The sequence below is a fragment of the Manihot esculenta genome, chromosome 5, assembly GCF_001659605.2.
Source record: "Manihot esculenta cultivar AM560-2 chromosome 5, M.esculenta_v8, whole genome shotgun sequence".
Lineage (NCBI taxonomy): Eukaryota > Viridiplantae > Streptophyta > Magnoliopsida > Malpighiales > Euphorbiaceae > Manihot > Manihot esculenta.
In genome coordinates this window covers 811,223-868,761 of record NC_035165.2, presented here as the reverse complement: position 1 = coordinate 868,761, position 57,539 = coordinate 811,223, and the positions used below count along the sequence as shown (strand labels likewise).

Here is a 57,539-nt window from a genome sequence, read left to right as displayed (position 1 = left end):
GAAAAACAACGATACTCTTTCTGACGTCGAGAGTAGCCAAGGAAGACACATTTGAGTGATTTGGGATCCAATTTAGTAACATGTGGACGAACATCACGAACAAAACAAGTACAACCAAAGATACGTGGCTCAATAGGAAACAAAGATTTAGTGGGAAACAAAATGTTATAAGGGATATCACCATGAAGGATGGAGCATCAGCCCAAAAATATTTAGGTACCTTCATTTGGAATAAGAGGGCTCTCGCTACTTCAAGAAGATGTCGATTTTTTCTTTCAGGAACTTCATTTTGTGAAGGAGTGGCAACACAAGAGGACTGATGAAAAATCCCTTTTTGTAATAAATAAGATTGAAATTCCCTAGAGAGATACTCTTTAGCATTATCACTTTGCAATATACGGATGGAAGTATTGAATTGGTTTGGATTTCATCATAAAATGCACAAAAAATAGAAAATAATTATGAACGACTCTTCATTAAAAATAACCAAGTAGTACGAGAGAAATCATAAACAAAAGTAACAAAATACTTAAAGCCAGACTTAGACACCACAGGACAAGGACCCCAAACATCTGAATGGACTAACTCAAAGGGGGACGAAGCCCGTTTATTGACTCGAGGCAGTGTAGGTAAACGATGATGTTTGGCAAATTGACAAGACTCACAATCTAGAATAGATAAAGAATGAAACTGTGGATATAACTTCTTCAAAGCCGAGAGAGAAGGATGCCCCAAACGACAATGAACATCAAAAGGTGTTAAACGCGTGGAGCATACCAAAGATCGAGGAGATCGAGTTAGTTGCTGATCCAAGACGTAAAGACCCTCTGACTCACTCCCTCTACCAATAATCTGCTTCGTCGAAAGATCCTGAAAAACACAGTGATCAGGAAAGAATGAGACACAACAATTCAATGCAAGAGTGAGTTTACTCACGGAAAGTAAATTAAATGCGAACTTAGGGAGACATAACACAGAGAATACAGAAAGAGAAGGGGTTAAGTTGACATGACCAGAACCCATGACAGAAGATTTAGTGCCATCAGCAAGAGTAACATAAGAAGGCGATGTATGAGACTCAAGATTGGACAAAAGAGTAGAATTACTTGACATATGATCAGTAGCACCAGAATCAATAACCCATTTGGAGGATGAAGACACAAGACATGCAGTAGAGTTATCTGACTCGGCAATTGCAGTGATAGAGGAGGAATTAGAGGATTTTAGAGATGCCTGGTATTGGATGAATTGTGCATACTCATCTGCAGATATCAAAATTCCCTGATCGGAAGATCCATTCAATTTATGTTCCGTGATTTTAGTCATCATAGGAATCACATCAGTTACGGTGGTGGTTTTAACTTCAGCCATAAGGACAACCAACCCAAAACGATAGCAATAAAAGAAACACAGAATCAAAAAATAGTACTCGGCGTGAACAGTACCGATGAACAGTACCACATGAACAGTATCCCCGTGAACAGTGCCGATGAACAGTACTGTAAACAGTGCCGATGAACAGTATCGTGAATAGTGCCGATGAACAGTACCTGAATATGAATAGTACCTAAAACACCTCCACCCAATACCCGAACGACAAACAAACCTCAGATCTGACAAGGGAATGGTGTGGCAACTCTAGCGATGGTGAGATCCAAATATTACCCTTTATGGGTAACCCAAATGAACATAGCCCTAAGTCTCTAAAAAAATTTAAAACTTGACGAGAGAAAAAATTAAATCTCTACGAGAATGGCTCTGATACCATGTAGAAAGATAATATTTGTTGTTATTTTTCACAATAGAGATTACAACCTATTTATACATGAGAGAAGGTATTTAAATAGGAAGGAAAATCAAGCCTATGATTATACAATCTCTAAGATTAAGCAACTGACCCATCTATCAATATTTACTTCCTATATTAACCTATTTATACACGTGAACAGTATCCCCGTGAACAGTGCCGATGAACAGTACTGTAAACAGTGCCGATGAACAGTACCCAAATATGAATAGTACCTAAAACACCTCCACCCAACACCCGAACGACAAACAAACCTCATATTTGACAAGGGAATGGTGTGGCGACTCCGGCGATGGTGAGATCCAAATGTTACCCTTTATGGGTAATCCAAATAAACAGAGCCCTACGTCTCTAAAAAAATTTAAAACTTGACGAGAGAAAAAGTTAAATCTCTACGAGAATGGCTCTGATACCATGTAAAAAGATAATATTTGTTGTTATTTTTCATAATAGAGATTACAACCTATTTATACATAAATGAAGGTATTTAAATAGGAAGGAAAATCAAGTTTATGATTATACAATCCCTAAGATTAAGCAACTGACCCACCCATCTATCAATATTTATTTTCTATATTAACATATTTACTTTCTATAACTTATAACAATATTAATTTTCTGTTGGAATAAAGAATTTTACGTAATTAATTTTTTTTTATAATTTTTTATTTTATTTTTATTAAATTCTTATATGATTCTATAAAAATTTAATTAAATTATTTTTTTTATAAAATAAATATTGTGAAACAAAGTCTAAAGGAAAAGAAATAGAGTGAAAAGAGGGGCAAACAAATGGCAAGTTTGGAGTTTAAAGAAACAACCATATTATATTACTTAAATGATAATTTTATGTTTTTTAAAATGTGATGTTAAGTTTTTATTAATTCTAAGCCATATAATTCTTAAATTTTTATAATTAAATGGAATATTAAATTAATGTTTAAACTATTAAAATAATTTATAGAATTTTAGGAATTAAACAGGAATTTTATAAATAAATTATCACTCTATCCGCTCTAAATTTTTATTCATTTTATTTTTTTATATATATTAAAAATATTTAATTTAAAAAAAAAATAAAATTATAATAATTAATTTATATATTACTAATAGTATAAAAAATTTAAACTAATTTAAAAAATTATACATATTTAACAATATAATTAATTTTATAACGAAATTTTAATAATTAGATTACTAAAGAGAGGAAGAAGTAAAGAAAGGAGAAGAGGTGGGGCCATGCGAGGTTGAACGGTCAAAAAGAAGGGAAAAAAAAAAAGTAATAAAAAATACTTGAAATCTAAAAACTCCAATTCCCAAACAAAACAAAACAAACCATTCCGTCCAATCTAAGAAAGCTGCATCAAGCTGCTTTCTCCTCCACCTTCTCTTTCCTCTTCAATTCCTCTCTCTCTCTCTCTCTCTCTCTCTCTCTCTCTCTCTATCTTCAATCTTACAAACACCAAATCCTTATTAAACACTTCACTAAGATAAAATAAGGTTGATTCATTCTGAAGCTAGTCATGAATCTGTCTCTTACTGTTTCTCCGTTTCCGCTTTTTGTTGACTCATTCTGTAAGTTTCTCTTCCTTGTATTTTTTTCTTCTTTTTGGGTCGCTTATGATGGTGATCTGCATATTGTTTCAGTTCTTTTAGCTGCTTTGCTCTTTCTGCGTAGCCTGGATCTTCGTGGGGAAGATTTTTTTTTTCTTTTGCTTTTTTCCTTAGGAGAATATTATGGAGAGACATTCTCGTTCTCGTTAGCCCCCACCCTTTTTTTTTTAAAATTAAAAAAAAATGTTTTACTATTTTGGGCTTCTGCTATAATGTTTTTTAAGTAGTTCTGTAGCTAATGGGTTCGTTTCAAATTGGGATTTTAAACTCTCTGTTTGACTGCTGCGAAAACCTATATCAAACAGCCTTCAGTTTGCTATTATGCCCTTTTTCTTTTAAAACTAACACAGAAAACAAAAACAACTGAGCTCCGGTAGGGAAACTAGTTGACCTATGTGGTTGCATTTCTTTTGTTTCAGATGGATTTTATCTTTTATTTTTGCCTTATAGGTAGATGGGATTTAGACTTTTAGCTGTCCTCTTTGGTCCTTGTATAAATGATTGAATTTGATGCATGCGTCTCAAAAAATCCGTATCTTTTACTTGCTGCTAAGTTTTCTCTTTGCAAATTATGCACAGAAATGTTCTGTTCACTGCTAATGGAGCTTTCTAACTACTAGCATTTTGCTATTAACTCCTTTTGAAGTTCGCAAGGACTTCACCTTTTAATAGCCCTATTCACCGAATTATATATGCATGTGTTGGAACAGATATGTCAGAGCTCTGGCGTGCTAGTTGAATGACACTTTTATATGTCTAATTGCCCTGACAACAGAGTCCAGAGTCTTTTTTCACTTGTTTTGTTTTTGGAAAGTAATCAATTGTTTGCATTTGGATTTTCATCTTTTATCATTGCATGCTTTCGCATGTATGGATGAATAATGCCTTAAGTACCCGTATTGGGGTATGCATTTGATTGTAATGTTCGCATGTTTACAGCTTTAGTGGTTTCCATGTTTGCTGGTGGCTCCTTGACTTTTTTGTTCTTTTTTTTTCTCCTTTTGATGAGTTTTTTATTTCTTTTTTTTTTTGGAAATAATAAAATCTCATGGGACTTGCCAACTGCATTTACACAAGGAAACTACTATGTACCTATTCATATATGCATCTATATTTGTGTATCACAGTGGTGTTTATGCCAACATGATTTCTTTTCCCCCTCCTCGTCACTGAACATAATTAACACCAATATGTTGTATGTAGGTAAATTACTGAATCTATATTGAGCGAAGGTGAATTTGCAAGGGAAATTTTCTGAACTTTTGGCCTTTTTTTCTGAGCAAATGGCTTCCATAAGCCTTGTGCCTACTTCTGGTTTACGAGATCCAAGTGGAAATACAGCTGGTGTTGATGTGCTTCCTGATGAGATGAATGACATGAAAATTAGGGATGACAAGGTAAGTGATGAGTCTGGTCCTCCGATGTTTATCGTGATTTCATATTATTTACGGCAAAAAGTTGGATGTTTACAGGAAATGGAAGCCACTGTTGTTGATGGGAATGGAACGGAGACAGGTCACATAATAGTCACAACTATTGGTGGCAAAAATGGACAACCTAAACAGGTTATTCCTTTTAATTTTCATGCTCTTTGTCATGCAGACTTTGTATTGGCTTTGAATTTTTGGTGAGACAATTTCCTTCCATGGTTGCAGACAATAAGCTATATGGCTGAGCGCGTTGTTGGACATGGATCTTTTGGAGTAGTATTCCAGGTAAATTGTTAAGTCCACAAATAGCTGCTGATTTGCATACTTGTGAAAATGTCATTTCTTAAAACATGTGGCAAGATGCTCAAACTTTTTTTGTGCCTTGATTTGGATATTCAGGCTAAGTGTTTAGAGACTGGTGAAGCTGTTGCTATAAAAAAGGTTCTACAAGATAAAAGGTACAAGAATCGTGAGCTGCAAACCATGCGTGTCTTGGACCATCCCAACGTAGTGTCCCTGAAACACTGTTTCTTCTCCACAACTGAAAAAGATGAGCTTTATCTTAACCTGGTACTTGAGTATGTTCCTGAGACTGTCCACCGTGTTATCAAACACTACAATAAAATGGGCCAAAGGATGCCACTTATATATGTGAAACTTTATTTTTATCAGGTACTATTTGCAGGCAGGTTGATTTTCCTCTTCATGATATTTGTACATGAGTTTATTGTTTACTGGACTTTTGATATATATTTTACTGGCCATGTTTATCCCATGTGCTTGGTTTTCATATCTTTTGTTTTGTTTAATTTCTTAGTTGTTCAAATCCTTGTTGATTTGTGTCATTTCTGAACTTTTTTATATTCTGACAGATTTGTAGAGCTCTTGCATACATTCACAATAGTATTGGAGTGTGCCATAGGGACATAAAGCCTCAAAATTTGTTGGTATGTTGAAATAGCATTTATTGTCATAGTAAATTAATCCTGCTTTGCTGTCTCCATTAACTAAAATGTCTTATTGTTATTGCTTTCTCTAATTCTGGATCTGTTCTTTATCTTTGAAACAGGTTAACCCACACACCCACCAGGTGAAACTATGTGACTTTGGAAGTGCGAAAGTTTTGGTTTGTATCTAATACTGGAATTGCTACCTTGTTTCTACTATTGTGGATTATTTGGTTATTTTATACTAACTGTGATTAATTTGACAGGTGAAAGGGGAACCAAACATATCTTATATATGTTCTCGATATTATCGGGCACCTGAACTTATATTTGGTGCAACCGAGTACACCATGGCTATTGACATTTGGTCTGCTGGTTGTGTCCTTGCAGAATTGCTGCTTGGACAGGTGGTTTGTTTCTTTTAATATGGTTGACTTATTGTATTTTCAGGTGTATGTAACTAATGCAATATTTCTATTGGTGCCAGCCTCTCTTTCCCGGTGAGAGTGGAGTGGATCAGCTTGTTGAGATTATAAAGGTAATACTCGATTGTAAGATATCTAACCAACAAAAGGCATTAAATAATCGTATTAAGCTATCCACTTCACAGAATGTGGATGCTATTGAATATCTGTCCTAACAACTCCTAGCCCCATGGACCTTTCTTATGACAATGCTCATAAAAAGAAATTGATAGACTGTTCAAGTCTGACTAAGATTGAAATTTTTATTCATATTGAACTATGAGAGACCTTGACAGCTCACAGAGATTAGAAATCCAAACTCTTTAGTTCTAGTAATTTATTTTCTTTCCTTTCTTACTATAATTTTTATGATTGCCTTGCAGGTTCTAGGTACCCCTACAAGGGAGGAAATCAAGTGTATGAATCCTAATTACACTGAGTTCAAATTTCCACAAATTAAAGCTCATCCATGGCATAAGGTACTGGCAATATCTTACTCACTGTGGTAGCTCTGCTATTTGAAATCCTAGTGATGATACACCATGTTCATGTATTCATCTACATATCATTGATCACCAGATATTCCATAAAAGCATGCCCCCTGAAGCTGTGGACCTTGTCTCAAGACTATTGCAGTACTCTCCAAATCTTCGAAGTACATCTGTAAGTATCGAATTCCCTTCGTAGTTGCCCAAGATGGAATTATCTTTTGAAGGCATACCACTCACCTTGATCTAATCTTTCTCCCAACGCTGTCTTTGACATGTCTTGTATTGTTAATGCTAGATGCTCCTCTCTGTTGTGCTTGTGATTAATGTTTAATTCTTCATGTACTTCTACGATTGCTTTTTGTCAGTAGTATTTAAGGCTTGTTAGACCTTAATTGTGATCCAACCTATAAAGATCCCATGTTTGATATGTGTGTTTGTGTGACATATGAAAATCCTATCATAAAGCTGATATTTGTCACCGAATTTTGATGTTTACAATACGATTGCCTAACATTATTTGCCGTTCCTTTGTGATTGTGCTTCCATTTTCTGGTGATTTTCATCAATTTCTTTATTTTCCTTGCAGCTGGAAGCTTTAATTCATCCTTTTTTTGATGAGCTACGTGACCCTAACACTCGCCTACCAAATGGCCGCTTCCTCCCACCGCTTTTCAACTTTAAACCTCATGGTAATGCACCATTATGAAAATTAATTTGCATTTTGCTATTGATAGTGCTTTGATGATAGTAGTTGATGTCTCTTCTTTCTATGGTCAGAGCTGAAGGGAGTGCCAGTTGAGATGTTGGTTAAGTTAATTCCAGAGCATGAAAGAAAGCAATGTGCCTTCCTTGGGCCGTGATGCAACTAGGCAGTGTCTTCTGCTCGCAGAAAACTGTACTGTAGAGAAGTAGCTAGTTATTCAAGTGATCATATTGAAGAAGTTAATGCACCCATGTTCATTTATTCCTTTTTATTTTTATTTTTTAATCATCTTCTACCTCTTGTAGAGAGCAGATAAAAAAGAAGATTTTGCTTATTATCTGACCCTTAATTTTCAGTCAAGACAGAATATTTTATCAATCATATAAAATTATCCTTGCTATTTTGATATTACAAGGATATTGCATCATCAATATATATATATATGGCTACATAAACATGGTGGGTGAAGCATGGTGGTGAATTTCGATGTAGTACTGAATTATTGGGTGGTTAGTGTTTTTATTTTTTTAATTACCTTCAAAACACGGCTCATATTTAGAGACTTTGGCATTCTTGGCATTTGATTGAATTGGTCCATATATGTAGAATAAATTTCTTCAACACATGGCTGAAATTGACGTCACATGGGCGGTTTCGATTTGAAATTAGTGATTTAATTTATTTTTTAAATGAATTAAAATCGATTTGATTTAAAGTGGTTTGAAACGCTTTTGATTTTTTAATGATTTTAGTCTTATTTTAAAACAGTTTTAATTTTTCACGGTTTTAATTTTTAATTAAGTCTAAATTATAAATGGTTATTATTTTGATTTGAAAAATATTAAAAATAAAAATTCAAATAAAATATAAATCTTAAATATTATTAAATATATATTTTATTAAATAAATAAAATGTCTAAAATATATCTATTTACATAATAAAAGATAAAATAATTTTACATATAATATAAAAATAAAATGATGTTATATTTAAATGTAAAAAATATTTTTTATAAGTTAAAAATAAATTTTAATTTAATTTTTTAATAATTTAATTTATTTATATATCAATTTTAAGTAACATAATTTTATAAAATAATTTAATTTAAAAAAAATAAAATAAACTGTCAGTTCAAATTCTCGATTTTAATTTAATTTTGATTAAAAAAGAAGATTTTAATTCGGTTCACAGTCCAAACCGGACCGTTGACATGTTTATGTGTGGGCTGAAAGTATAAATTGTCAAAAAAGGAGACCTGTAGGGCCTCAAATTTTATTGGCGAGGAGATAGCAAATAGCCTTTTTTTTTAGGGCAAAATGCTCTTCAGGCATGCGTAGCCCGGAGCTTATGATGCTCACAAATAATAATGGGAATGTGGCCTTTTGTTGAGCCACTCGGCAAAAAGGGATCTTTATAGCTTAGCCCCAGCCTTCTATATCAAGCTTCCTACACATCACTTAAAATAATCCTAAAAGATGGGATGGGATAAACCCACTGAATATTTTGAGCATAGAAGTGAAGTTAGTTCTTGGATTGAATTTAAATGGCAGGAAAGAACAAGATATTGGCTAAGATCTTCAATGATGAAGTAGAAGATTCATGGTTCTTTTCAAGCATGGATTCTCTAACAGACAGAAGAAGACGTGGAATCCATGCTCCACATAGTACTCAAATATTGGATAATGGGTGCCTCGGAGAAGGAGGAATCCAAATTGATCTCACCTCCAGATGCAGGAACTGAAACTTTCAATATTCCTAAGGACACCCCATGATTATAACATTGAACTTCATGAAACTTCTGCAATTTCATGGAACCCCATATTGATGAATATTAACCTGCAGAAAGAAAATTCTCCCCACCAATCATGTTCAAATATTGGATACTCTCTGTCAAACCCCCCCCCCCCCCCCCCCCCCAAAAAAAAAAAAAAAAAAAAAAACAAAAATTTCGCCGGAGTTAGGTTGAAGAACCAATCTTTAAATGGAAGCAAGTAGCAAAGCTGCGCATCATTGGATATCACCGAAAGAAGCAACTGAGAATCCGGAGGACCAGAGAATTGATCAATTTGATCCTTTACATAATAAGCTTCCACAAATTTTGCAAAGGGGTAAAGGATAGTCAGAATATGATGTATTTCTTCATCTCTCTGCAATTTCTTCTACCTTAAAATCCTTTGTTTTCCATAAAGGCACTTCGTATGTAGATAAAAAAAAAAAAAACTCTACTTTTCTTCTGTTACTGTTTACTATTGAGCTGAGTGAAGGAATGGACATATTAATTAGGAACACCATGCATGAACGCCCAGCAAAATATATTGATAGCCTTATAGCCATGTGAATATGTAATATATGGGAAACAATTTGAAGTGGTTCCTTTAAACAGAGTTTCCTCTTTGCCCTTATCATGGGAAGCCAAATCGACATCTCTGCACTCTGCTTCCATATACGCTGATATGGCTTCCCTGTTATCTGCTAAACGAGACATGTGAGCTCCGTGGTAATAAGACTTTGTAAGGTTAAGGCTGTGTATGATTCACAAATGCTCCCAACTGAATTTAAAAGTTGAAATTGAAACTGAACCCATGAGACTCCAACAATGCAATTTAGAGCTAAATCAGGTACGACCCGGAATCGCCAGTTCCAAATTGGAATCGGACCATGTCCATGCTCAAGTAAAAGAGGTCTAGAAAGCCAAGGTAAAACCAGCCAAATTTTGATAAACTTTTGACGTGGAAAGCCAATTAACAATATGCAGTCTAAAAATTGATAAATTTTAAGAATGCTTTCCCAGTTAGGGACTTAAAAAATAACAAGAAGATGTAATCGCTGTAATAACAATATTAAATTTTGAACCCTCACAAGTAGGCCTGATAAGACACAGTCGTCGTTTATTAAAATAGTCAGATTGTTGAAATCACTGATTGGGGACCGATGAAAGTGCAAGTTATGGGAAGAACATGGGGGGGCTTATCAACACTTGCAAATCCTTTTACCTTTTTCCAGAACTAGCATATGCAGACTCCACATTCACAAAAAGAGGCCAATGCCCAAATGAAATTTGGTCGGTTTCCGCCACCAGAACCATTTAAAAAAATAATAAAAATAAGGCCAAGGCTCAGATGTTTTTGAATGTCCATTCCACTATCAGCTCTTATTATATATATATGGGATTCAGCCTTTCTGATTCTGATTGCATTCCAAGGCCAAACTTAGTTAAATCTTTGGCAAGTTGCTCTAGTGCTCATACTGCACTCTCACTTTAAACCGTTAAATCAAACCCACTAGCTTCCTTCTTTCAACTTCCCATAATTTAGGCTGCATTTTTCCTTTGTCAGATATAGTTTCTTCATCAAATGATAGAGACAAAGCAAATTTGAACTGGGGATTTTGAATTCCAGCAATTTGCAATAGAATTCTACATTGTTTCTTAGTTTCAGAATTTTTTCCTAGTTGAGCTCAAATGGGTTGTTCTCGTCTGCCATTACTTGTGTTCTGCATTTTCTGTCTTTGCTTCTTCCTTTACACCGCCCAAGCTAGGTGGCATCATCACCATACAAAGCATAAACACACTCACTCTCAGAAACCATCCGGAATTTCTCAACCTCCCTATTCTTCACCTGAATATGCTCATCTTTCAGAACCTCCCTCTACTCCACCTGAATTTTCTTATCTTCCAGAACCTCCAACTCTTCCGCCTGAATCTGCTAATCTGACTCCCACTCCTTCACCTGAGCCTGCTAGCTCGCCTGATGATGGGAGTGACTACAATTCTGGGGTTTTTGATGTGCGGAAATTTGGAGCTGTTGGTGATGGTATAACAGATGATACTGATGCATTCAAGATGGCATGGGAAACAGCCTGCCAAGTTGATTCTGCAGTTATCCTTGTTCCTTATGGCTTCACATTCATGATTCAGTCTACAATTTTCACAGGCCCTTGTCAATGTGGTCTGCAGTTTCAGGTACCGTGCGTAAATTATCCCCTTCAGTTTACTACGTTCTTTTCTACTTCTTGAGGATTAAAAGGACTAATTTGCATTATGCCACTGCGAAGGTTGATGGGACTCTTTCACCTCCTGATGGACCAGACTCCTGGCCACAAAAGAACAGCAAACGACAATGGCTTGTCTTTTACAGAGTTAATGAAATGTCTCTAGTAGGAGGTGGGGTAATAGATGGCAGAGGAGAGAAATGGTGGGATCTTCCATGCAAACCCCACAAGGTATTAACAAGTCTATTCTTAAAAAGCCTGCAATTTTAGGTGTTGGATTCTATTACTAATCCATTGTACGTGTTCTAATGGAGCAGGGAATAAATGGAACCACATTGCCTGGACCCTGCGACAGTCCAATAGTAAGTCTGTGCACTTGCTGCTATATTCTTCCATTTTCATGCAACACAAATCACGAATTAATTGAACTGAGCACTATTTGGTAATGCAGGCCATTAGGTTCTTTATGAGCTCCAACTTGACTGTTCAAGGACTTAGAATCAAGAACAGCCCCCAATTCAACTTCAGATTTGACAACTGCAAGACTGTTCATATAAAATCCATTCACATTACTGCTCCTGCCCTGAGTCCTAACACTGATGGAATTCACATAGAGAACACCAATGACGTAGAAATATACGATTCAGTGATCTCCAACGGTCAGCAAGGGGCTTCATAAATCTTCCTCATTTCTCTACTCACTGAGTCAGGCATCACTAACATCTTTCATTGCATTCTTACAGGTGACGACTGCATATCAATTGGGTCGGGCTGTTATGATGTAGACATAAGGAATGTCACTTGTGGACCTAGTCATGGAATCAGGTATTCAATTCTAATCTTAGAAAATTGTCTGTCACATTTTAGAAATTTTAACTTTTTTAAAAGATTTGTATGCTCAATGAAAAATTGTTTTTCTTCCGCTCAGTATTGGGAGTCTAGGCAATCACAACTCTCGAGCCTGTGTATCTAACATCACGGTTAGAGACTCGGTGATCAGAGTGTCGGATAATGGAGTAAGGATCAAGACATGGCAGGGTGGGTCAGGAGCAGTATCAGGAATAACATTCAGCAATATTCACATGGACAATGTAAGGAATCCGATTATAATAGACCAGTTCTACTGCTCGACAAAGGACTGCGCCAACAAAACATCAGCAGTTTTTGTGTCGGACATTCTCTACGAAAATATAAAGGGAACTTACAACATTCGAAGCCCACCAATGCATTTTGGCTGCAGTGACTCAGTGCCTTGCACCAACTTGACTTTCTCAGATGTTGAGCTTCTTCCTGCTCAAGGAGACATAGTTCAGGATCCATTTTGTTGGAATGCATATGGAGAATTGCAAACACTAACTATTCCACCAGTCTCTTGCTTGATGGAGGGTGCTCCTCGATCCATGTTGGATAATGAGATGGATTATTGTTGACCCATGCTAGATTGGACTGTAAAGTAGTTTCGATATGTACTGTACTGCACATAATTGAAAGAGAAGCCATGATTAATGTAGTATCATGGTAACTGGATCTAATTATGTAATGATTGTGGAACGTTGTATTTTATTAAACTTCCCATAATAATATACATAATATCTAATTATTTATCAACTTTTTTTTCCCTTTTTATATCACTCCTCCTACATCATCACACTCCTTTTTCCACTTCTTCCCTCACTAATCTATATTAAAAACATAGATATATGTAAATAGTTATCAGTATTTTATCCTTAAACATATATCTCATTTTTGAACTAAAGTTAAATCTTTTGTTTTTTTTTATTCTCTTACATATTGTGATTGTTGGGTGCCTATGTGCCTATATATGGCTTGGCCCATAGGTTTGAGGCAATAATTAAACTACTAATCATACAAGAATATGAGAGTGAGGGGAGATCATTTATGGGTAATCTGAGGTATGATTATGTAGTCATTGGTATGGAAAGTAGAATATTCCAACTTTAGAAAATACAAGGTGATGAGATTGTTGTAATGCATAATGAGACAAGAAGTATTAAAAAAAAAAAAAAAAAGCAGAAGAAAAACACAGAGAGAAAAGTGAAATAGGGAAGCTGCGTGAGTAGAGTTGAAAGCAACAGTGTCGAAACCTTTACCCGCACTAAAATTGATAATGGGGTGGGCGCACAAGTGGGGAGATAAGCTTTTCTCTAACTCTGTTGCACGCGAGAGCTCTACCATCATCTATAATCATATTAATATACAATTCCAGGATTTGTAGTTGAAGCATAGAGAGAGAGAGACTGTGAAGAGTAGTTTTCTGAAAAAGTTGCAGTCGGTGCACGAGCTACAATCCAATGGCCACCCACCAAACTCACCTTTTCAATCTCTTTTTCATAAAAAAATCCTCAAGAATTGTCTTGTTGGGAATGTTTCTTGTTTTTATTATTGGTAGCTGTGTGTTGTCTGTGCTCGTCTTCAATTGTCCCAGAGTTAAAGACTTTACAGTAAAATAATAAATATGGAAAGGAAGAGTACAGAGACAAGTGGTCCTTTAAGCTCCTTGGTTTTATATTTATTTATATACTTGCGGAGGGAGAGAATCAAAATTTTATATTCATTGCTGAAATGAGATAATTGAATTTGTATAATGCTCCTTAGAAGGTTTTTTTTTTTTTTTTTTTTTAATTGTCATATTGCTTCTCTTATTCTATGTTTCCTTTTTGCATAAATGATGAATAACAAGTAATATAAAAATAAAAAAATTTATAACTTTTGTTCAAAAACTGATTCAAGTGAAAGAGTATAATCTTTTGATTAATAACTACAATTTTATTTTAGATGATTAAAAAAAAAAAAACTTATACAATATTACCTTTGTAACCCACAGCAAAATTTATAGGATTAGGTAATGATAATTAAAATAAACTTTTGGCAAATGAATTATTCATAATATATATGAAAGTAATGGATTAATAATTGAGTAATATTGGCTCAAACACCACAACTTGTAAATGGGCCTATTCATAGCCCAAAATTATTGGACAAGCTCAAGTCCAAATTTCCCTTTGTTTTTTTTTTAAAGCCTTACGCTCAAAATTCTTAAAAGAAATGAAAATTGATTTAACATAAATGATATGCTATAAAACATTACAAAAAATAGATATATTTAAGTTTCTAATTTTGTAATTTGCAATTAATTTTTGAGTTTATATATTTAAGGTTTTTGAAACATCTATGTCAGTTTTATGAATAAGAGAAAAGAAAAGAAAAGAAAACTCCAGGATATGCATGTTTTCAACCTGAAGACTTCATGGAGGAGTCTCAACCTAAAACTTCCCTGCAGCAGATAATTGAAGTTCCAGAGAAAGGAGATTTAGATCTCAGGCTTTCGCTTTATATGTTGAGGAGTTGGTTGACCGCTTGGAATCAGAAACGAGTCGATTTACATGCGGCCCAGTTCGGCATTGTTGTCTTGTCATGTCACTTTTCTTTCTAACCCTTTTAATGTATTTAGTTGATAGTTGTTAATGAGTATTAGAGATTTAAATAATAAATTATACAAAATAATTTATTTTAAATTTTAACTATTCACTATTATGATATGTAATAACTATTAAAATAATTAATATTATTAATAAAATTTAACATGTAAGCATTAAATTAATTTATAAATATTTAATGAGTTAAAATTATAATTAAATATTTTAAGGAAAAATTACTTTTTAGTCTATGAGATTTAACGTAATTAACACTTTTATTCCTCTATTTTGGCGATCCAACACTTAAGTCCCTCACTTTCTTTTCTATCAAAATTTGTAGTTTTTCCGTCCAAAATAGCTGTTTGGGACACGTGAATTGACAAAATTGATCCTCACTAAAAGTCCCGCTATTTCAAAATCACGAAATCCAAACCCAATACCTCTTCACAGTAGATTTTTCTTCTTCACTATAACTCATACCCTTTCTGCAACTCTCAAATAATGTTTCAGGGAGAAGAAATATGGAAAAGAAAAAAAAATCAATAATGTTAAAAGGAAATAGAAAAAATACGAGGGAGAACAAAGATAAAAAAGAAAAAAAAAAAAGAAAAATCAACAATGTCAAAAAAATAATTAGAGAAAATTAATATATGGGAGAAAAAAGATGAAGAAGAGAAAAAAAAAAAGAAAAATCAATAATGTCAAAAGAAAATAGAGAAAATATGAGGGAGACGAAAGATGAAAAAGAGAGAGGGAAAAAAGAGGAGAATTAACAATGGATAAAAAGAAATAGAGAAGATATGAAAGAAAATAAAAATAGGAATTTCACGTTGAGAAAATGGTATTTCTGAAAAAAATTATCACTTCTCACCTTTGAATCTTTGACCAAACAGCTTAATTGAACGGAAAGACTATAAATTTGAACGGAAGGACTATAAATTTGGACGGAAGATAAAGCGAGGGATTTAAGTGTTGGGTCACCAAAATAGAGAGACAGAAGTGTTAATTATGTTAAATATCAGGGACTAAAAAATAATTTTTTCATATTTTAGTAATTATTAAAAAATAAATAAATTAAATCGAATGGGTGTGTGACTAACAATTTTCAACTTTCACACCAAATACTTTCTATCTGCCACCACAATTGAACTTAACATTTCATGGTTTTACACTGAGACTGTTCCACACAAACATATTCAGTATTATTATTAATAAAACATTTCATTTAAATTTTAATTTACAATTAAATTATGATATTTTTATTCCGGAAGGACAAATATTACATAATTTTCTTTCACCAGCACGGCATACCAGTTTTCTCGTGTTACACAAATCAAGGTGTGACTTTTGGGTCCACGTTGGACTTTGCGCCCTGCCATACCACTATTTGTTTGGGAAGAAACGTAAGCTAAGCAGCCTTTGCTTACGTCATCTATCCAACGTCAGCAGTTGTGACCAAATTACGTTGCCTCGTCCGCCGGATTATTCTATCCTTCTCTGGAAAGGACTTGTCTGTTAAAATATCATGTCTTTGCCGAATTTTGACTTTGGCAATGCCTTGTATACGCATTTACGATGACGTTTGCAAACCTAACTATGAATGAATTGATTGTTGGGTAAGTCCAATATAAATTCTTTCACATGTAAAACTAAGTTTTAAAAAATTTATCTAGTAGATAAAATATATTTGAGAATTACTTAAAAAGAAAGATGAGCTTATAATTGATTAAAATTATATAATTGTTGGTAAGTTTAGCCTTCCTTTTTATCTTTTTCAAAAAGAAAAAGTCTAAGCTGAGAGTTGCCAAGCTTAGCCGGCATTAATTTCCGTCCTTTAATACAGATTGAATAATTGAAAATAAACTTGAACACGCTATAAATTGCCATTTCTAGCATTTAGAAGACAACGCCTACACGCCAGTCCACCTTCCAAGTTGAATGCGTCACTGCATCCTTGTCCGACTAGAATCCGCCATGGAAAATGAGAAAGTTGATCGCGCCAGTGTTTACAATGCCGAAGACGACGTCGATGATCTCCAGGAAGATCAGAAGGTTGAAAAGTTTTTCGCTTTGATTAGATGCTTTCAGGAAGCACGTAATAATCGAAGAAAAGATCAAGTCTTGGAAGAGGAGGAGAAGAAGAAGAAGAAGGTTAGAAGGTTAAACGATCCGCAGCCCAGTTGGGTACCTTCTTTCGAATGGGAAGATTTCACTGAGGAGATTCAGTTCAGAAAACTTCCCATCTTTACTCGTCCTCATGACCAGAAAGAAGACAAGAAACTGCAAGAGGAAGATGATGGTTTAGATCTCAATCTCAGACTATAGCGTGTTCGATCTCATAGTTTAATGATGCCAAATGGGATTGAAACACTCTTTTTTTCTTCGTTTGATGAATCTAATTAATGTTTAACGTTTGTTGTCGTGTAATGTTGAAATATGAATTCCCTGCCGGAACTGACATGGTCCTTCTGCGTCGCATATGAAAATGAAACAAACATGGATCGATTGCACTTACGCATGCAACTTTTAACAGAATATAGTAGTAAAATAGATGATAAAGTACAAGGAAAAAGGTTAGAGCTCTTGAGACAGATCGATGTTAATGTTGATCCTAGAGAAAGCAGATGTAATGAACTGTTGTTTCAACAAAAGTATAGGACCCATTTGTTTAGATTTTTTTGATGGGACAATGATCATACAGCGTGATCTTTGCTTCGCTGTTTGTTTTGCTCAGCAATCATCACGTTTCCTTGTTTGTCTCGCAATCTTGGCGGTGAGAAATGATTCATAGCCCACAACAATACAATATGTGGGGTCCCCTATCTAAATTTATTATTATTATTATTATTATTATTATATTGTTCGTGAAAATTAACTTATTATATATTTTATTACATGTTATAAACTTTTTAACCTTTTCTTTTTCTTATTATAATATTGATGTATAAACAAATTAAGAATAACTTATATTCAAAGTTAAAAATAGCCAACGGTTCTGCTTATTTTGTTCGTGGACACTTAGTTTAAGCTGTTGAAGAGAGATATCAAAGCAGTGGCGGAAGTAACAATTTAAGTTATTTAAATAAATAATAAAAAAAATATGAAATAAGTAGAGTATTTTTTATAAATATTAATAATTATTAAAATTTAAATATTTAATTTATTATCTATTAAATTTATATTATTTAAATTTTATTTTTAAAATTTAAATAGTCTATAAATTTTATTAAATAATCTACTATTACTCCTAAAACACTTTTATTAGTAAAAAAATATTTTCTCTAAATGTAGATAATTTAATGTATAATTTTAATTATATAATGACTCTCAATTGAATAAAATAAAAAATATTACTTTTTAAAATATGTTTATATAAAGTTAATAAATAAATTTAATAATTAATGGTATATTATTTTATAAAAAAATAATAATTAATTCTTAAAAAAATTACTATTAAAATGAGATTGACTATTATTCTATTAATATTCTTTTTTATATTCGATACAGTAAAATGATAAATAAATAAGTTTGAGAGATTAAAATTTAACTTATTTAATCTGATATAATTTTTCTTTAATGAAATGATAGTGCAATGAATATATAAGGATAATATTTTAATTTAATATAAATTTTAATTTAAAATCAATAATAACTAAATACAAGAATGATATATTAATCTAATGTAAAATTTAATTTAAAATTAATAATAGCTAAATAATTATTTAACTCTATACTAAATGTATCATTGATAATAAAAATGAAGTATAAAATATAAAACATTTTAATTACATAATTTTGAAATAAATGCTAATTCATAAAATATTTAAATCTATAAAAATTTAATCATAATTTTCTTTGCTTTAAAATAAAATTATTTAAATACTCATAAAAATTTTAAAGATTTTCAGGGTGATGGTCCTCTCCTTCAATGGGTAGAAAGATGTTTAAAATGGTTTACGACCTTAACCGTCTGTCTCTCATTTGAATTTGTGTGTCAATGGATAATAAAATTGGTGACATAGTAGTGGCTCTTACGGAACTAATCTCTCTTTTGTAAATTTTATCTTTTTTAGCAGCTATGCAAATTATTTTCTTTAACAGTCATATAATATATTAATATTGCAGCAAAAAAATTATTATGAAAATAAAATAAATTATATATTTTTTTAATATTTTTAATATAAATATTTATTTTTATATTTTAATTGACGGTGGGCCATAGATACTAGAAATCAAGATAACTTCTGTAGAAGGAAAAATGATTAGAAGGATTATGTTGTGTTTGGGAATTTTTGTTTTAGAGAAAAGAAAAGATAGAGATGGTAGAAAGAAAATAAACGTGGAAAGTAAGGAGAAAGAATAAAAATAAATGAAAAAAAAATAATTTTCTTTCTCTGTTTGAATGTTTAAAAAGAAAAGAAAATATATATATCATTTCTTATAGAAAAAGAAAAAATAGTAATTTCATATAATAAGAGTGAATTTTGAAATAATATTTTTCTTATTTATTTTTCTTCCTTTCTCCCTTGAAAATAATTTTATTTTTCTCTTCTTTATTTTTTTTTTTTAAATTTTATTTTCAAACGAGCCAAATAACCCTTTAGAAGTTGATTCTGTGGGCTCTTCTCTGGCCGATCAAAGAATCCATGGCCCCTGTTTAATTAATGAATAGGTTAAGTCGCTAGAATTAATCTATGAGATTAGATTATAATTATTAATAAATTTCTGTTATTTTAAAATTTAAATTATTAGTGGTTGGCATTTCAATTAGAGAAGTAATAAGTCATTGTAAAAAAAAAATTGAAATTTCAAAAAACTATATTTCATTAGTAATTTTTTTGAAAGAAATATTTTAAACAAATTTTAATTTCATATTTTTCTAATCCTTATAATAAGTTTAAAAGAACAATATTATCTATGGAGAGTGATTTTGTAATTTTTCATATATTTCAGATATTTAATTATTTTTAAATATTTGATTAATGAAAAATAGGTAAAAGGATTAAATGATATACTAATTTAAGCATTAGGAAGTAATCAATTTAATTTTGTAATACCAAAAGTTTACTAAGGACTTTGGCTAATATTAATGAGAATATAAGTTCTGCTCTTAGAAAAAAAACAAAAAGGAATCTTCCACATAAAATCCACAAAGTGGGGTTTAGGGAGGAAATTATAAAAATGATTTTACATATATGTTTTTATTTATTACAAAAGGAATTAAATTTGATTTGAGGAGCAGAGAAATTGGTGGAGAGGATTTTGGAGGCGACAATGGCATTGGCAGCTTCAGTGTAATGAACTCCATCCCAACTTATGTATTTTGATCCCATCTCGCAAACGTTGTGACCCCTCGCCCCACATGTTATATTCTTATTATAGTTGTAAGGAGCTCCTCCATACCCACAGCACGCCATTAGAGGATTCTCAAAACCTGCAAGTTTTTTTTATCACAGTAATCAGACAACCTTATCCTTTTTCTTGATTTTGCAGGATAAACGTTGAGCTTCAATTGAATCACTTACCGTAGGTAGAAGCATTGGCAAACAGATCGTACTTGATGGAGTATATATCAACATAGACTATGGTGGCATCCTCCAATTCTGATCTAAGTTCTTCACATACTGCTTTCATCTGCTTGTTAAATTCCTTAGCTGCCTCATTAAGAGGCTTTAGGCACCCATGTTCATCAAAATCGTTTTCTTTCTTCTCAGTTATGGAAAGTACTCGGGGCAAACATCCTAGAGGCCCTGTGTTGTGTACCCAGAAGTTTCTTCCTCCATGTTGATATATCCCCTGTAGTTTGTTTGTCATAACAGTTAAAAACTCTTACAACTTGCCTAGCTTTGCTGCAAAGTATGAAGATTCACGTACCTGGATAGCATAGTCGATTTCATCTACGATGGATGGGATCTTTTTGATAACTTCTTTGTAAGAAAGATATTCAAATGAACCAGCCAAATCGTTCTGTCCAATGTCCATTATGTAAAGTGCATCTTTGAACTCTTCCTCGCCAACCAAGTCTTTGTAGCCTAAACCAGAGAGTATAAGACTTGCATTTATATTACAAGCTTTGGATTCTATATATATCAGTATATACCTACCTAAGGATAAGAGCTCCGGGGAGCGGTTTCGGAAATGAAGGAACTGAAGAACTTGAACATCCAAGCTAAAAGGTTTATATCTAGGAGAGGTCGCTGCACCGCTAAAAGCAAAATTTGCTCCATATCTGAAATTTGCTCCTAGAGGTTCAAGATACGGTGTCAAATATTCAGAGTTCAGATTTTCACCTGCAAGCCACACAAAATATAATGTCTAACATATTATGTTGATAGTTGACATTGAAATGCCAAACGTTCATCACACGACCGACTTACATAAGAAATCAATAACCAAACGTCCATCACACAACCGGCCAGTTGGCCGATTGAAGTATGTGCGTCCGTTGGGAGCTCCGAAGATCATACCCAGGCCGGAAAAGTATGCGCCAGTGTCAGTGTTGGAGTCACCAAATGTGAACATCACTGGGTTTCTGTTGCACTGAGACTGAACAAAGAACGGTAGGAAGCTGCATAGAATAGCGAGAAGAAGAGGAAATCCATTTGCTCTCGTATCCATTTTTTTACTTGGCTTTGATTAGGGAATTACTAGGAGCTCTATTTATATACCCACAAGTATTATATAATGCAGTTTTCTGACGGCAACAGTTTGTTATAATTGAAATATGCAAACAAAGTATTTACTAGCTAAGCAAGAGAGTAGTTTATTATGATAATAGCAATTTAATTTAACATAAACATGTGAACTGTTGGATGCAAGCAAAAGCAACAATTTGGCGAAATGGATTTTGGTATTCTCACCCTCCTCCTAGTATTTTTACCGCCTGATCTGCCGAGCGTAAGTAGTATCAACCACTTCTCTCCTAATTTATTTAATGCAAAACAAAAAGATGATGAATACCCAAAAGAATAGATGATTAGGGTAATTAATAAATCTAAATAAATTTGGTGGTTGCATTAGAAATATGAGGTGTGGCAGTAAACTGAAGGTGGAAACAAGATTAATGACGTTTTCTAGACGGAAGCATGTCACGAGGCACTGGGCAATTACTCATGTTTTTGGCTTATTTGCTAAGTGATTACGTTGGTTTTTGATATAAAGCCCGTGAAGCAACCCGTGAAAAGAAACCAATTATTGGGCAACCAAGGAAACAGGACTTGGGTTCTGAATGCTGTTGATGTACATGTCAGTGTTACTCTGAGGACTGGGAAGTGTTACTGACAAGCAGGCAATGATTTAGATTAAGAATAGAGCCATTCAAAACATGTCCCTATAAATTTCAAGTGGGTTCTCATGATGTTTGCTCTTATGATTGTTTCCATGGCTCTGATACGCATGGTCGATGCTTTCCCAGGAAATTAAGACTGCTGGTTTTGCGTGCTATGGAGCATCTAGAGTTGATTTCGCAGGCTTATCTCACCTTGGGACTTTTCAGGAACAAGTGTGACATTCAGGGAAAAAAACCAAAAAGACAAAATTTCATGCGGTGAGCGTGGATCGAACACGCGACCTTCAGATCTTCAGTCTGACGCTCTCCCAACTGAGCTATCCCCGCTGATTGCTTAAGTTTTGGAAATTATTAATTTTGAAAAGAGCATATCCCTCTGATGCATAACATACCCGGCCCATATCTTCAAACCCATGTTTGAAAAATGAGGAAGAAAAATTAGAGAGTAATAAGTTATTTTATTTTAAATTATTTTTATGCTTGATTAATTGAATATTAAGGAAAAAATAAAAATTTAGGAAGAAAATAATTTTTATATTCCACCTTCTTTTTCTCCCAATTAGGGAACTTTTTAAAATTATAAATATATCCTCATATTTTTATATTTTTTTTTAATTTATGAAAAAAATTATTATTTTATTATTAAAAAACTACTTTGTATTTAATATTTTTCTTCCTTTATTTAAATACAATTAAAAATTATTTTCTCTCACTATTTTTCGTCATTTATCTGAACCCAATGTAAAGTTTTGAAAGGAGTACAGCAATTTAATAAGGATAATTGATATGTTTATAATGATTTAAACAAAATTAAAAATTTTAAAAATAGATGGGGATAATAAATAAAATAGAAAATTAGGAACTCATTAATATAATTTTTAAACGAGACAATGAATAATAAAACAATTTAGAGATCATAGTAATTCACTCATAAATTTTCACTCTTTCTGTTTTCTATATATATTAAATTTAAAAAAAAATTATTTTTTATTCCTAAAATATAGCATAATTAACAGATTTGTCCCTATATTTTTAGAATCTAATACTTTTGTCCTTAAAATTTAATTCTATCAAAATTTAAGATCTCTTCATTAAAAATTTCAGTAAAAAATTTTGACGAAACCAATGATTTTCACCTGATCAAAAGAAAAAAAAACATAATCTCAAAAATATCCTTATCAATAATAAAATAAAAAAAATTACTATTTAGTCTATGAAAAAATTTGCTATTTAGCCTCTCAATTTTAAAAAATATATTAAAATGTCTTTAACATTTTAAAAAGTCCACTAATTAGTTTTTTTATTAATTTTATCACTAAATATTTTACTATTTAGTCCTTATAATTTAGAAAAAATTATTAATTAGCCCTTTAAATTATTAAAAAGTTTACTAATTAATCATTTCATATAGGGGTATTTTAATTTTTTTTTTTATAATACTTAACGACTAAAATTATTGCACTGATGAATTTTAAATGGTATTAGAATCATCTTAAGAGTTAATTTCAATCTATTCGAAATTAATTTAAAAAGAAAAAACAAAAACTCCTATTTATGCGAGTATAACTATGTGTAAAAATTACATAGAATTTACTACAATCAATTGTTATATATTCAACAGTCATTCACTGGATGCTGAAATTTAATCTCTTTGAAGAGCACCCATATTTCTTGTTTCGATTTTCAAAATTCAGTTCAAATGGCCACCATCGAAGCCAAGCTTCCTCACTCCTCTCCATTCTCATATATCAGCAAATTAACATTTGCCTTTTTCGATTCCAACTCCATTCGTCCCAAGCTTAGAGATTCTCGATTTTCTCAGTTCAACACTACTGTAAAGCACGTAAGAAATACGCCTGATCCTGTTAATATTATGCAAATTTAGCAATTACGCTCTCGCTTGCTTGCTGATAAAGGGCAAGAGAAGTAATCGCACATGGCGAAGACGTATGACGGCAGTAGATGTGGCTAAGATGATGACAGGAGGACAAGACTCTGGGCCATAATTTTTTTAATCTTAGCCATTCTAACTCAACATAGCATTCAATTAAGCCGTTGTCCTCTTGGTGAAAATGATTCAGACCAAGAGAAGGTTTAGGATGCAATTCAATTGTGAGGTGCGCTGAGCTTTGCATATAAAAAATATTCCTATTTTTATCCAAGAGTGAGCGGTGGCTTGGCTGTCGCATTATCTACCAACATTACATGTTCTTTGTCCTTTAACCTAGGCATGGATCATGAAGCTCGTTGGTGCTTTCCCAAGTTGTATTCTATTGCAGGGTCCACTTCACAGATTTGATCTGTGGACACATTTCACATTGCCTCCTATTTTTTAAATATATATAAATATTAAATCCTTTCTTGTTTAGAATCCACCCAATTTTTATTTATATATATTTCAGTTCAGGTATTAATATTATTTGAACATTCACATTTGCATTTGCTTTCTTTAAACTTCATCAAAACCCTCGACCCCCCAAAAAATAACTTTTATTTTTAAATTTATATAAATTTTTATTTGAAATCATTGAATCAGTTTCAACTAGAAAAAGTGTTGCAATTAAATCAAAGAGAATTGAGGTAGCTAGTTGCTTAGTCGGTATATATATAAAGTGCAGCACAACATCGTCGAGATTTTTTTTTTTTTTTTTAATTTTTCACAAATTTTTTTAAGAAATAAAAAGATCGCCAGTGGCCTCTGGCCGAAAATCCTAGAGCTTGAATTACGTGCTAACTAGCAATCACAACCAATTAGATTTTTAATAGTTGATTTAATTAAATTATATCAAAATAATTTAAAATAAGTTCGAATTTAAAAAATATTATTGTTAAAATATGAATTATTAAATAAATTTATAAGATTAGTTAAAAAACCATGATGGAAGAGGATGGTCTTGTGCACCGGAGCACACGTAAACGGAGGAAAAAACTGGATGGTGAGCCAGAGTTGGAAGATACTGAGGAGGATATGGAGGACAGTAGTAAGGGGAGAACTAATGGGGCGCCGTCTTTCCGTGATATGGTGGTTAATGGAGGAGGAGACACTAGGGTTTCTGAGAGTATTGGTATTCCTAATACTGATAATGCGACTGATGTTCTCTTGGATAAGGAGAATGATGAGGAGAAAGATGAGCTTTGCCCTGAGATTCGGTTGTCTAGGGAAGAGAAAGAGAGGTTGTATAAGCTATGGTCTCGTTCCTTGTTGATCAAGTTAATGGGAAAAACAATAAGTTATACCTATTTGTTGTGGAGGATCAAAGAGCCGTGCAAACCTACTTCCCCAATAGATATTATCTCTATTGAGAATGTGTTTTACTTGGTGAAATTCAACAGTGCTGATGATTATGAACATGCACTCCTAGAGGGACCTTGGGTTATCGCAGACCATTATTTGACTATTTGCAGATGGTGCCCGGAATTTGATCCTTTCCAAGCAACTTTTGAGAAGCTTACAGTATGGATTCAGTTTCCTTGCCTTCCGATAGAATATTATGATGAGAACTTCCTTATGAGAGTGGGAGCTAAGGTGGGTAAACCAATAAGGGTGGATACAAGGACGAGTTTGGTTTCTAGAGGCCGGTTCGCTAGGATGTGTGTTGAAGTTGATCTTTCTAAACCTCTTCTTTCGAAATTCAAACTACAAAAACGTATTAGAAAGATTGAGTATGGGGTCTGCATATGATTTGTTTCAAATGTGGGAGATTTGGTCATGTTGTTGATCATTGTCCGGCGAAGACTCATAGTAGCAACCCTGATGTGCCGGTGACGGTGACTGTGGTTGACGATGAGGGTGTTGATGCAAGATTCAAGGATGTTAATCCGAAAATTTTGGAAGATTTTGGCGAATAGATGATTGTCCGGAAGGAAAGAAAGCGTAATCCTAGGGGGCAAGGAAGGCAATAAAATAATCAAAATAATGCCAAACAACGAGATTCCAAGAGGAAAGATCTGTTGGATAAGGATGGGAATCGATTTCAGACTTTGAATGAGGTTGTAGAGGAAGATGTGGTGGTAAATGAGAACAATGCATTTCTACTGCTGGGTCGAAAGGGAAAGGGGTCCAGATTGAAAGAAATTATGGGCCTAAGAATATTATTGCTACTACGCTGAAAAATCATAGTGGTAATAGAACTAGCCCTCCTGTTCCAAGAGCGAAACCAGTGAGTATTAGTGGTAAGGAAGCGATCTCTTATGCTTCAGGGACAACACCTGGGTCTTCTAGTGTGAGACCTGCTGTGTCGAGACAGACAGCTGTCGAGAAAGAACATGTGGTGGTCAGGGGTAGTAGAGGGTCAGATGAGGTTCATAAATGGGTGGTTGCTCAGAAGGATGGTAGAGTAGATCTTGCAAATTTAGAGAACCCTGTTGTGTCTATGGATAATCATAAAGACCCTCAATTCCCTCATCCTTCTGCCCCGGATAATGTTGGTATAATAGACCATAATACTATGGATATGGTTACGGCATTATTAGGAGCATCGACCTCAGTTAATATGGGTATTGATCAGGCGAAAAGGAATGGAGATGTGGAGGGCCCTGTTGATAATCCTATGAGTATTTGATTTCTCTTAGTTTTACTCCTTTTGAAACTAAGATATCTCGTGGGTATATGGTGTTTTTTACCATTTTCCTTTATTATTATTATTTTTTTAATGATTATTTCTTCTTGAAATTGTTAAGGGGCGGTTTCGCCAAATTTTAGAAGAGCTATTAATGAATATAGAAGGCTTTATAAAATTGATGTGATAGCCTTATTGGAGACTCGTGTTTCTGGATCCCAAGCTGATAAAATTTGTAAAGACTTGGGGTTTGAACATTGGCTCAGAGTTGAGGCTTTTAGTTTTAGTGGAGGCATTTGGGTTTGCTGGAACAACAATGGATTTGAGTTGAAAGTGCTAAACACTCATCCTCAATTTGTTAATTGCAGAATCAAGCCTACTTGGGGTTCTCCTTGGATTGTTAGCTTTGTATATGGGAGTCCCAACACTGGTCTTAGACGCTTGTTATGGGAGGACATTAGACTTTCTTGTTTGAATATGGATGAGGAGTGGGTGGTATTGGGAGATTTTAATGTTGTGGTCTCTATGGAGGAACAATATGGGTATCGTACTTATAATGCCAGTGGTTCTAGAAAGTTTCAAATTTGGCTTTTTGATACTGCTTTGGTGGACATAGGGTATGAAGGGGTGCCTTTTACTTGGAGTAGGAGCGATGGGAGAGATGGTATTAAGATGGCTAGATTGGATAGAGGAGTATGCACAACGGCTTGGTGGAGATTTGCTGAGGCTAGGATTGTTCATCCTCCTAAATTCCATTCGGATCATTGCCCTATTATTTTATCTTTGGGAGAGCAACCTTTGCCAAATGGTAATTTCTTCCGTTGCCAAGCAGCTTGGTTTGCTCATCCTGATTTTGTTGATTCTGTTCGTACTATTTGGAATCATTCTAATGAGCTGTGGAGCAATATTGAGAGTCTACAGCAAGGATTAATGAAATGGAATAGAGAGGAATTTGGAAATATTTTTGCTAAGAAACGTCAGGTTTTGAGGAGAATTGAAGGGGTACAGCGTGCTCTTACTTTGAACGGGTACTCTCCTAATTTAGTCAAGCTGGACTTTCTTTTACGTCAGAAGATGGAGGAGGTTTTAAAACAGGAAGAGCTCTACTGGTTCCAACGATCAAAGGAAGAATGGATTGTCTCTGGTGAGCGAAACACTAAATTCTACCATCTGGCTGCTAAAGTTAAAAAGAAGAGAAAATTAATTTTGGCGTTTCAAGACTCTAATGTGCAGTGGGTGACTGATGAGGCTTCGTTAGAAAATTTGGTTGTTCAGTTTTATAAGGGCTTGTTCATTAATGATTCGACTTATGTGTTGTCTAATCTTGAAGGCATTGCTTGTCATCGAATCCCTGAGGAGCTTCATGCTGACCTTGACAAACCATATCAGAAAGAGGAAGTGGCTTGAGCTTTATTTCAGATGGCACCTTTTAAAATTGCTGATGAGGATGGTTTCACAGTAAGCTTTTTCCAACCTGCTTGGAGTATTTTAGATAATGCTGTGTGTGATCTTATTTTGGGTGTTTTGCATGGTAATCCCTTGCCTGATGGGCTAAATTCCACTTTAATCACTTTGATTCCGAAGGTTGAGAATCCGACCCATATTGCTCAGTTTAGACCAATTAGTCTTTGTAACGTTTTATACAAAATTATTATAAAGTCTATGGTTAATCGGTTAAAGTATGTTATGCCATTCTTGATTGGCCCGGAACAAAGTAGTTTTGTGCCAGGAAGGCAAATTGTGGATAATATTGCTATATATCAAGAGGTGCTCCACTCGATGAATAAGGCTAAAGGGGTTAAGGGTTATATGGCTTTGAAGATCGACTTGGAAAAAGCCTACGATAGACTTAATTGGGACTTTCTTAAATTAGTGTTATCCAATACTGGATTTTCAGATGCTTGGATCAATAATATTATGAAGTGTGTCAGCTCGGCTACGTTGAAATTACTATGGGATGGTAAAAAATTAGAAGGGTTCAGGCCTTCCTGAGGGGTTCGATAAGGCGATACTATATCCCCTTATCTTTTTATTTTATGTATTGAGCAATTGAATAATATGATTGTTGCGTCGGTCAATGAGGGGTTATGGAAGCCTATACCTATATGTAGAGGAAGACCAGCTATATCTCATTTGATGTTTGCCGATGATATGGTCCTCTTCGCTGAAGCCTCGGTTGAGCAGATGGGTTGTATCTTGAAGATTTTGAATGATTTTTCGCTTGTGTCTGGGCAGCGAATAAATTTCAATAAGTCCTCCATATTTTTCTCTCCAAATATTACTTCAGATTTGGCTGAAAGTTTAGTGAATATGGCAGGGATGGCTAGAACTGATAGTCTTGGCAGCCATCTAGGGATGCCTTCGTTTCATGGGAGAGTGGGTCCAACTTCATTTCGGAAGGTTATTGACAAGATGAAACATAGATTGTCTGGCTAGAAGGTCTCTACACTTTCTAAAGCAGGGAGGGTCACTATGATTAGCTCGGCTCTTAATGCAATTCCGGTGTTCTTAATGCAGACTACAGTGCTTCCTGTTTCAGTTTGCAAAGAAATGGAAAAGATATGTAGAGACTTTTTATGGCATGAAAATTCTAGTGATAAGAAGTTGCACCTGGTCAATTGGGCGACGATGACTAAGCCTAAACATATGGGTGGACTGGATATACGTTGTATGAGACACATGAACCAGGCGCTTGTGGGTAAGCTGGCATGGCGAGCTTTGCATAGTTGTGATGAGCTTTGGGCTAAATGTTTGTTTAAGAAATATGTTGCCGGTAGAGCTTCATGAGATATGAAGATGAAAAGTGGAGCATTTATGAATTGGAGGGCGGTGTGTTTTGGTTTGGAGATTCTTCGTAAAGGAATCAGTCACAATGTGGTTTCTGGGAATGAGATACTCTTTTGGACAAATTCATGGTTGTCTATAGGACATTTAATTGAGTTCGCTTTGGTCCTGCTTCCCATTTGAGTCAATCAGACAAGATTCGCAATTACTGGATTGAGGGTGTAGGATGGAATTGAGATGTCTTGAAGGAAGTTCTTCCCCAAAATATTTTGCGCTTCTTGCAACCGTTAACTCTATCTAATGGTGTTGAGGATGCTGATAGCGTGATTTGGAGCAGAAACTCATCGGGTAGGTATTTTGTTAAATCAGGATATGAAGTTCTTTTAAATTCTAATGGGGAAGACTATCAGCGGGTTTGAACATGGATATGGACGGCTAGAGGAACACAGCAGGTTAGAATGTTTATGTGGGAGGTTGCTCATGGAAAAATCATATGTAACGTAGAGAGGAAGAAGAGAGGTTTCACTAATTTTGATGGTTGTGACTTATGCTCTTCTGCACCGAAAACGATCTTCTATGCTTTAAGAGATTACCCTTTGGCAATGCAATTGTGGAATCAGCTTGGTGCTGAACAAATTGAGAATAATTTCTTTCGTACCAATGATGTGTTTAGGTGGCTGGCATGTAATTTACAGAGTATTAATGCTCAAATTAATGGTGTTTCTTGGGATATTGTGTTTGTTGTCGGTCTATGGTAGTTATGGAAGTGGCGAAATTCCTTTGTCTTTGATTGTGATTCTCACCACTCTGAGCTCTCGTCGGACTTTATTTTGAAGGAGGTTAAAACGGTTCAGGTGGCATGGCAGAGAGACTCGCTGCACAAGGATGGATTGAAGTATTTATCTTTTATTGCTTGGCAACCGGGTGGCTTAGGATGGGTAATTGTTAACACAGATGGTAGTGTGAATTCTTGTGGTGGAGGTTGTACTGGTGTCCTCAGGAACCATTTCGGTCGCTGGCTTGACGGTTTTACGCTTGCTTTGGGTAGATGTGATCCTTTAGAAGCGGAGTTATGGGGGATTTACAGTGCTTTAAGATTGGCTTAGGAAAGAGGATGGAAGAAAATTGAATTACAATCTGATTGTGCAGCTGCTGTGGTTTTAGTTCAAGGACAAGATCAAGGAGCTTTCAGAATTACTAATTTATTAAGAAACATCGATAGTTTTTTGCAGTAAGGTTGGGAGGTGAAAGTTAAAAAGATTTTTAGAGAAACTCATAGTGTTGCGAATCATTTTGCGAGATTAGCAGTGGCAGCAGAGGCTGAGCTTGTGTAGTTAGATAATTCCGATTGTGAGGCTGACTTATTGCTAAATGCAGATTATATTGGAGTTGCTAGGGTTAAATTAATTTAATTGGAATCTCTTCCACCTAGATGTTAAAATAAAATAAATTTATAAAATTAAATAAATTAAATAATATTTAAATAAATAATATTCCATTGGAATTCAAGATAAATATTTAAATATTAAAACTTATTAATTAAATTAGTCTCTTGCCTGGCTGGGACTCCTATTATTAGTTGCAGTGACGGGATTGGGAAATCCCTATCCCTAAATTGGAAAAATAGCTTCTTTTTCCCAAACAAGTTACATTCCCCAAGTCCTGATGCAGGCCAAACGAACGCCCAAAGTATCGTCATAACGGCGTAACATAACCAACCAAAGAACACCGGAAGCCTAAGAAACACGCTTTAACGGCGCGTCTTACAGTTAAACACCAAATCTAGCCGTCTGTCCTATATAAATGCCTTCCTCTCTCTCATCCCGAGTAAATATTGGACAGCTCTTCATTTTAATTTTCCTCATTTTGTGAGGAGGTAGATCTCGTATTTGCTATTGGCTCTTCTCAGGCAAGTGTTTTCTCTTTCCCGATCGCAATTTTCTTTCTTTTTCTTCAGTTTCTTTTCAAATCTCAGATTTCATCTCTGTTTCGATCTGATTTCCTTCTATGTACGCGGAATTCTATCTTGCATTTTTTTGTCATTCAATTTGTTTGTTGTTTGTGTTCTCATTACTTCTGATCTTAAGATTTCGAGCGGGATTAAGTTTTCTGATGTCTAGATCTTGATAACTGTTTAGAGTTTTGATTGTTACCGTGTGGATCTCTGTGTTCCTCGCTTTTTCATTTGTTTGAATGATCGAAATTATTCGATGATGCCTTCGATTTGAACATCTATGGATATATTATATGCGGTTAGGTGCTTGATCTACCTATAATTGAAGCCTGATGCGAGTTAGATGCTGTCATTCTAGAAAACAGAAAAATTAATTGACTCTTTTTTGTAGCCTTGTTTGCACTTCCTTGATTTCAAATAGGATGCTTCAGATTCAATCGAATTATAACCGCTAGTATTAATTCTTTGTGGAGAAAAATTATGCTGTTGATATGATTTGCTGATGTAAAACGTGGTTCGTTCTCTTCTCCTATTCTCTTCTATGACGGTGCTGGCTGTGCAATTCGGAATCTATAATGCTTGAATGTTTATCTTAATCAAATTTATTAACTAAAAGCATATGCCTGATGCACTCTGTGTCTTCTTAGTGACATTTAGTTTTCCCTGGGAATCTTATCGTTCTTGGGGTGATGTGGCGTAGACCTTTAATGTTTTGACCTTTGTTGATTGTTTGGATCAGCAGACGTGATAGGATGGGGCTCTCTTTCACGAAGTTGTTCAGCCGTCTCTTTGCTAAGAAAGAGATGCGAATTCTGATGGTGGGTCTTGATGCTGCTGGTAAGACCACCATTCTCTACAAGCTCAAGCTCGGAGAGATTGTCACCACAATCCCTACCATTGGTAAGTTTGATAAGATTACAAAAGTTTTAACAGTATATTACTTTTTAGGCATTTATCTGTAATGAGATTTTTGCAATATGTTCATGCTGTTGTTGTACTGATTTTCCCGCCTCCTGTTAACGAGAAGCAACATTAGTGAACAGGAGTTCTGTTTCTATTTTAGTAGGGTAACCTTTGCTTTTTGGATTTCCCCCTGTTTCTTCAAAGCTTATGCTACCCATTTTTTTGAGTCCCTTTTCCACAATTTAATTCCCTTTTGGACTTAAAAATTAATATACTTTGACCAGGATTTAATGTTGAGACCGTGGAGTACAAGAACATTAGCTTCACTGTTTGGGATGTTGGTGGTCAAGACAAGGTATGTATTTTACCATTGACCTGATTAAGTACGTTGTCATTTAAATTTTATGTTTCATTAAGAACATCATTGTCTTGGGACCTCTATTAAGCAATCTTGACATATGCCGTATAATTTTGTCTTCATGTGATGTCTTTATCAATGCTTATGGAGTGTCTAGTGCTTACTCAATGTCCTTAATCAGCACTTTACCTAAGCATAAGCTATATAAGCAATATGCTCTTCATTTTTTTGCCTGGATTATTAAGGGAAAGACTGCATGCCACGGCTTACATTTTGATTTTGTATTCTGTTGGCAAATCTAGTGTGAATGTATGCACCATCTTCACTTAACAATGTCCTGTATCCAATTAAGGCTTGCTGTAGCTATGTTCACAAATATTTCAACAAAATTTAGGTTTCTGTACTGGTTCTTTCAGATTCGACCTTTGTGGAGACATTACTTCCAAAACACACAGGGGCTTATCTTTGTGGTTGATAGCAATGACAGAGATCGTGTGGTTGAAGCTAGAGATGAGCTACACAGGATGTTGAATGAGGTATCAAAGAGCCTTAGAATTTCATTTTATATTAAAAAATTAGCTAATTGTTCATGGAATTTTGAAAGGTTACCAATGTGCAAGGACATGCCATCGGAATTTGATTTGTTACTTCTGCTTGTGGTTTTCCCTTTATCCGAATAGTGTTTGTTGCATTGGCAGGATGAGTTGAGGGATGCTGTACTGCTTGTATTTGCAAACAAGCAAGATCTTCCAAATGCAATGAATGCTGCTGAAATAACTGATAAGCTTGGCCTTCACTCTCTCCGTCAACGCCACTGGTGAGTTAAGTGAATGTCAAAGCCAAAGCCCCCTTAACTTCGTACCCCCTACCCTCCTCTTACATATCCTGTGTGTATGTTGTGCATTGAAGGTACATCCAGAGCACATGTGCCACTTCTGGTGAAGGGCTGTACGAGGGACTGGACTGGCTCTCAAACAACATTGCAAATAAGGTGGGAACATTATGATGATGCATTATTATTATGAACACTACAATTTTGCTTGCTTGGCTATTATTTTATGTTTTACTTAATTATGTTATTTAAACGCAGGCATAGATGGCATAATTCTGAGTTTCAATTGCATTAAGTGCTGGAATACACAGTTGATAGTGCTCCATCGTGTTCTGATTTTTTATTAACCACCTTAGCGGTCGTATCTGTTTAACCGTGTTTGTTATTTCTCTCAAATATCGCATTTTGTTTTCTGTAGCTTCAGAATAATTCATAAATTTTCATTGTCCTTGGCAGCTTAGTTGCATTATTTGTTTTGTGGGTTTTTCAAGGTAATGAATTTTGAGACATTTTTTCCCTTGCTATTGGATGCAATTATATACTTATATATATTTACATATAAAGTTAGACATATTGCATAAATTATAATTCACTATGTGGCATGATTTTTTTTATAAAATGAATAGCGTCATTATCAATCGGGATTTTGCTGTATCATATTATTAATTCAAGTAATTGCTAAAAAAAAATGGGATTAGGTTTAGTTGATTCAAGTTGTGGTATCTTTAAGTTTTAGGTAGTTTACAGTCAAGGTTGAGTTATAACAAAATTCATAAGATAGTTCCTGATTTCATACTCAATCTTTGACTTTCCACCACAACTAATAATAATTTTATTAATGGCAAAATTACTCTTGAAACTCCATTAAAGGAGAAAATTTCGATCTCCTGGGGTCTCTCTCCGTTTATTAACAACAAATAGGAGAAAAAGGGGAAGCCCAATACAGAAAATATAAACTCACAGCTTATTAAGAAATAATAATAATACAAGAAGTTTAATGTGTACAGTAACATAAATTAACAATGGGTTGGCTATAATGGCTGGATGCTATTAGCTTAGATTCTGGGCGACAAAATTGAATTGCTTTGAAATTGATAAGAGAATTTGAGGCTGAGTGCTTGGCATTGAGATTGGGATTTTGTGTCTGGGAACAAATTTCTTCCCTTCTCTGTGAACTTGGGATTAAAAAATTCGTAAAATTTTATTTTAATTTAATTTTTTATAATAATTCTTCTTTTTAAAATATAATAATAATTCAAATTTTTTAATTTGAAAAAATTTTGATCTTAAAAGAAATAGAAATCTTATATTATTTTATAAAAATTATTTTAAATATTTTTTTTAAAAAAATAAATCATGCTAAACGACAAATATGTTATTGCTGTTGGCAGCATCGATGCTTCACACTGCATTAACTTGTATAGGCTACAATAGATGGACTCTGGATCAAATACTATTTGCTAACTCATTTTTAATTGTCATGAAAAATAAAGGTACATGTTATCCACGACCTCTTCTTCTAGTGAAGAATATAAAACTACCCAAAATTTTATTTCATATTAAAACCACCAAAGACATTTACTCCGTTTCATTTCTCTCTTTATGCTAGTCCTGCAATCTCTTTTTACTTCTTTTCAAGTCTCATCTTCATCAATCATCTAAATAAGGCATTTCGATTGTTAATTTGGATACCCATTCTCTAACACAGATATTGAGATATTCAATTGCATTAAATTTTAATAATGAATTAACATTTTTTTAAATATATATTGACTAATAAATCATGCAAATACTGAGAAATTATTCAACATTTTTATCAAACACTTTTCATTATCGATAAGTTGCAAAATTTTGAAATAAAATGACATACTAGATACAATTAAATATTAAAAATTAATTGATATGATCAATAAAATAGAAAAAAAAGGAATAATACCTATTTCACATTGAAAACACATGCAACTATTTCGTATATTAATTTAAAGCCCAATATCATTCTCATCAAAATAAATAAATAAATAAAGGCCCAATAGTATTCAAGTAGCAAATGATTCTGAGCCGTCGGTGGTGACTGACGCCTCTCTCTCTTGACCCCAAACCAAACTACCCCCACCCATTTGAAGCTGCACTGCACAGGTTTGAGGGATCATGTCCAAGAGCGAGTCTGGTTTCCCTTAATCAATTCTTTTACAGTTCTATCCAAGGAATGCTCTTCGAGTAACTCGTCTGATTGGATCAAAATCCTAGCTGTGTCGAAAAATCTTCGCACAGCAGTTCATAGATCAGAGTTTCAAAACTCTGTTGGCGGTCACCTGGAGAAATCTGATGAGCATTTCCAAAATGCTAATGGTTCTTTCGGTGAGACCCAAAACCCTGCTGAATTAGTGCAAAAACCAAATGGACCCGGCTCTGAATGAAATACATATACGAGCAAACTCTGAATGAAATACATAACTAAAAATATTAACACAAACAAATTGCAAATTTCAAACAGTAAAATAGAATCCAAAAGAGTGCAACTTTCATTTTGATGAATAAAAGTAATACCTGAAAAAAATCGCAAGATTCTATTATATCCAGACTCTGGCAATGTTAATAGAACATTAACTTCCAACTCATGATTAGGCGGTATAACCCGTGGCCCCAAACTCTTTTCTTCACAAGTTAAACCGCAACCAACACCACCACAAGACATTATTGGTACAAATGCAACAGGGCTATTCTGTGTGTAATCAAAATTCAATTCTCCTTTCATCTCCACTGGATTCTCCACCAAATTTCTGATCAAATAACCACGAGCCACCATGGAGAAAAGCACCAATGCAAACAAAATTATACAAACATAAAAAGACCAAAACATCCCCCACCCAAATCGCACCAAAAGCTTCCATATCAAATGTTGGTCATTTAACCAGCCGGTTATCAGTGGACTGAAAAACCCACTTATCAATTTCCATAAACCAACCAATTTTTTCATAAAAAATCCTCTGCCACGCCTCAATACTCCAAAGGGATCAATAACTAACATATAGGAGAAATATAAAGTCCATATGGGAAACGTAATAAATTTGGAAAATAAACTAACTTGAAAACCAATTGCCTTAATCAGCAATCCAGCTAAATGTAATAAATTTCATAAATTTACATGTTATCAGGATGAACTTTCGAAGCAGGCAGAACAGATAGCATTCTTGACCATATTCTTAAATAAAATTGTCCGGCTTAATTCCTCAATCATCATTAATTGTTACGGCGAGCATAAAAATGCAATCCATGGAGTGAAAAGAACAAGGGAAGAAGAAAATTACAATAGCATCGCTTTGATATTATCCCTTGATTCAGATCCAATGAAAACCAAGGGCCATATAACTTCAGAGAGAGCAGCACGATGTCCTGGTTGATTGTGCTTCAAAACCGAAGACTGGAGAAGAGAAACCTTAACACCAAGATGTAAGAAGGATTCCTTTCTCAGCATTTGTCTTCCAAACAAATGCTAGCTAGTTAAGACATCACTTGTACAATGGCAGATAGGAAAAATTCTCCAACTTCCTCATAATTCAGTGCATGACTTGAGAATCAAACGTGGCTAAAATCCTCATTTGCATGATCAAGAAGCAAACAAGAAAACTGGATGTTCACTGATGCTAAATGTTATCTGATGAGTTCTCATGCATGTTTTCCAGGCAGAAGCAGAACATAAATGACAAAAAAAAATTTCATGAGGACTGTCTAGTGCGCCTCAAAATGCACTTCCTCCAATTCCATGCAAGAAATTTTTGGTATCAGTCAACAGAAAGAGCAACCAAAGAACACTCTTGTCCTCCCTTGAATTGCTGCGCTGCAACAATAAAGTTGTTCCATGCAATGGCCAGTCACAGCTCCACTCCACAATTAAGAGAGTCTATAACATAATGTCCTATCAACGTGTTCCTCCCCTTTGGGAACTTGAATTGAAGACCCAAAAATAGCCATTTTCTCTGATAAGTTTTGGAGTCCGTCATGCTTGTTTGCCAATTCCATGAGAATTTTGATCCTCCTGAAAGCAACATTGCTCGGTTTCTGCCCTTTCCAATCATCTGCAAGAAACACTTCTCCGCTTCTGCCAACCTCCCGAAATCACAAAGTAAATCAAACAACACATCATACACCAAAGTATAAGAACCAAAATCCTTCTCCACCATGTCATTCCAAAGCAGTAGAGCTAGATCCACCTTTTCATGCTTCTTGAACAACCTAACTAAAAACATACAAGACTGTGAATTAGGCAAGCACCCTGCATCCATCATCCTTCTATACAAACTCCACGACCTCCTCAAGTCATTTGACCAATAAAATACCCTAAAGAACAAATTGTAAGTAGTAGCATTTGGACTGAAACCCTGGCTCACCATCTCCTCCATCAAACTTGAAGCATCACCAAGCCTCTTCGCAATACAATAATTCCTAATAGCAGCATTATATGCTGCAACATCTGGGTAGCATCCATACTCCTTCATTTCCTTTAATACATCTCTAGCTTTATCAGGTTGACCTATCAATCCCAACACTCCAATGATGCTAGTATATGTTATCACAGGTGATATATCCTCCTCTCTCATTTTCTCAAGCACCTTGTAGGCCTTCTCCATCTCCCTTCCCTTACAATAGACATCAATCAAAGAGTTATAAGAGACAACATCAGGCTTGACACCCAATTCCTTCATTTCCTCAAAGAATGACTCTGCTTCCTCTGATGATTTCCAACCTGACAAAAGCATATTAAAAGCCTGTAAATTAGGCCTAAACTCTTTCTTCAATGTGTGATACACATTTCTAGCATCCGCCATGGTCTTCTCTTGACACAAGGTCCTCAACAGTGCATTGAAAGAAATGGTATCAAACACAGGAACCAACTCCTTGAACCTTCTAAAAGATTCCACAGTCTGCCTAACAGAGCATACCTGAGCAACTCTACCCAAAACCACTTGATAGTTAGTGAGGAAATCAAAGAAGTGTCTCTCCTCTACATTTTAATCAAAACGTCCCAAATATGATCGAATTGACGACTTCTGCCCAATATATAAAGCATGGTATCTAAAGGATTCGGAGTGTGATAAAACCCTTTTCTATTGGCAGTGAATTTAAAGAACTCAAGTGCTTGCAAGGGGTTCCCATGACCAAACCTGACCCTTTTGAGAACTTTATCGATCAAATCGTTATTGAGAAAAATCCCACTTGAATTTATAGATTGTTTTAGGTCTTCAGGAGAGGATGAGCTAGTGATGATGCGATAAACGACCTCCACGTCTTGGTCGACAGAGGTGGGGTTAGTGCTGAAGAAGAGGCGACAGAGAAGGGGAAGCTGGGGTTTAGTAGCGTACCTTAAATTCGATGGAAATGAGAGAGGCTTCAGAATCATTGTTCTTAATTTTCCGTTTGATTTCCGAGCATCAGAGTAATAGACCAAGCGGCATTTGATTGGAATGGCAATGTCCAGAAATACTCGAGCTCCGGCGAAGAGGGAATACGCAGCCTTAGAAATATCATAGTGAAATGGCGTCGTTTTATTTCGAATAAAATTATATATTTAGCTTTCTTCCATCTTGGAAAATAAATTTCAAATTGATGCTTTTATCAATTATAAAAATGATCACATTTATTACGAGTATAAACTTAAAGAGAAATATCTCTACCGGTACCGATAATTAAAAAAAAAACTTTTATTTTTTCTTTTCTGATAATCTGAGATCCAATAGAATAGGGTTTTACAAGGGTTTATGTATTACGGAATAAGGCTTAAGTTTCCTGAGGAGGGGACTCCTCTTTTATACATTGTCTTGCTTGCTGGTGACGTGTAAAGGCCTCTCCAGGATTGGGCCACGCGTCTCTGCCATGCGGATTCGGAGGTACTAAGGTATCAGCCGCCTGCTCCATGCGTAACGGCCTCTGATTCTCCTCGTGCGTACGTTTAAGCGGATCTGCCAGGCTGTCTGGTGAATATTATTCTGGATCCTGGGTTGGGCCAAGAGTCGGGCCGGACGCTAGGCCTGAGAGGAGAGAGCATGCTTCGTGTGGGCTGGGTCGTTATGAGTGAAGAAGCTAGGCCGAGCCCGGTCTTGAAGGTTGAATGAGCCAGGCTTGTTGGGTATATCAGATACGTGGGCCTCTATGTTATGGACCTTTAGCTGTGGTTAAGCCCCTGGTCCGGGGTGAAAAAATCCAGCGGTCATCAATTGCCCCTTCACCTTCTCGGGAGTTATTGCTCCAACTGCCGAGGGGGTGAATATCAAGAACCATTATGGCCGCGTCTGTTCGTGCCTAGGTGTCTTTATAATACCCTTTCCTCTTTTTATTGTTGCGCAGTTTCTGAATCCTATATGCTCTTTCCTCTTTCGGGCTTTTCTTTACTTTCCGCGTTCTCTGCTATCTTTGCTTTCTTGTCATCATTATCTGGACATGTCCTTTCTTTCCTTTCCCATGAATACCTTTTAAGGACTCTGACGGCATTAGTTGAGAATTCGGCTCCCCTGTCCTGCAAAATACAAACTTTCAGATATATATTAACATCACCTCCTTACCAGTCCCAGGCATTCTGTGGGAGCAAAGGGATTTTTCTTTCGAATTTGTCTGTCTGTTTCCTTCTTCCGGCGGGATTTTTGTATTGCCCCAGGAATTTGCTTTAATCTCGCTTTTATCATCTCGACGGAAGATTATCCTAACTTATCTCTGTTTTGGGACCCTTTTGCAGTACCTGAGATGAAGATGAGTCAATTCAAAATTTTTGAGGATTGAAGGTTACCTCTAAGGAGTTTGAACGTTGTTTCGGAGATCCTTCTGGTAGGGCGGTCGATGGGTGGGACCATTCGGCAAGTTGCTGAAACTACTTCGTCCAGGACTTCTGGTCGACCTCCCCCCCTGTTATCTTCTTTTGATATAAATGGAAGTGGCGCAAATGCTCAGCTTATTGTTCCTTTTGATGTGAAGTACCAGTATTATTGCTCCCTTCGATGTGAAGTACCAGTATTATGTGAGACTGAGATCTGCTGCACTCAGTCAAGTCTCCAGCGATTTCTTCGAATGTGTACTTCGCGATCTCTTCGGGGCCATAGCCCGAAGACTTATGTTTTTCATGTGTGGTGCACGGCCGGCATACAATATCTGAGCTTGTTCGAATGTACCGTGCATCACATTCGGGTAACCGAACGTTTGCCCAGGGGGACAGTGAGAAATGTTTATGGGAATCAACTTGTTCAGTTCCCCTATAATAGCGGGACAGATCTTGGCCTTTTCTGAAAAACTCACATTCCGAGCTGCGAGAAGTCCTCCGAACTGAAGACTAGAATAGTAGGGTAGGTGATAATCGTAGATGATGAAGTATCCGGATATGTAAATCCTTTAAGGGTGGTCTTCCATTCTGTAATGTAGGCCTTTGTAACGTGCTGTAATGTACTTTTCCTTTAATGAAATGCTTGTTTTTCATACTTGAGCTTGTTCTTTTCTCTGTCATGGATGAAGTACTGATACTGCTCTTCTTCGTAGCTTTAGCCAACTAACTTTTGTTCCGTTTTTTCCGAGCTGAATCGACCGTATTTCGCGAACTTCTTCTTTTGGTCGATGAGCCGAGCCTCAGGCCTACTTAACCAATTTGACGGGCGGTTTACTCTTCCGAGCTTGACTAACCGACCCGTGAGCTCGGTCTTTTCTTGATGGATTGAGCTTTGAGCCTCCTTTAGTCGACCGAGCTCTCAAGTCATGTTTTCCGAGCTGGACTAATCCGACCTGTGAGCTCGGCCTTTTAATCCTTGAGTTAATTTCTGAGCTCTCAGCTCTGTATGATCCCGAGGTGCTCTTGGCGCCTCTTTCCGATCTCACAGCCTTTGTTTAACGATAAATCAAATCTTATAACTTTTTAAGTGATGAGCAAGTCTGACCTTTATCATGCTCCCATTTGCTTGTACTTTTGAGTCTTTTCATGACTTGCCCCTCTGTTTCCTCGGCATTTACCATAGGGATGGTAAAGTAGTAGGCTAAGTTGCTCTGACTGATGAGTTGGGCTTGTATTATGTGGATGGCGAATGGGCTTTTAAATGATGGGCTGTCATCGTGTACTTGGCCCTTGATAGATGTAGATAAGCCCAGCGATCATCCTTTTGCCCCTTTACCTTCTCGCTGGGTATTACCTAACCGTTGAGAGGGTAAACTTTGAGAACAATTAATGATCGCGCCGCTCCAAGACAAAACTGTTCAGATCAACGCTCTGCCTCATAATTGCCTTTCTGTTCGAATTCCTTCGGTCTTTTGAAGAACTAGCTCTTGTCTGCTCTCTGTCTTCCTGCACTCCTTCTACAGTTTTTCATCCCATCGTGTTCTCAGGTACACTTCCTTGTTCTTCCATGGCAAGTTCAAAACTTCCTAATGTTTTTGACCTTAAGTCGCATATTACACCTTCCAACATAACTAAGCATATTTCCCGGAGGCTCTTAGATACTCCACTGTATCTTATTCGAGCGCCTCTTCCCAATGAGAGGATAGTTCTTCCTTACCCTCCCCCTCCTGGTTTGATCGATCCCCAAGAGAATCGCCGTATAGTGTTCTTTCTAAAGCAAAGGGAATTCGGTCTGCCATTTCCTTTTTCCCCTTTCTTTACTGAGGTCTTCGAATACTTCGGGGTAACTCCTCGGATGTTATCCCCAAACTCTATTTTGTTCATGTCTTGTTTTGAGTGTATCTGTCTGGGTTGGGGTTTTACACCCACGGCCTGTCTGTTTGTCACCCTTTTCCGCCTGGTTAGGGCGAAGAAAAACTTCTATTACTTTTTCCCCCATAATGGGTTATCTCTTCTCACGGGTTATAAGGATTCTATAAAGGGCTGGGTAGAGAATTTACTTGTGGCGGAGCTGAAATTAGGGTCCTGCCGATCATGGGAAGTAGATCTAACGTGGGGAGAGATTTTACCGGGCTGTAACGATTTGCCCCAATTGAGTTTTATTGAGCAGGTGGGGCTGCTTCGACTGACTTCCGTTGAGAGGAAGTATGACGTCGAAAAGTGTATGTTTGCTTCCAACCTTAGGGATATCCGTGACACGGGTATAGTGCTTTGTCCAGTTATTATGTTTCTTCTTTGCTTGTAATATCAGAAAATATGCTGACTCTTTGTAACTTCTTGTTTTTTGCAGCTTCTGAGGTGAAAATGGATGGCATCAATTTCCCCAAGAACTTTGACCTGTCTCGGGAGAATATGCATGCAATTTTTGACGCCTTTGGGGATGGGCGTTCGGTAACTGAGATTGCTGCGGAGCTGGCTCAAAGTGCTTCCTTCAAGAAGGTCAGCCGACCTCCCGTCAAAGCTTGTTCTCGAGCTTCCAAGCCGAGCTCTCGCAGCACCAAGTCAGCTCGGCCATCTAGCCGCGGTGGGTCGAGCTCAACTTTGTCGCTTGCTGAAGGGTCTAGATCTGCTCCAGCCTCCTCAGAGGTCGTGAGGGAAACTTCCCTAGCTATTGTGGAGCAGACCCAAGTTTCTGAACAAGTGGAGCGGGGTGCTGCCCATTCTACTGAGGGGGTGTCAGGGGGAAAGTATGAGTCCCCTGTTGAAGACAAGGAGACCTCTGGGATAGGGATGGAGATCATCGTCCTAGAGGGTCAAAGCCCAGAGGTTTCTGCTGAAGGTGCCCCTGCCCCTGTGAGGACTGAGCCTGAGGGATCTGAGGGCGTCCCATCAAAGACCGGGGGCAAGCGTCCAACCCCTTCTGGAACGCCTACCCCATCTCCTGCTCGGAAGAAATCCAGGACTGCTGCGGGTCCTTCCCCACCTCTTCCTCCCATTGGGAAGGGGAAGGGTGTTTCTGTTGTTCCTTCATCGTCCCCTACTGACAACATTCTGGACCTGTCAGGCATTTCCTCTGAGTCTCCGGCCTCTGCTGTTGCCGCACTTCTCCGGGAGCGGATGTTCGGCGGGATAACAGAGGCTTTGGATCCTCGTCTTCTGGCCCTGACTGGTCACTTGGCCAGTTCTACCAAGGAGCAGGTGCCCTTCCAATCTCGCTCTCGTGAGGAGCTCGGATCCACGATTAGAGAAATGCTTCTGATGGTAAGTTATTTTTTCACTTCTCTTTGAGTTTGCTTTGTTTCTTTTCTTGACAATTGTTCTTCCGTACTAGGTGTCGGGCCTGTTTATGGAGGTGGATGCCCGTGACCTCTCTCTCCGGGAGTCCGTGGACCGCCGGATCGAGGAAGCGCGTCGCGATGAAAACCTGACTGCCACCAGCGACGCGAGGGGCCACCTGGCAGCCGCCCGGGAGCAGATCCAGTCTCTCCAAGTGGAGTTGCATTCTGCGCTGGAGGCCTCTAAAAGAGCTGAGGACAGAGCGGCTGAGGCGGCAGAACATAGCAAATCCCTGGAATCAGAGCTGTCTCGTACTCGCAGGGTTCTCCAGGAGTCCGATGAGAGGGCAGCTGAGGTGGAAGCTCGTTGTGTAGAGGTTGTAAAGCAGCTGTCCTCTATGACAGCAGCCCTTCAGGAGAGGGATGAGGCTGTAAGCCAAAAAGCTGAGGTCCAGCGCCAATATGAGGCCTTAAAGGCCGATTTTGAAGGGCTTCAAGCTCACCTGAATGAGGTGAGGGCTCAGAGGGAAAGTGCCCTAGCCCGGGTGGAGGTCCTTGAGCAGGAATTGGGTACAAGTTCTGAACGTATCAAAGATCTGTCTTCATCGGCTGAAGAGTTCAACATTCGCCAACAACAGCTAAAAAATGAAGTCAGGGCTTTGGAACGTAAATGTTTAGCCCTGCTCGAGGTGGTTAAGTATGCCGAAGGGAAGGCTCAGCTAAAGCGTGAACAGTGTATAGCGGAGTATCAGGAGTCTGATGAGCTGAAGGTTAAAATTGAACAGGCCTGTGAAGCTCATCTTCAGGACTACAAAGACTCTTCTGAGTTTAAGGAATTTGTAGCTGAGGCTTGTGAAGAACATCTTGATGAGTATAAAGCTTCTGGTGAAATGAAACAGGCAATCATTGATAAGGCCTTCTGCATGTATGTAACTGGCTACAATCGCGGTTTAAGAGAAGCTAGACAGGCTCCTGATATTCCTTTGGCCAAGCTTCGTAGGCGCGAAGTGGACTCAGATGGCGAGTCAGTGCTATACGGGGAGGATGATTTCCCTTTGCCCCGAGGAGATTCCCGGAGGAACATGGACCGGCCAGCTGAGTCTTCTTCAGGGGAATCCGAGCTAGGGTCGGAGGAAAATGACCCTGATTCTGAGAAAGAAAGCCTCCACCCTGGGTCAGAAGTTGTCCCTACTATTAATGTTGAGAGCTCTGGCCCAAGGGACACCGAGCTTCCTTCAGAGGTGGCTGTAAATAGAGATAATGCAGGCGAGGGTGTTCTTACTGATGTAAGTCCTTTAAGGACTATTTATCCTCCTGCCTCGCCGGAGAGATAAATTGTAATAGTCATTAATGAAATATTAGTTTCCTTCTTTTTTATTCTTGTTTTTCATATTTCTTGAAATTTATCTCTACTCTTCGTATTTGTGATGTAAACTACATATTTTCATTCATAAGCTCTGAATTAATCTTAAGGTGCGAGCTCAGCTCGTAGCTGATAGTCTGAGAGATCAAATCTCGTACCTTTTTAATGGCGACTATCATGTCTGTTTTGTGCTTTTAGTCCTTCTTTCTTGGTTGTGACTTTGTATATTTGTGCCAGATAAACTGATTTAGGCTTTGATTATAGCCTTTTTATCCTCCTAAGGATTTCTTCATTTATGAGTCCTTTTGGAGAGAGCTCGGCCTCTTTCATTGGCCTTTTATACTTTCAGCTTTTGAGGATGTAAGTCTATCCGTGCTGGGAGCTCGGTCTCTTGCTTTGTAGCTAAATTTTTATTGTTAGCATCTTAATTCGAGATCGGCGCTTTTTTAGCTAATAGGCCTGACTATCCGAGCTGGAAGTTCGGCCTCTTCCTTCGTACCTTGAGTTTTGAGAGGATAAGTCTATCCGAGCTGGGAGCTCGGTCTTTTTTTTTTTTTTTTTTTTTTTTTTTTTACAGCTCTGGGCTCTTCTCTTTCTGAGGTCGGAATTGGATTTTATAAGTTGTCCCTGCATATGGTGTGGGGAAATTTGTCATTTCGGGAGGCTCTTAAGTCCTTCACCGACCTATTTTTGGTTCCAAGAGATCTTACGGGATCCTGGTTTTCTTTTGAATTTCCGGGACGACCTCGGGGCCTCGCCGGTTGTTTTTTGTTTCCAGAAGATCTTACGGGATCCTGGTTTTCTTTGAATTTCCGGGACGACCTCGGGGCCTCGCCGGTTGTTTTTTTGTTTCCAGGAGATCTTACGGGATCCTGGTTTTCTTTGAATTTCCGGGACGACCTCGGGGCCTCGCCGGTTGTTTTTGACTCCAGGAGATCTTACGGGATCCTGGTTTTCTTTGAATTTCCGGGACGACCTCGGGGCCTCGCCGGTTGTTTTTGACTCCAGGAGATCTTACGGGATCCTGGTTTTCTTTGAATTTCCGGGACGACCTCGGGGCCTCGCCGGTTGTTTTTGACTCTAGGAGATCTTACGGGATCCTGGTTTTCTTTGAATTTCCGGACTGCCAACAGCAGGGCATAAGCCGATTTTTCTATGTTTGAATACCTGACTTCGGTATCTCTGAGCACCTTGCTGACGTAGAAGACAGGCTTCTGCTCTCCTTCTTCCACCCTTACTAGTACTACGCTGACTGCTTGCTCTGAGGCTGCCAAGTATATCAGGAGTTCTTCCCCTTTTATGGGGCTGCTGAGCACGTGAGGCGAGCTGAGGTATTCCTTAAGCTCTGTGAAGGCTTTTTGGCAGTCTTCTGTCCATTCAAAATTTGGAACCTTCCTCAATTTTTTGAAAAATGGCAAACACTTTTCTGCCGACCTCGACATAAATCGGTTAAGCGCCACTACTCTCCCAGTTAATCTCTGGACGTCCCTTACACAGGTCAGCTCCGGCATATTTAATATGGCTTCTACCTTCTCCGGATTGGGCTCGATGCCTTTTCCGCTTACCATGTATCCCAAGAACTTTCCTCCTCTGATGAAGAAGGCACACTTTGCTGGGTTCAACTTCATTCTGTACTGATCTAATACCTCAAATACTTCCCTCAAATCTGCCGTGTGTTGTTGGAAAGTTGAACTTTTGACCACCATGTCATCCACATACACTTCCACGTTTCTGCCGATCTGGTTTCTGAAAATTTTATTCATCAACCTCTGATAAGTTGCCCCCGCATTTCTTAACCCAAAGGGCATAGCCCTATAACAGTATGTTCCATCTTCAGTTATAAATGAGGTTTTCTCCTCATCCGTCTTTTCCATTGGGATTTGGTGGTAACCAGACATAGCATCCAAAGAGGACATATAATCAAATCCGGCCGTTGAGTCGACCATTTTATTAATGTCAGGGAGGGGGTAACAATCTTTAGGGCAGGCCTTATTCAGGTCAGTAAAATCTATGCACATCCTGTATTTGCCATTTGCTTTTTTAACTAACACAGGATTTGCCAACCACTGCGGGTACATAACTTCCCTAATAAAACCTGCTTCTTCTAGCTTCTGCACTTCCTCCCGGGTGGCTTGCTGCTTCTCTCTTCCCACTACTCTCTTCTTCTGCTTTACAGGTTTGGCCTTGGGGAGGACATTCAGTTGGTGTGTCATCACTTTGGGGTCAATTCCCGGCATGTCCGAGGGCTTCCATGCGAAGGTCGGCGAGTGACTTCGGATCAGGGCCATGGCTTCACCTTTTTGTTCTTTGGTGAGGCCGGCATTGAGACTGAAGACCTTACTCGCTTCTTCTTCTGATAGGGAGAAGGTCTCCAGCTCTCCAACGGGCTCTGTCCGGGCTTCCTTTGTCTCATCCCTGACCTCCAAAACTTCCGAGTCAAGCGCTTCTCCGGTTGAGCTCGGTTCCGTCACTGTGGCCAAGTATACTGCCCTTGCTTCTTCCTGGCTGCCCCGTACTATCCCCACTCCTTCCTCCGTTGGGAACTTGAGTGCCAAATATCTGATGCTAGTAACAGCTTCAAAGTTGAACAACGCCGGTCTCCCCAAAATCGCATTGTAACTCAGCGGGAGCTTGACCACCAAAAACACCTCATGATGGGTGCGAGCTCTGGGCGCTTCTCCCAAGGTAAGAGCCAGCTTCACTTTTCCTTCTACGAGTACCGGTGCTCCTCCGATCCCCTTGATTGGTGCCTGGTCTCGGACTAGCTGCTCTTCCGGAATCCCCATCTGCTGGAACACTCTGTATGGCAGCAGGTTGACCTTGCTCCCGTCGTCTACCAAAACCTTCTTTACCCGATAATTATGAATGACGGCTTCAATGACAAGCGCGTCATCGTGGGGCATCTGAATGCCCTGAGCATCTTCTGAGGAGAAGGTGATGGTCAGGGGAGAATGGTCAACGATCTGCATGACTTCCGCATTGCTGGTCTCTCCTTCCCGGTTTCTTTTCTTGCCTCGACGGCTCATCCGTCCTCCCGTTCCTCCAACAATCATGTTGATGGTCCCACTGGACCCATCATTCACTGGACCACCTCCAATTCTTCTCGGCGTCTGAGCTGCCGGACCGGGCTGAGGCCTCTGCCCCTCCGATTTCTTCACAAAATTCTTTAGGTGCCCCCTCTTTATCAACCTCTCGATTTCTGCTATCAACTGGAAGCAGCTGTTGGTATCGTGGCCATGCGTCCGATGATATTGACAATACTTGTCAGGATTCCGTTGGTCTGCTTCCGACTTCAAAGGTTTAGGCCACTGGAGAAACTCCTTATCCTGGACAGCCATGAGCACCTCGGCTCTGGACGCATTTAATGGAGTCGGTTTCTCCGGGACCCAAGGAGGAAGCACTCTTGGTTCAAGAACCCGAGGAGGAGGAGGCCTTTGATCCCTTCTTTCCCAGGCCTGCTTATACGGCTCAGGCCTCTTTCCACGCTTCTTCTCGTGTTTCTCCGGCCTCCCCTCCTCCGGGGCTTTCTCTTTTCCTGCCACCCCTTTGGCAAATCTACTCGTTACTAAGGCGTCATCCTGCCTTATATACTTTTCCGCCCTCTTCATCAACTCGGCCAGTGAGGTCGGAGGTTTCCTGCTCAGTGAACCAAAGAACTCGGCAGAGGTTGTTCCCTTTTGCATGGCCTCTACCGCCCTTCCTTCGTCGAGCTCGGGAATCTGCAGGGCCTCCGTATTGAAACGGGCGACATACTCTCTGAGGGATTCACCAGCTTTTTGTCTCACTGTTTCCAGATAGCTCGTCTTCCTATCTGCCGGCACCCCGGCTACGAACCGGCTGATGAAGCGGGTGGCAAGATCTCCGAAACTTTTAATGCTTCCGGCCTCCAGGCTGTTGAACCATGCCCTCGCTGGTCCCGAGAGCGTTGTTGGGAACACCTTGCACATCAGAGCATCTGACAGAGTTTGCAACTCCATGAAGGTCTTATAGTTCATGACATGCTCTCTCGGGTTACCAGCCCCATTATAGACCGCCATCGGCGGCATCATGAACTTCTTGGGAACGGTCTCCTGCTGCATTAACTTTGAGAAGGGAGAAGAAGTAGGCAAGGAGGTTTGACTCTGATCTTTCTTACCTAGCTCGGCTAGGAGCTGCTCTTTCAACCTTTTCAGCTTTTGGTTCATCTTCTCATCTTCAGGGATGGTGCTTTTGCCCAAGCTGCATTCCTCCTCCTCCGTTTCAGTTCCCGTTTCCCTGGTTGTTTCGGCGGAATAGTTGTCCGCCTCCTCATTTTCTATCAACTCCCTTGCCCTCCTCCCATGGATTCGGGCCTCCGGTTCTTCTTCTTCCCTGGCGTCATGGCTGTTAGTTTGGAGGCGGTCAGGGGTGAGTCGGGGCTCATTGGTTCTGGGTTCTTCCACCACTGGGAGTGTATTCATTGGGGTGCTAAGTCCCCTCTGTTGCATTATCTGCCCCAACCAGTGAGCAGTAGTCTGTAACTGGAGAGCCATAGTTTGAATGTCCTGGTTGGACAGGATCATGGTGGGAGTATTCCCTGCCAAGCTTGGTGAGGGATTAAGAGGAATAGGCGTTTGGTTATTCAACGTTGTAGGGCTAGAAAAAGAGAACTGCTGCCCTTCTTGGGCAGAGCTCAAGTCATTTGGGGTGTTAAGGTTACTTTCTTGGTGGTTTGCCATCGTGGATCTCAGTGGGTTTTGAAAGTGAAAACTCCGGTGATGAAAAGATCTCCTTCGTTTCCCACAGACGGCGCCAATTGATAATCTGAGATCCAATAGAATAGGGTTTTACAAGAGTTTATGTATTACGGAATAAGGCTTAAGTTTCCTGAGGAGGGGACTCCTCTTTTATACATTGTCTTGCTTGCTGGTGACGTGTAAAGGCCTCTCCAGGATTGGGCCACGCGTCTCTGCCATGCGGATTCGGAGGTACTAGGGTATCAGCCGCCTGCTCCATGCGTAACGGCCTCTGATTCTCCTCGTGCGTACGTTTAAGCGGATCTGCCAGGCTGTCTGGTGAATATTATTCTGGATCCTGGGTTGGGCCGAGAGTCGGGCCGGACACTAGGCCTGAGAGGAGAGAGCATGCTTCGTGTGGGCTGGGTCGTTATGAGTGAAGAAGCTGGGCCGAGCCCGGTCTTGAAGGTTGAATGAGCCAGGCTTGTTGAATATATCAGATACGTGGGCCTCTATGTTATGGGCCTTTAGCTGTGGTTAAACCCCTGGTCCTGGGTGAAAAAATCCAGCGGTCATCATTTTCCATATGCTTTCAATTATTAATTGATTACTGGTTCATAATCAGCAAGAACAATGAGGATTTATTGGATTTTCTTTTTTCCCTATTAAATTGTATTATAAATAAATCGAAAATGAGGGTGAATCAAATTGCAGGCTTCAACTGGAGAAGCTTTCGCCTTTCAGCCGGCGTCAAACCTCCTCCTCTAATACTCAATGGAGAAATTTTATAATATAATTATTGTATATATAATAATTATATTATTACAATTTGATTATAGTAAATTTTATATAAATTTCTGTTATTGTTGGGTTAAAATTTATTGAGCCTCCACTCACCTATTGTAGCACTTGTATAATTGTCACCATAATAACAATTTGAAGAAGGGCGGGCCTTTGCCATGCAAACCTTTCTTATTTAGGTCATCCTCATCGTATATTCTTCGGATTTTATCAGTTTGCGGATGGCCTCGTTACTATTTTCCTTTTTTCTTCTGTTTATCCAAGTTTGGATTGCTCTTCAGCATTGGCGCGTCCAAAGCCAATCAAGGATTCAATCATTTTTAACGTATTCATAAGCCTACGGCTTTCAGAGGAGCACAAAACCTAAGTTCGAAGGTTTGCTTTTACGAGACAGGAGATCAACAGTAATAATCTTTGCCTTCAAGATTAGCAAAATCACAAATTTCAACAAGACGATTAGATAATTAACCACAATTAATATTATTTTCTCTAATAGATTACAACTCCTAATACAAATTAGGAATATTTATCCCTGTTTACACATCCACCCGTGACTCGGTCTCCGGATGATGCTAGGACAAGTACGAAACTGAGAATTCAGAAAACGACGAGATAGAAACAAAACCCAAAACCAAAAGCTTGTTCCTCTTCATTTGACCCCAGATCTCTTCACCTAATTTCTCTGTGGAAGGACTTGCATGCCCCCTTTTCTTTCTTTCCTTCTTTTTTTTTTCTTTCTTTTTTTTTGGTCTCCCACTAGATATGTACAATTGCTAGCTTTTGCTCTTTTACATATTCCGCCCTTCAAGCAGCTGATGGAGCTGTGACGTATTGAAGAGCACCAGCTTCGGAAAGAGCTGCAATGAAGGGCTGTAATTTAACTGGCTCGGCATCCCCGTCTCCTGCAGGTTTCTTGTAGTCCAGCGACTCATCGTTGTAAATGTCCCACCATTTCTTCACCAGCATCTTTATGTCCTCTCTCTGCATGTTCTCCTCTTTGCCCGTGTATCTCCATGGTTTAGAGCCCTATATTTACACCCCTAACGTCAAGTGTGTTGTTTTACATAGCAAATGGACGGGGACAAGCAATAAAAAAAAAAATACTATTATACTCACCGCTGCACAGTAGTGAACGACTTTCACCTCGTCGAGCTCCACATTCTCCGGGTGACGCCATAACATTGCAAGAACAAGATTGTAAACCAGAGGAATTGGCTTGTAAATATCCTTGAAGTACATGTTCAAAAAGTCCTGCCAAAGCCAATCAATTAAAAAAAATGTAAATCCCAACAATCCATGTAATCAAAACATACAACATCAACTAAAATCATGAATAATTAGGAAAGAGATGAATGTTATACCTGCTCTGCAAATGAAGTAGGAGGAGTGATCTTAACGGTCTTCAACAGATCATGGTATGTGGAAACGCTGGGCTCAAACACAAACATACCAGCATTAAAATAGAGAGATGGGGGCTGGCCCATCTCAGCAGGCCACTTGACTCTGTCAGGGCACTGTTGGCAGTAGCCGATCTTGTATTGTGCAGTGTGGCTCCAGGTCTTCTCACAGAAGCAGTCCATTACAGCGTACAAGTACCCATCAGGCAAATCAAATAGGTGGTCTATGTTTTCGAATACCTGGATGTCCCCGTCCAGGTATATCATCTTGCTATACTCCACGAACTGCACGTTCATTAAACAAAGTATAAACAATTAACAAGCTATTAAAGATGAAAAATCATAGTACTAAACGACATGGTACTGATCACGTCGATCCTTGATTTGATCATATGGGATATTAAAGAGAGAAAAAGTAAAATAAAATTGAAAAAAAAAAAGGGTGAAGATAATTTGGATCAGAATCCAAGAAAAATGTTGTCGCCACAAAATTTTGAACTCCACCATGGGAAGTGTCAATCAGGTGGCGAAACTGACGAGATCGAAGGCAATATATATCACTAGATTGATACGTGTGACGTTAAGAGAAAACAATTAAAACACGTGTGACACAACAAGTGATGAAGTCCCATGTACAACGTACGTACCTCCCATATACGCAGCTTGGAGTAATTGATGACGTAATATGCCATGGCGAACTGAGTTTGGTTTTCTGGAGGGTAAACGGGTTCAATCTCCCGGACTAAGCAGCCTTGTGACTCAAGGATCCGCCTGTGCTCCTCGGGCACGTCAGGTAAAACCGCCACCACTAATGGGTAAGCCGTTTTCACCTTCCTTAAGCCTTTGGCCAACCCAACAACGCCTTTTATATAATCACCATTGCCAGCCAAGAAAGTCACGTAAGCCCGGCTAGGCAAAGTCGCTGGCTTGGTGAATCCAACGGGTTTCATTGCAGATTGAAGAAGCTCAGGAGCCATGATTGCGAGAGAGGCGAGGAAGTAAAAGCAGTGAGCGTCTAAGGAGAATCGCAGACAGAGAGTGGGTGGAAGAGAGAGAGCGCTAGTGAGCTACAGAAACCTGCTTAGGCTGAGGCTTTTGGCTTTGTTGCGGGGTTATTCTGCAAGAGATGAGAGGTGGGGCGTTTAAATAAGAGCTAGATCAACCTACGACTGGGACGAAATTTATCATATTGTTTCGCTGATACATTGCTGTGTGCCCTACACGTGTCCCCCTAGATGATCCGACGGTGGAGGTGGCTGTTCCTGGAAGGTTCTGGAGATGGTCGGGCCTACATTAATCAATAGTAGGATAGAAGACACTAGAAGAGGCTTCGTTTTTCTAATGGGGCCAGTAATCGTTTTTCTAATGTGCGGTGTCATCCAGTTCACGGGATTGATCTTGAAGCTTAATTAAGTAATTGGTAATAGAAGTATCGGTGGATTTTACTAATACATTATAAAATAAATAATTTAGTTTGAGCTTATTTTGAAATTATCTTTTGGACTTAATTTTAACTATAATTTTTAACTTTTATTCTAATAATTAATAAAAATATATTATATATGTAATCCAATTTGATTTTACCAATTTATTTTCTTAAAAGCCAGTCCAAATTAAGTAAATCAGATTTTTTTTTGGTAGAACTCAAAATTTTCATCTAATAAAATAATACCTGTAACTATTTTATATGAATTGAAAAAAGTGTAACTAAATATAGTAATATATATTATATAATTTTACTATTAAGTGAATAAATTTGCTATTGTTAGAAAGTAAACTGGTTTTTAAATTGAAAAAAAAAAGTATACATTTATGTGATTGCAAAAACATTAACATATCTTTCCATATTCCAAGTAATATTTTATTTAAACTAAAACTATACTCATCTATATAATTGGCTTAAAATAGTAAATAAAATTGCAAATTTAAAAATAAAGACCAACCACAAATGTAAATGGCCTGCCAACTTTCCGAATTTGCAAACAAAAATCTCAGCAACCAACAAGACTCTTGTCCCTTCTCTATATACTGATATTCATTACCAAAAATATTTTGGCTCTATATTAAAATAGATAGATGTGATGGAGATAAGGAAAGGGGAAGTTCTATAACCTTCGAAGAGGTTGTCTCTTGTTGGAGGGTGTAAGAAGATGACGTAATCCTACCCCGAGCTTCTCTTTCACTGTGTTGAGTTGACAACGTGGGATAAGGACAAGGATCACAAAGGGCCTAACGACAAGGTCACCACTGCATCATTCCGTAAACGTGGACGTGGATCTTGTGGCTCAGAATGGTTGCCGCTGCCTCTGGGATTATACGGTCTACGTTTTTGGAATCCAGTCATGTCATGGATCTTTGTATCTTTTTATATGGGCTTAACCCATGCCACCTGCTCTACATAACTTCAGCTCTGTAAGTAAACTCGTGGTCCCCATCCATTTATACCGATGCTTTTAATTTACATGAGAAAAAGATGAAACAATAATTATTACCACATGTATTTAAAAAGAAAAAGTCATGTAATTCAGATTCCATGGCCCGCCAAAATATCAGGCCGAGGTGATGGCTGTTCCTTCTAAGCCCAATCTAGCCCAGGCAACAAAAGGCCTATTAATACTTGAGCTAGTTGTGGACCTTCAAAAAAAATGCTGCTTTAACTTACTTTATCTGGGTTTGATCAAAATTCCAAAGTCCAACATTCATGCAAGCCGGTGGCTGGGGCCTAAATTGCAAAACCCCAGCCCTAGTTTGGCTTTGCTGGACTTGATAAATGCATCTTCTTCTTTTCATCAAATTCTCTGGCGTTAAAATCCTTTGCTTCTAATTTTGCAAAGCTTGAGTTTTGTTCCATGTAAAATTTGCTTGTTTTAACTATAGATGGGATTCCTGGGCACAATTCCACTTTTTAATTTAAATAATTTTATATGTTATGAAATTCTATGCTCTAGTCATAGTTGAAATGCCTATTTCTCTCACACGGTGTAAGCTTTATTTTTCTTGCTATATATGCCGACTTGCTAAATTCCTTTGAAATTTAGAAGGTGTGAGAAGAAAGAAGAGAGATGAGAAGGAGACAGAAAATTGTTAAGACTTAATAATGGGAATCTTGTGATTGATAAACTTTCTTATCGCCTACAAGATTACGAAAACCAAGTTGAATTTTGATTTGAATGTGATTGTTTTGTCAAAAAAGGTTCCATTATAAATCAATTAATTTGATTCAAGTTATTAAATACGCAAAGTAAAGTCGCCACTTGTACTGCTGCATGCTTATTCCTTTGGAAGCTTCTCTTTTTCTCTCCTTAAAAAAATGTTGAAGCTGCCACTTCACAAATTAACACTTGTTTGCTGTCAATGGCATTACAGAATGAATTGGGTCCTTTTCAGAAAATCTAATTCCCTTGCTTGTACGAAAAGGGATATATGCACAAAAACTTGGAGACCCTTCTTTTTTACTGAGTTAGTTTCTTTGCTTGCTTCGTTTTCAACTCGGTAACATTAACTTTAAAGATCTAATTGATTAACTTATACATTTAATTATTTTAATTTATGATATTTTTCTGATTATCAATTTTAAGAGACAAATGGGAAATGGCGCACTTAGGTGCCTACCTCTGAATCTAGACTGTTGGCGTTGACAATTTTTTTCCAATTTCTAAAATTATTTGCTTGTAAAAAGTATTGGAATAACATTCTCAGTTTGATTCTCTTGGCAACCTCATTGGCTACAGCCCACAAAGCCGCCATCGTCGTCATCCTCACAGCGTCATCATCATCTCAAAATCTCATATTCCCAGTTGAGTAAATTAAGAAATTGTCAACATTATGGTAATTTCTAACCATTTTCTTGATTCATTTAGCTTTAATATTGGTATTTATATTAAGATCTTGTAATTTCAGAAATGATGATTTGGGAAAGGAGATCTTTTGTTTTTCTTCCTTTTTTTTTCTTTTTTTTTTTTTTTCAAAAGTGTGAAGAAAGATGTCTTGTTCTCAGGAGATGGTATCAACATCAGTTTGAATTGGACAGCTACAAGTGTCCAAATTTGCAGCAAGTAAACGCAATTTTGGGCGGTTAAGCAAGAGATACAGAGGATCTTGCATATTGATAAGATCATCTACTTTCACATACAATTCTTCCTCTTTGTGCCCATTAATAGACAATCTGTCATGTACTCGTTGGTGTCCTCTGTCTTCCTAACCCTACGAAATCGACACAAAGCAACCCTAACCCATTTTTAAACCTACCTATGTTCTATGATTCTCCATTGCCAAATAAATCCGAGGGACCCTTCTCTCAATTGCTCCACTTTACTTGGAAATTGATAAATCAAAACACCTACTTGGAAGTAATTCTAATGATCTTTTCCCCATCGATTTTAAAACTAATATTTTATATTTTAACTCATTCAAAATACTATTTAATATTTAATATTTAAAACTAATATAAATATTGCTTATTAATTCGTGGCAGGATTTGAAAATTTAGGGAAACAAATAGTAATTAGGCATTAAATTAAATAGCATAAATTTTTTTTTATTCAATTTTGTTCCTCACTTATGTTGTAATTATATTTGTCTATAACTGTGTTGCTGTTATGACACTCTATAAAAGCGGATTCTTTTTAGATTTTATTAGGAAAAAAGAAGAGCGTCCAAATAAGAGACTGTGTTGTGTCACTCACTGCTAAAAGCCTAAAGGAAACGAAGAGAAAAAAAGGTAAATTTCTGTAGTTTGGAACGTTGGTGTCTGTCTCTTCCAGACACAGTAGGTTGATTAACGCATGCAGCTACAGATATTGTTAATGGTGACAATCATTTTATTTTCTACCAAAGGGTTCAATTGGAAAGGTCAACTCAATCGTGGGAGTTAACAGTAATTCACGAGGTGGCTGGCTTAGCTAGTCAATTTATTCACTTTCAGCTGTAAGGCTACGCCTTCCCACTTGATTTGATATTGCATTTTCGATTATTTGATTTTTTTTTTATAATAAAAAAAGCTATTTTTCCTGGATTTTGTTAAAAGTATTAAAGAGGTATATATGCCTAATACCAAAAGTTAAATTTAATGGTCACCTATAACTTAATTACCCATATGGGCTAAGTTCTAGTAATTAAATCTCAATCAACTCAGCATAAAGCATACACACAAATCGCAACACATCTCTTTCAATAAAAAGACGAAACTTATTTGCTTATATCGACCTAAATTTTTAATAAATTTATTATTATATGTATATTTTTTTATGATTATTAGATGTAAAAATATAATTAATCTGTTATATTAATTATATGCTTTACTGACTTTATCCCGTAATAATTGTCATTTTAGAGTTTTTTCTCTAAATTATTTTTTAAAAATTTTCAAATAATATTAATTTTGGAGTCATTTACATTATGTATTCAAAGATACTTTGATATATATTAAAGATGTATCGGATGCTTCTAGTATTTCATAAGTTTCAAAGATATGGTCAAATTGACTAACCGGATTTGCAATTGCACCCACTAATTGTTTCTCATATCACAAAACTTTCTCTACCTTCCAACCCCTCATTCTTTTTATCTGCGACTTTTATTTTTGTTTTAGGATTTATATGAAATTATTTATTTTTTATAAATACCAACTATTCCCCTCAAAT

General features: G+C 37.2%; 9 protein-coding genes, 1 non-coding gene and 1 pseudogene across 11 annotated transcripts; 6 read left to right on the top strand and 5 right to left on the bottom strand.

Annotated features, from left to right (window-relative positions):
• Positions 1-3,139: 3,139 nt before the first annotated feature.
• Positions 3,140-7,883, top strand: LOC110615931 (shaggy-related protein kinase alpha). The gene is made up of 13 exons (XM_021758157.2): positions 3,140-3,382; positions 4,625-4,818; positions 4,894-4,986; positions 5,077-5,136; positions 5,251-5,523; positions 5,724-5,798; positions 5,921-5,977; positions 6,065-6,205; positions 6,286-6,336; positions 6,646-6,741; positions 6,842-6,925; positions 7,340-7,442; positions 7,531-7,883. Exons 2-13 carry the CDS (start codon positions 4,705-4,707, stop codon positions 7,611-7,613), a joined length of 1,230 nt encoding a protein of 409 aa, XP_021613849.1. The 5' UTR covers positions 3,140-3,382; positions 4,625-4,704; the 3' UTR covers positions 7,614-7,883.
• A 1,496-nt stretch (positions 7,884-9,379) lies between these two features.
• LOC110615930 (polygalacturonase At1g48100) lies at positions 9,380-13,029 on the top strand. Its single transcript, XM_021758156.2, has 6 exons — positions 9,380-11,418; positions 11,511-11,678; positions 11,765-11,809; positions 11,899-12,106; positions 12,191-12,272; positions 12,376-13,029. Exons 1-6 carry the CDS (start codon positions 10,918-10,920, stop codon positions 12,875-12,877), a joined length of 1,506 nt encoding a protein of 501 aa, XP_021613848.1. The 5' UTR covers positions 9,380-10,917; the 3' UTR covers positions 12,878-13,029.
• A 3,650-nt stretch (positions 13,030-16,679) lies between these two features.
• Positions 16,680-17,347, top strand: LOC110616069 (protein NIM1-INTERACTING 1). The gene has a single exon (XM_021758382.2). It carries the CDS (start codon positions 16,823-16,825, stop codon positions 17,207-17,209), a length of 387 nt encoding a protein of 128 aa, XP_021614074.1. The 5' UTR covers positions 16,680-16,822; the 3' UTR covers positions 17,210-17,347.
• A 2,627-nt stretch (positions 17,348-19,974) lies between these two features.
• Positions 19,975-21,777, bottom strand: LOC110616098 (GDSL esterase/lipase At1g09390). 2 transcript variants are annotated; one of them, XM_021758422.2, is made up of 5 exons: positions 21,262-21,761; positions 20,989-21,174; positions 20,759-20,916; positions 20,410-20,680; positions 19,975-20,318 (listed from the first exon to the last, which is right to left on the bottom strand). In XM_021758422.2, the coding sequence occupies exons 1-5, from the start codon at positions 21,500-21,502 to the stop codon at positions 20,086-20,088; spliced, it is 1,089 nt and encodes a 362-aa protein (XP_021614114.1). In that variant the 5' UTR covers positions 21,503-21,761; the 3' UTR covers positions 19,975-20,085. The 2 variants fall into 2 exon arrangements, with proteins under 2 accessions (XP_021614114.1, XP_021614113.1); XM_021758421.2 differs by having other exon boundaries at positions 20,759-21,174; positions 21,262-21,777.
• Positions 21,778-22,426: 649 nt separating this feature from the next.
• On the bottom strand, positions 22,427-22,499 carry TRNAF-GAA. Its single transcript has one exon. It is a non-coding gene; the product is annotated as a tRNA-Phe (tRNA).
• Positions 22,500-25,050: 2,551 nt separating this feature from the next.
• LOC110614472 lies at positions 25,051-25,854 on the top strand. The gene has a single exon (XM_021756013.1). The coding sequence runs from the start codon at positions 25,051-25,053 to the stop codon at positions 25,852-25,854; it is 804 nt and encodes a 267-aa protein (XP_021611705.1).
• Positions 25,851-28,138, top strand: LOC110614474. Its single transcript, XM_021756017.1, has 3 exons — positions 25,851-26,013; positions 26,373-26,726; positions 26,853-28,138. The coding sequence occupies exons 1-3, from the start codon at positions 25,851-25,853 to the stop codon at positions 28,136-28,138; spliced, it is 1,803 nt and encodes a 600-aa protein (XP_021611709.1).
• A 3,134-nt stretch (positions 28,139-31,272) lies between these two features.
• Positions 31,273-34,084, top strand: LOC110614375 (ADP-ribosylation factor). The gene is made up of 7 exons (XM_021755894.2): positions 31,273-31,424; positions 32,212-32,369; positions 32,657-32,727; positions 33,147-33,266; positions 33,429-33,547; positions 33,640-33,721; positions 33,821-34,084. Exons 2-7 carry the CDS (start codon positions 32,222-32,224, stop codon positions 33,824-33,826), a joined length of 546 nt encoding a protein of 181 aa, XP_021611586.1. The 5' UTR covers positions 31,273-31,424; positions 32,212-32,221; the 3' UTR covers positions 33,827-34,084.
• Positions 34,085-35,479: 1,395 nt separating this feature from the next.
• Positions 35,480-36,590, bottom strand: LOC110614485 (seipin-2-like). The gene is made up of 2 exons (XM_021756033.2): positions 36,110-36,590; positions 35,480-35,971 (listed from the first exon to the last, which is right to left on the bottom strand). The coding sequence occupies exons 1-2, from the start codon at positions 36,588-36,590 to the stop codon at positions 35,871-35,873; spliced, it is 582 nt and encodes a 193-aa protein (XP_021611725.2). The 3' UTR covers positions 35,480-35,870.
• A 37-nt stretch (positions 36,591-36,627) lies between these two features.
• Positions 36,628-39,160, bottom strand: LOC110614407 (annotated as a pseudogene).
• Positions 39,161-50,956: 11,796 nt separating this feature from the next.
• On the bottom strand, positions 50,957-53,024 carry LOC110614548 (galactinol synthase 1). Its single transcript, XM_021756108.2, has 4 exons — positions 52,545-53,024; positions 51,862-52,182; positions 51,617-51,751; positions 50,957-51,526 (listed from the first exon to the last, which is right to left on the bottom strand). The coding sequence occupies exons 1-4, from the start codon at positions 52,872-52,874 to the stop codon at positions 51,305-51,307; spliced, it is 1,008 nt and encodes a 335-aa protein (XP_021611800.1). The 5' UTR covers positions 52,875-53,024; the 3' UTR covers positions 50,957-51,304.
• Between the last annotated feature and the right edge of the window lie 4,515 nt (positions 53,025-57,539).

Bases quoted from the DNA above. Each gene is read 5' to 3' on its own strand.
- LOC110614375 (XM_021755894.2), top strand. From the start codon at position 32,222: ATGGGGCTCTCTTTCACGAAGTTGTTCAGCCGTCTCTTTGCTAAGAAA. The intron at 33,267-33,428 runs GTATCAAAGAGC...TTGCATTGGCAG, and splicing joins TACACAGGATGTTGAATGAG to GATGAGTTGAGGGATGCTGT. The intron at 33,548-33,639 runs GTGAGTTAAGTG...TGTGCATTGAAG, and splicing joins TCTCTCCGTCAACGCCACTG to GTACATCCAGAGCACATGTG.
- LOC110615930 (XM_021758156.2), top strand. From the start codon at position 10,918: ATGGGTTGTTCTCGTCTGCCATTACTTGTGTTCTGCATTTTCTGTCTT. The intron at 11,679-11,764 runs GTATTAACAAGT...CTAATGGAGCAG, and splicing joins TTCCATGCAAACCCCACAAG to GGAATAAATGGAACCACATT. The intron at 12,273-12,375 runs GTATTCAATTCT...TCTTCCGCTCAG, and splicing joins GGACCTAGTCATGGAATCAG to TATTGGGAGTCTAGGCAATC.
- LOC110616098 (XM_021758421.2), bottom strand. From the start codon at position 21,502: ATGGATACGAGAGCAAATGGATTTCCTCTTCTTCTCGCTATTCTATGC. The intron at 21,175-21,261 runs GTAAGTCGGTCG...TGTGGCTTGCAG, and splicing joins TTTGGTTATTGATTTCTTAT to GTGAAAATCTGAACTCTGAA. The intron at 20,319-20,409 runs GTAAGTGATTCA...AAAAACTTGCAG, and splicing joins TGCCAATGCTTCTACCTACG to GTTTTGAGAATCCTCTAATG.
- LOC110614485 (XM_021756033.2), bottom strand. From the start codon at position 36,590: ATGTTAGTTATTGATCCCTTTGGAGTATTGAGGCGTGGCAGAGGATTT. The intron at 35,972-36,109 runs GTATTACTTTTA...TATTTCATTCAG, and splicing joins AATCTTGCGATTTTTTTCAG to AGCCGGGTCCATTTGGTTTT.
- LOC110614548 (XM_021756108.2), bottom strand. From the start codon at position 52,874: ATGGCTCCTGAGCTTCTTCAATCTGCAATGAAACCCGTTGGATTCACC. The intron at 51,752-51,861 runs GTATAACATTCA...TGGCTTTGGCAG, and splicing joins CTACTTCATTTGCAGAGCAG to GACTTTTTGAACATGTACTT. The intron at 51,527-51,616 runs GTGAGTATAATA...GTGTAAATATAG, and splicing joins TCGTTCACTACTGTGCAGCG to GGCTCTAAACCATGGAGATA.
- LOC110616069 (XM_021758382.2), top strand. From the start codon at position 16,823: ATGCGTCACTGCATCCTTGTCCGACTAGAATCCGCCATGGAAAATGAG.
- LOC110615931 (XM_021758157.2), top strand. From the start codon at position 4,705: ATGGCTTCCATAAGCCTTGTGCCTACTTCTGGTTTACGAGATCCAAGT. The intron at 5,524-5,723 runs GTACTATTTGCA...ATATTCTGACAG, and splicing joins TGAAACTTTATTTTTATCAG to ATTTGTAGAGCTCTTGCATA. The intron at 7,443-7,530 runs GTAATGCACCAT...TTCTATGGTCAG, and splicing joins TTTCAACTTTAAACCTCATG to AGCTGAAGGGAGTGCCAGTT.
- LOC110614474 (XM_021756017.1), top strand. From the start codon at position 25,851: ATGATTTGTTTCAAATGTGGGAGATTTGGTCATGTTGTTGATCATTGT. The intron at 26,014-26,372 runs GCGAATAGATGA...CTTATGCTTCAG, and splicing joins GAAAATTTTGGAAGATTTTG to GGACAACACCTGGGTCTTCT. The intron at 26,727-26,852 runs GTATTTGATTTC...GAAATTGTTAAG, and splicing joins CCCTGTTGATAATCCTATGA to GGGCGGTTTCGCCAAATTTT.
- LOC110614472 (XM_021756013.1), top strand. From the start codon at position 25,051: ATGGAAGAGGATGGTCTTGTGCACCGGAGCACACGTAAACGGAGGAAA.